The sequence below is a fragment of the Galleria mellonella genome, unplaced genomic scaffold (genome assembly GCF_026898425.1).
Source record: "Galleria mellonella isolate WM207_F2 unplaced genomic scaffold, CSIRO_AGI_GalMel_v1 utg778, whole genome shotgun sequence".
Lineage (NCBI taxonomy): Eukaryota > Metazoa > Arthropoda > Insecta > Lepidoptera > Pyralidae > Galleria > Galleria mellonella.
The window spans coordinates 2,697,003-2,769,091 of NW_026442150.1; the positions used below are offsets into that span (position 1 = coordinate 2,697,003).

The following is a 72,089-nucleotide window of genomic DNA, read 5'->3' on the forward strand; positions in this document are numbered from 1 at the left end:
ACGGTTACCATTTTCCATCAGGTGGGCCGTCAGCTTGTTTGCCATTCTAAGTTGTATAAAAAAAAATTAAACTATTACTTGAATGACAAACGTGCATTAGTCGATTATTCACGTACTTTTTAATAACTATGTAATTTTAGACATAGTACATTTAAATAAATACACATAATGTTAACAGAGATTTTAAAAAATAAGTAGGTACTTAGTTTCTTGTACGTTTTTTTCATGGGATATCAACATTCCAAACCCTGCAAATGGATTAACTATAAATATATTAAAAATTAAAAAAAACCGTCCACACAAATCTATAAAAAGAGTTGATGACCTTGAAACGCCTAAACAGATCTTCATAAATTGTAGCTATAAGCCTTCTCGATCACGTTTTTTTTTGATGGGTGAAAATGGTATGGTAACCCCGCCTGCGCTAACGGGATACGCTGGCGGAGCACCAGTGAAGGGTGATCGATGAAAATAAAAACAGGCCAGTTAGCCCATCATGACGAATTCATCAGGAATTAACCATGATAGTTTCCAGGGAGAACCGCGAGGAGGTCGACCTGGTTGGGTATATTGCTAGCAATGGGATTCTCAGACTCCATTACTAACAATCCCTTTCCCCTGTCTCGATCACGTTAGCTTTCAAACAAAAAAACTGCATTATAACCGATCCATTCGTTTAGGGACTCCGATGCCAGATCCAACAAATGTTTTTTTTTTCCAAATATAATTTTCTAATAGTTTGTGCTTGTGGAGTACAGGCCACATATATTATTTATAGCTATATTATTATTTACCAAATTCGAAATTGACACGCATATCTATTGTTTCCTTTTGGCTTCCCTTTACGGCCCTAGTCTTCTAAGTTCCTTTGACTATTATATACATATTTCCAATTTCCATTCCTGGTTTCCTTTGTCGCCCACATATTTTGGTCCTTCGAGCCGGAGAAGCGCTATCAGTTCCGTTACCGCCCGATCCAGATTTTGAGCCGTCGGAATCGTTCTATCATCAGCAAGAGGTTGGCTCATTGAATAATGCAGCGCTTGTATCGCCGTCGAGGGGTAGGCTGTCAGGAGCACAGCAGTTACCTGGCTCGGAGTGTGGTCAAGGATGCTTTTCGAGGAGTCCGGTTAGTGAGCATCGTAACGACGATACGCGTCACATATCCCCACCGGGACCAACTGTGCAGGTGAGTGAACTAGGTCGTTTGGCAGATGCTATTTTTACCTTAGCTAAGAAATCTGCTAGACCTTCTTTTGAAGACCTTGCCACCTTCAGTGGTAACGTTTATGAGTGGTTATTGTTCAAAAAGAGTTATGACGATAGCAAATCCTATTTTACACCTCACGAAAATATGTCTAGGCTACGCAATGCGTTACGTGGTAATGCTCGAGAGGCAGTCTCGGTGTTATTACTTACCTCTTCATGTCCAGAGGATGTACTGCAAGCTCTTGAACTACGTTTTGCTCGACCTGAGCAAATTATTTTGTCGGAGATATCCGCAGTTCGAGCCCTACCTAAGTTGGGTAGACAGCCTAATGATATTTTCACTTTAGCCACAAAAGTAAAAAGCAGTGTAAATGTTATAAATTTATTAGGTCATAGAGAATACATTTATTCACCTGAATTATTACACAACGTTATTTCAAAATTAACACCTTTATTATATAACAAATGGTGTGACTTCGCTCAGGCACACCACACACCCGGTCAACCACAGCTCGAGTTGCTTGCTGAATTTTTATTGCAGGAGGCCAATAAACAAGCACGTTTTGGGCTGCCATATGAGGCGGTAAATGTCCCATCTCATACAGAGAGGACGAGGGCAGCGGTCACGTCTGCGGCGCCGCGCAACGATTGTACGCAGGCTGCATATCGCTTCGCGCCTTCAAGATATACAGTGCATACTGCCAATGCATCTGTGCCACTTCAAATAAAATCGCCTATATCCTGTGCATTTTGTTCTGGTCCACATAGTATAAAGACCTGTTTCAAATTCTTAGCTCTTGCAGTTGACGAACGTATCACTTGGGTGAAACAAGAAAAACTTTGTCCGAGGTGTTTAAAGAGAGGTAAGCATAGTTGGAGATTTTGTAAAGCTCGACAATGTGATATTTGTAAACAAAATCATCATAAATTTTTACATTCTGAAATTAATTCGAATATTACAAATTTACATAATACAAATATTGACACTGTCACTTGTCAAAACGAAAATATAAATTCTTCTTCTAATAATAAATCAGTTCCGAGTACGAGTACTAGCAATGCAGTTTCTTTTTCAAATAAAGAAGTGCAAAGAGATCGGATACTTTTAAAAATTTTACGTGTTATATTATCTGGTCCAACTGGCGATATCGAAACTTTTACACTTTTAGACGATGGTTCCTCCGTTTCAATAATCGATGCCGACTTAGCGAAGCAGTTAGGTCTTAGCGGACCTCAACAAAACATGAACATCACAACTGTTGTTGGTACTCGTAGTGTTACCACTAGTTTAGTAGATTTTAATATTAAAGGTAAGCATTGCTCTGAGGTTCATACTATTAAGGGAGCCCGAGCTGTACCTGATTTAACATTAGCATCTCAATCGGTTTCTGCTAATGAGTTGTTACCTTTAGAACATTTGTGTGATCTTATTGACGTTCTTTCATACTCTAATGCGACTCCAAAGCTTCTTATAGGCTTGAGTGACTGGCATTTATTAATTTCCAAAGAGAATCGCGTAGGTACTCGTTCCCAACCTGTGGCCACTCGTACGGCCCTCGGGTGGGTGTTGTATGGATTAGCATCAAAGATTACTAAACCGATTCAGTTCATTAATCATTGTGTATTTTCTGAAACGGAAAATGATCTTGATACGTTGATTCGAGATTATTATAGATTAGACGCAATAGGTTTAAAACTACGTGAACCTTATACCTCTTCTGAGACAAGAGCGATTCAAATTCTGGACAAGACTATACAGCGTCTTCCGAATGGTCGTTTTGAGGTAGGTTTACCATGGCGTTATGATTCACCAATTATGCCGAATAGTTATAATCATGCTTTGTCAAGGTTGAATGGTTTAAATAAACGATTCAAGCGGGACCCTGATTATCAGTTGTTGTATAAAGAAAACATTGAAGCTTATGTCAAAAAAGGATACGCTGAGGAGTGTAACGATTTTGATGATGCTCTTTCAGGGTGTAAGCGTTGGTATTTGCCTCATTTCGGTGTGACGAATCCCAATAAGCCCGGGAAGCTGAGGATCGTTCACGATGCTTTTGCCAAATCCAACGGTGTCAGTTTAAATTCATTACTATTGCCAGGCCCAGACTTACTTCAATCTTTAGTAGGTATTCTCATTAGATTTAGGGAAGGGCAGGTGGCGTTGTCAGGAGATATTAAGGAAATGTTTCCACAAATTAAAATTCGTGAAGCGGATCGCGATTGTCAACGCTACCTGTGGCAACCAGATGGACCTGATGGTCCAGTCCACGAGTTTAGGATGTCATCTCTTATTTTTGGTGCCGCGTCGTCTCCTTTCACTGCTATTTATGTAAAAAATAAGAATGCTAGGGATTTCGAAAAGCAATTTCCTGAGGCGGCGAAAGCTATTATTGAGGATCACTACATGGATGATTTTATTGGTAGTGTAGATGATATTGAGGTCGCTGCACGTCTCGCTGGGGATATCGTAGATATTCACAGTAGATGCGGTTTCGAAATGCGTGCCTGGATATCAAACAAACCGGAAGCTTTGCGTTTAGTTCCAAGTGTGTTGCGTAAAGATGGTGAAACTAGTGTGAACCTTGACATAAACAAAGCAACTACCCGTGTTTTAGGCTTGTTTTGGAACCCTGTAAATGATAATATAATCATTACTACACTAAACGCCAAGTTTTAAAGGATTTAATGAGAATTTTTGATCCATTAGGTTTTTTATGTCCATTTATCACACAGGGCAAGATTTTATTCCAATGAACATGGCGATTAGTTACTGGTTGGGATGACCAATTGCCCCAGAGTGAATGTGTCAAGTGGTTAGAGTGGTATCGTGGTTTTGAAATGTTAAAGTCACTATCAATTTCACGGTGTTATTCAAATTTTATCGGCCCAGTTAGTCGTGAGTTGCACGTGTTTTCAGACGCCAGTGATCAAGCTTATGCATGCGTTGCTTACTGGCGACTTACGTATTGTGATGGTTCGGTAAAAGTCGCGTTTGTTATGAGTAAATCGCCAGTCAGTTCTCTTGAACCAACAGCTATAGCTAGGCTGGAACTTCAGGCAGCTTTGCTAGGGGTACGTCTTGCAGACACAATCACTCGGAAACAGAGACAAAAAATCAATCTCCGTTATTTTTGGTGTGATTCGCGCGTAGCCTTGTCGTGGATTCGAAGTGATGCACTTAACTATAAAGCATTCGTCGCGAATCGGGTCGGAGAGATTTCAGAATCAACCTTACCGCGCGAATGGCGTTGGGTACCGTCCGATCTTAATGTAGCAGATGACGCCACTCGCGTGAGTTCTAAAAGTGTGGTTGAACTTAACAGATGGTTGAACGGACCGTCCTTTTTGATGTCACCTGAAGAGGAATGGCCAGTAGAGCCCGAAGGGCCGGTCCCCGTTATTGGTCAGGACCTCAAGTGTCATCAAACTTCTTTGGCAGATTTTCGGCTTCATTTTAATGTTGTTCCAAATTCTAAAAACTTTAGTAGCTGGCTGCGGCTCTTACGAGCCACGGCCAGAGCTCATCAGTTTTTACGCTTACTTAAGGAAAGTAGATTAAGATCTGGAAATAATAATGATCATTTTCGTAATAGGGGTGGGCTACGTCCGCTTCTCTGTAAAGACATGAAGTCTGCGGAGCTTCATTTATTGCGACAATGTCAAGTGGAGACATTTTCTGCTGAGATTGCGGCCTTACAACGTAGGGAACCACTACCTAAATCCAGTAAAATTGCTAGTTTCCATTAAGCAGACTTCAGATGGCCTTCTTCGTCTAGATGGGAGAGTATCTGCTACGCCTGATCTCTGTAATGATGTCAAGTATCCTCCGATTTTAGATGGTCGTCACCACATCATCCACTTACTTATTCATTACTATCACGTTTGGGCTTGTCACGGATATAACGAGACCGTTGTGAATGAGTTGAGACAAAGGTTTTGGATTTTTCACTTACGTCCTACTGTTCGCTCAATCGCTGCTAGATGTCAAGCATGTCGTCTGAGAAAGGCTTCTTCTTCCATTCCACCTGAGGGAGATTTGCCGGTTTGCAGATTAGAACACCATCAGCATCCATTTTTAAACACCGGACTTGATTACTTTGGACCAGTTGACGTTATCATTGGAAGGAGACACGAAAAACGCTATATTGCGCTCTTTACCTGTCTTTCCATCAGAGCAGTTCATTTAGAGCTTATTGGCAATTTGAGTGCAGATGCTGCTATAATGGCACTTAGACGTTTTATGTCACGCCGTGGAGTACCAAAGAAGATTTTTTCTGATAACGCCAAAGCATTTGTCATTGCCAATCGTGAAATAAGATTTATGTGGAGAACTATGAATCATACAGAAGTGGCAGAGTATGCGGTATCGCGCGGCATAGAATGGAATTTTATCCCACCGCAGTCGCCTTTCATGGGTGGATGCTGGGAGAGGCCGGTTCAATCGGTCAAGAGAGCGTTGACAGCTACGGTCAAGAGTAAATCATTTAAGGAAGAAATTCTCATAATAAATTCTCATAGTAAAGCCCTAAGATTAGTAGATCACTTTTGGTCTAGATGGCTCAAAGAATATGTGCCCAGTTTGACACCACGCAGAAGCCAGAACTCTCAGCTACGATATTCCAATTTGTCAGTAGATGACATAGTCTTGATTGCTGATGCGAATATGCCACGGGGATTTTGGCCTAAAGGCCGTATAAGTAGAGTGTTTCCTGGTCATGATGGAATAGTGCGTGTGGCGGACGTAGCCACAACTGGAGGAGTTCTTAGGCGTCCCTCGAGTAAACTTATCAAGCTGAGCACTGTGTAAATATTTTTTTGATTTAATATTTTTTGATATTTGTCTGTTATGCGTGTATGCCTGTTCTCCACGAACATTTGTTAGTACCGAGCCTAACGGGGTGGGCAATATGTGGAGTACAGGCCACATATATTATTTATAGCTATATTATTATTTACCAAATTCGAAATTGACACGCATATCTATTGTTTCCTTTTGGCTTCCCTTTACGGCCCTAGTCTTCTAAGTTCCTTTGACTATTATATACATATTTCCAATTTCCATTCCTGGTTTCCTTTGTCGCCCACAGTGCTCATTATATATTATTAAAAATATATCGGCAGAGAAAAATGGTATATTTATTATTCCATTTATTCCTACTGTACACGCAATGGTAGGGACAGGTGGAAAAAAATTCCACCCTTATCCCCCCAGGACAAAGTCAATATGGACTAGTGGAACTGGCCAAATTTATAACATCCCCTGTTTTTTTTTTTAAGAGATAATAATAATTTATTTGGAACAAAAACATTGGTTACAATATTAGTGAAAAACGATAATATCCGCAGAAGTATAAAACTGTGTCTCGAATATCAACGCCCTCCTTCTCGTTGCAGGATTCCAAAACAGACAAACCGTATAGCTTTAAGAAATCAAAGGGAACAGGAAATGTAATAGATTTAAGATTGAATATTAGTACGTATATTTGTAGTGAAAGTAATATTTTATTTCGACAGAACATTAACTAAACAAGTTGCTAGGTAACGCACAGATAAAGGAGAGCACTATTATCGTTAGACAAAGATCTCTTCTTAACATATAGTAGTTGTTACTATTAAAGTGGAGAACGGAAAGCGATATTAAATATTAAAATACGTATAATAAGCAGAATAAAATGTTACAATCAACAAGATGCTTAGCAACGAACATTGTCATTGATAGACACAGATAATTAGGTCGTATATCTACAACTCATACTCCTAACATCCCGTCTACTTTTTATAGCTGCTGCTACTCATTCCAATGCGTAATGGCAGTTATTCTAATCTTGGTCTGTAGAGTAGCTTTGTAAATGTGTCCGCTTGTTGATGTACAAATGAGACATGCTTCACTAATCTGTACATGGATGCTTGTCCTTTGCACATTCGCTGACACAAAAATGCTTGCGCTTGATATGCTTTATTATAGGTTTTAGGTGCTTTTGTGAGTTCTTTATCTCTCCTGAAGCAGTCATTACAAAGTCATCAAATCTTGTCGGCGCTCGTAAATAATTACGATTTCGAAGTGACCGTTTAACTTCTGTTTGAACTTCTTTACGTGTCTCTACATCATTTGTAGCTTGGCTTTCAAAAGTTCTTGTTTCTTCTATCATCTGGATATTTCTTTCATCATCTGTCTCAAAATCATTATTAACCGAATCATATTCGCTTTCAGTTTCATTTGGGTCAATGTTCTCTTCATTGATTATAGTTTGTTTTTTTTCTCTCTCTTCTAGTTTTTCAATATTATCAAAGAGCAGATCTACATAACCAGTTGTACTTGATTTATTTGCTGATTTATTTGAATTAAAGTTTTCTTTATAGAAAAATTTATCAACAAATTTCACATCTTTTGAAATCATAATTTTACCTTTTGTAGGTACCCAAATTTTAAAAGCTTTTGATCGTTCAGAATATCCTGCAAACATGCCAGGAATTGCTTTTGTTTCAAATTTGTTTCTGTTTTGTTTATTTTTGAGAAGCATGTACGCTTTTATTCCGAATACATTAAAATGATTTAAAGACGGTTTTCTTCCGACCCATTTTTCAAACGGTATCAAGTTGTCAATACTTTTATTTATACTTCTATTCGAAATGTAGTTCGCTGTACATATAGCTTCACCCCATAGAGTCATCGGTGCTCCAGATTCTATCATTAAACATCTAGCTTTTTCTAAAAGGGTTCTATTCTTTCTTTCAGCTATACCATTTTGGTGAGGAGTGTATGGAGCTGTTAATCGTCTTGTTATACCATTCTTCTTTAAAAACATTTCAAATTCATTATTATAGTACTCTAAGCCATTGTCTGACTGAAGACATTTTATTTTATTGCCAGTATAATTTTCCATCTCAGATTTAAATTCCATAAATTTGTCTAATACTTCACTTTTCTTTTTGATACAATATACACGACTATACCGAGTAAGATCATCGATGAAAGTAACAAAGTATTTGTTACCTGCATAAGTTTCAGACTTCATCGGTCCACAAACGTCAGTATGTATGATTTCTAATCGTTGTGTAGTACGAGGAACAGTATTAGCTTTAGATGGTAGTCTTTTTATTTTGGCTTGAATACAAATTTCACAATCTCCAAGTTTCTCATTTAAACCAAATTCTAAACCTTTTAGGCTTTTATTTCTTAAAGCAAACTTCATGTCATTTTCATTCATATGACCAAGTTTCCTGTGCCAGTGATGAATTTTGCTTTGATCTGTGTAATAACATGTTTGAGATTTATTTAGTTTGGCATCAACGTAGTATAAACCATCGGCTTTTCTATGTGCTTTCAAAATAACACCTTCATCTTTGTGAGTAACTACTGCCTTATTTTTTGTAAAGAGTACAGTACACCCATTTTCGGTAATCTTGCCAACAGATAACAGATTCAGTGACAAATCTGGTACATATAATGTGTCACATCATTTAATTTCTTCTTTCTTTCCAGGTTCATTTAACTGTAAACATACTAAACCTTGTCCTTTTATTTCAGCAGCACCATCGTTAGACGCTAATTTTAACGTTTTGCAAGTGTCTTCTAAATTGTGAAATATATTCCTTTCATAAGACATATGTGAAGTGCATCCGCTATCTATGATCCATTCTTTTTTGTTTTCTTCCTTAGATACATATAGACAAATCGCAATATTATTTTTATTTTCATTTTTGCTATCATGACTTGATTTTATATTCGTCTTATTTTTGTAGTATGATGACTTCTTTCTACAGTTTTTAGTATTATGTCCTTTTTTCTTACATATCTTGCAAAAAGCATAATAAACTTCTTCATTACTTGCGCTTGCATCTGCAGAGGATAAATGTTTTCTCGCTTCTGATTCTTCAATAATTTTAACCTTAAGATCCTCAGGTTTAAGTAACGTGTCTCTCGACTCTATCGCTACTCTAAAATTTTCATAGTCTGGCGGCAAGGTATATAGCATCATAACTGAAAGTAAATCTGTTAAGAACCTCCTTGGTTCAATGGCAGGCGATATGCATTCTAGCAGCGCTTGTCAATGTAAAATAAAGAAAAATAATATTTGAATAAATATGACAGATTACCCTTTTGTCTTATATACTATGAACATTGACTGAACTTTCTAACTGACTAATATTAACTAGTGTAGGTAACTAAAATCCTAGTCCTGGTTTTCCTTAATACTGATCCTGGTCCCGGCGTTGCTTAATACTGGTGAGTGCTACTACCAATTTCCTATATTAGGTTATGGGCTAATACCAAACTTCAAAATGGATGTGTCGAAATTTCAAATTAATAAACTAGAAGGTGAAAATTGGATACATTGGAAGTATCGCATGTCAGCACTATTAAGGGGAATAGACGGTTTAACGGATGTAATAAATGGATCAATTAAAAAACCGGAAATGCCAGATAGTAGTGCTGGGGATTCAGCAGCTATGGCTAAGTACGAAGAGGACTTACGAAGCTACACTAAGTTGGATAGTATAGCTGTACTTGTAATAACAAATAATATTTCTGATAATATCCTGGATAAAATTCTAAGGTTAACGACCGCAAAGGAAATATGGGATGAATTGCATCGCCTATACGAAGGTGTATGTGAGGACCGCCTGTATGATTTGTGTTTAGAATTTTTCAGATATAAGAAAAATCCTGCTGATGACATAGCTTCACACATCTCGAAGTTGAAAAATCTGTGGTATAAGCTCAAGCAAGAATTAATGAAAGAAGAGGAGAATTAAAAAAAGGCCGGCAGCACACCTGCAATGCCGCTGGTGTTGTGGGTGATCATGGGCGGCGGTAGTCACTTACCATCAGGTGAGCCGCATGCTCGTTTGCCCCCTGTGTTGTAAAAAAAAAAAAAAAAAAAAAAAAAAAAGGAAGGTAAGGATTTACCTGAAGTTCTATTAATTTGTAAAATCTTGGATACTTTACCTGAAACATATTTTTCATTCAAGTCAAGTTGGCTGTTAATGTCTAAGAAGGATAGGAATATAGAGAATATCACAAGTCAGCTGTGTGCGCATGAAAAGGCACTCGGTAACAATGTAGACAGTGAATCTAGTTGTGAGGCCTTTGCTGTCAAAGGAGTCAAGAAGAAACCTAGTAAGTGTGAAGACAAAGGTAGTAATAACAAGGACAGTAGCAAAAAGTTTAAATGCTTTGGTTGCAAAGAGGTTGGTCACCTTAAGAAAGACTGTCCTAAGAAAGTAGTTTCTCGAAAAGATTGCAGTAGTAAGGGAATTAACATGATGTTACTGACTGTGAATTCGGCTGAAAGTAGTATTGTAGATCGTGACCATTGGAATTTGGATAATGGGGCTACGAATCATGTTACAATGCGGAATGATATCTTTCAAAATTTCGAATACTTCAGTGAAGGTCATACTGTAACTACGGCAGATAAAAATGTGATCAAGGCAGTAGGCAAAGGATCAGTTTGTATTGAGGCCGATGTTAATGGACATACTGTGAGATCGACTTTGAGAGATGTTTGGTATGTTCCTCAGATAAGTAGAAATCTGTTTTCTGTATTATCGACGCAAGATAGGAATCCAGGTAGCGTGTTTGAATCACGGGTCACTACTTGTACTATGAAAATAGGAGGAATGATTACTGTGACAGGAAATAGGGAGAGGTATGGAGGATTATATAAGCTGAATTGTAGAGTCGTACCGCCTATTAATATGTCAGTAAATTTGGTACAGAAAGTTGATATATTGCAACTTTATCACGAACGTTTTGGTCATCAAAATAAAAGACATATAAGAAGTCTGATAGATAGAGAGTTGGGGATAAAAACAAAAGATAGTGAAGAATTATGCGAAGGTTGTATCTTTGGAAAATCTCACAGACAAAAGTTTGGTGTACGAGATAAAGCTACGAAACCTGGAGAACGCATACATTCGGATGTTTGCGGGCCCTTTCCATCTAGTTATTCCAAATTACGATATTTTGTACTTTTCAAAGACGAATATACACGTCATCGTTTTGTGTATTTTCTTCGGAATAAGTCGGAAGTACACGAGAAATTGAAACAGTTTCTAGTTGAAGCTAAAGTAGCTGGTCATGTTGTTAAGGAACTATTGAGTGACAATGGTGGTGAATTCGACAATGCACAAGTACGGAAAATATTGGTGGAAAATGGAATAAAGCAAAGACTGACGATGCCGTATACACCGGAACAAAACGGAAATAGTGAAAGAGATAACAGAACGATCGTGGAATGTGCTAGAGCTATGATGCATGCACATGAAAGGTTACCTGAAACTTTGTGGGCTGAATTGGTGAATACTGCTGTATATATTTTAAACAGGACAGGGCCAACGTCAGTGGAACACAAGTCACCCTCAGAACTTTGGACTGGTATAAAGCCAAGGATTAAACACATGAGGATCATTGGGTCATCATGTTATGCTCACGTGCCTAAACAGACTCGAAAAAAATTACATAAGAAAGCTATGAAATGTATTCTAATAGGGTATGATAATGATGATGGATATCGTCTCTGGAATGGTTCTACTGGTTTAGTAAGGTCAAGAGATGTGACATTTGATGATATGTCTCTGCTTAGAGGTGAATCACTGAAGGTGTCTGAACCCATGCAAGCAGAATTTCCTAGCAATGTAATTGAGTTGCAACCTTTAGCATTACAAGAGATAACTCAACAGAGGAATGATGAAAAATTACCTCATGTAGAATCTTCTGATGCTCAGAATATTGTAATTGATAATGATGAAGTTGAAGGTCTTGTAAACAATGATGAGTTTATTGATAGAGAAGACACTTCTGTTATTAATGAAGATATATTTGATGATGCAAGAAGTAATACGCTAGAACAAACTATTGAATGTGGGGGAGTATTAGAAGGAAATGACGAAGCCGAGCTTCACGAAACTATGGATGAACATGAGATTATAGAGGAAAGTAGTCGTATTCTTAGAGATAGGTCATCGCTTCGTCTACCACAGAAATTCAATGATTTTGTTCTATATAATATAAATGGAGAGAGCACTGGTAATCAACTGGAACCTAATAGCTACAAGAAGCTGTGAGAAGTGCTGAAAGTAAACTTTGGAGAAAGGCAATGGATAAGGAAATTAATTCTCTGAAGGAAAATAAAACTTGGGTGTTGGTAGATCTCCCGAAAGGTCGGAAAGTCATACCCTGCAAGTGGGTTTTCAAGGTCAAATTAAATGCTGACGGGAATGTCGACAAATACAAGGCTAGGCTTGTTATTAAGGGATATAGTCAGAAGAAAGGCGTGAACTATTATCAAACATTCAGTCCTGTAGCAAGAATGGCGACCATTAGAAGTGTATTAGCTGTTGCCGCTAATGAACAGATGCATATGGCGCAATTTGATGTATCCACTGCATTTCTGTATGGCGATCTTGATGAAGAAATCTACATGCGACAGCCGGAAGGTTATGAAAATAACTCTGGTAAAGTTTGTTTACTGAAGAAAAGTCTTTATGGTTTGAAGCAGGCACCTCGGTGCTGGAACAAGCGTATATTAGATTTTTTCAAGGAAATCGGTTTGAAAGTATCTGATGCTGATCCATGCCTTTTCACAAGAAAGGAGTCTAGCGAGAAGCTCATTGTGGCTCTTTATGTGGATGATGGTTTGGTAGCTGCGTCTAATCAGAAACTGATCGAAAATTTCCTAAAAGATTTAATGGGAAAATTTAAAATCACAACGAAGTCTGTATCCTACTTTCTCGGTATAGAGATAATAACCAGAGAAGACGGCATAAAAATTCATCAGAAGTGTTATGTGAACAAAGTTCTTCGACGGTTTGGGATGGACAGCTGCAGACCGGTGCATACACCAATTGTTAGAGACATGTCTCAAAACCGGGATAAGGTCGACATGAGTAATATGTTGTTGAATTATAGACATATTGTTGGAGCCTTAGCATATCTCATGGTTGGAACGAGACCTGACATTGCATTTGCTGTTAGTGTCGTCTCAAGAAATTTGGAAAATCCAACTGAAGACGATTGTGTAAAGCTGAAACGGATTCTGCGTTATTTACAACATACGCAAGATATGGGTATTTTGTATCAAAAGGACTATAAAAAGGGCATCATAGAGTGTTATAGTGATGCTGACCATGGAGGAGACGTTGGTACTGGAAGGTCAACTTCTGAAGTACTGTGCATGTTTGCTGGTGGTGCTGTATCTTGGATGAGTCAAAGACAAGCAAGTGTTGCAATTTCAACCACTGAAGCAGAAATAGTTGCAGCCAGTGAAGCAGCTCGAGAATGCATTTGGCTAACTAGGATACTAAGCGAACTTACTGAAATACAGTATCCTCCTGTATTACAAGTGGACAATGAAGCCGCGGTGAGACTAGCGGAAAATCCTGAGTTTCACAAGAGAACAAAACATATTCTCATCAGGCACTTCTTTGTTCGAGAACTTGTGACAAAAGGTGATCTCATGGTTCAGAAAATTAGCAGTGAGTGGCAGCTTGCGGATATTTTTACTAAAGCTTTACCAAAGCCAAGGTTAGAGAAGATTAGTAAGCTGCTAGGATTACACATCGAGAGAAGATGTTAAGAACCTCCTTGGTTCAATGGCAGGCGATATGCATTCTAGCAGCGCTTGTCAATGTAAAATAAAGAAAAATAATATTTGAATAAATATGACAGATTACCCTTTTGTCTTATATACTATGAACATTGACTGAACTTTCTAACTGACTAATATTAACTAGTGTAGGTAACTAAAATCCTAGTCCTGGTTTTCCTTAATACTGATCCTGGTCCCGGCGTTGCTTAATACTGGTGAGTGCTACTACCAATTTCCTATATTAAAATCGTCATGAATACTTATGTCCATTTGATTTAACTTTTCAACTATATCCATAAACTTATTTAAATGTTCACGTATATCATTGCCATTTTGTAATCTACTTAGAATTAGTTGTTTTAATAGACTAGCCTGTCTTGCCGGACCTTTGCTCGAATATATATCATAGAGCTTTTGCCACATTTCATGTGCAGTTTCACATTTTTTTATTAGTTTTATTTCTGCTGCAGACATCAATAGAATGAGTTCTGACTGCGCTAGCAAGTCTTCTTTTTTAATTTTAGGATCCTCATATTCTATGTCTGGAGTTACTACGTATTTCCATAGCTTTTGTTTAACAAGGACTGCTTTTGCTTGTAAGGCCCAAGTGTCATAGTTATCTTTATTTAATTGTTCTATTTTTCCATAGGAAGCCATTTTATATAGTTATTATTTGCTCTGCTACCATATTAAAGTGGAGAACAGAAAGCGATATTAAATATTAAAATACGTATAATAAGCAGAATAAAATGTTACAATCAACAAGATGCTTAGCAACGAACATTGTCATCGATAGACACAGATAATTAGGTCGTATATCTACAACTCATACTCCTAACAGTTACATCAACGAAGACAATTGTTTGTATCCAGGAACTAACCAACCACAATACTAAATAATAACTATAAACTACAATAAGTAAAAAAAAATTAAATGTAAAAACAGCAGCCTACATGTTAACTTAAAAAAAAAGTGTGTGTGTGTGTGTGTGTGTAGGTGTGCGTATGCGTGTGTGATGATAACGGAATGGTAACCCCGCCTGCGCTATCGGTATACACTGGCGGGGCACCAGTGAGAGATGATAGGTGAGGATGAAGCAAATCAGTTGGCCTATCGTGATGAATTCCACAAGTATTAACCACGATAGTTTCCAGGAGGAACCGCGTGAAGGTCTACCGGATAGGGTGTATTGCTAGTAATGGGGAAATTAGACTCCATTACTAACAATCTCTCTCCCCCTCCCCCCAACACTCCTGTTGTAACACTTAAGATTCAAAAAATGTTTTTGCTTGATCTGTTTTAGAAAATCAAATGAAACATTTTCTTACTACATTGTTTTATTGCGAACTAAAGTAACAATCTCTTTTTATTTTTTTTAATGGGTGATAATGGTATGTTAATGGTAGCACAGGCGGGGCTACCCTGCGCTAGCGGGATACGCTGGCGGAGCACCAGTGAAGGGTGATAGATGAGAATACATACTCAAATGCGACTCCAAAGCTTCTTAGAAGCTTTGGAGTCGCATTTGAGTATGAAAGAACGTCAATAAGATCACACAAATGTTCTAAAGGTAACAACTCATTAGCAGAAACCGATTGAGACGCTAATGTTAAATCAGGTACAGCTCGGGCTCCCATAATAGTATGAACCTCAGAGCAATGCTTACCTTTAATATTAAAATCTACTAAACCAGTGGTAACACTACAAGTACCAACAACAGTTGTGATGTTCATGTTTTGTTGAGGTCCGCTAAGACCTAACTGCTTCGCTAAGTCGGCATCGATTATTGAAACGGAGGAACCATCGTCTAAAAGTGCAAAAGTTTCGATATCGGCAGTTGGACCATATAATATAACAGGTAAAATTTTTAAAAGTATCCGATCTCTTTGCACTTCTTTATTTGAAAAAGAAACTGCATTGCTAGTACTCGTACTCGGAACTGATTTATTATCAGAAGAAGAGTTTATATTTAGTATCGTCGTTACGATGCTCACTAACCGGACTCCTCGAAAAGCATCCTTGACCGCACTCCGAGCCAGGTAACTGCTGTGCTCCTGACAGTCTACCCCTCGACGGCGATACAAGCGCTGCATTATTCAATGAGCCAACCTCTTGCTGATGATAGAACGATTCGGGCGGGTCGAAATCTGGATCGGGCGGTAACGGAACTAATAGCGCTTCCCGCACCGACTCCACGGAATGTCGTGACCGAACACTTTCACCATTTATAACACTACCTAGATAAAACTGTTGACCTTCGGCCTGGGTTTCCCTCATCGCCGCCTTCGATCTTGAGATCATAATTTTGAGAAAAATAATAAATTTGATAAATGAGGAAACTGGTGCTGAATTCAAACCGAGAAGGACCAAAATATGTGGGCGACAAAGGAAACCAGGAACAGAAATTGGAAATATATGTATAATAGTTAAAGGAACTTAGAAGACTAGGGCCGAGAAGTCAAGCCAAAAGGAAACAACAGATACGCGTGTCAATTTCGAATTTGGTAAATAATAATATATAGCTATAAATAATATATGTGGCCTGTACTCCACAACTAGTGTGTACAATAAAGAATTAACTAAATAAATAAATATCTGTATGGATTTATGTTTGAACTGTATGTTAAGATTATGGTATATATATTTCTTGATTTATCTTTCTGAACAATATATCATAAATAGTGAAGTTTAGAACTCCGCAAAGGTAGACGCAGTGGATTATAAGGTCATTCATGCACTCTAAAGCGTTTAACTTAATAATTAAAAAGAGATAAAATTTAAACAACTTTATTTTCTATGCTCAAAAATCAACAAGAACAGTAGTCATGGAAACTAGAACTAATTTACCAAGATAAGTCACATCACTAACATAGACCAAGTAATAGTACCTATGATCTCAGAATACCTATCTATTACAAATAGATACAACAGCCCCATTTTTACAACGGGAGTAAACAACGATTTAAAAGTCCTTATAATAAAACTCTGTTTTAATAAAGATTATTTGTATTTTAATTAAAACCATTCTAGAACTAGTATTCGCATTAGTTTTGAATATATACGAAAGAGTTATTTAGAATGTATTTTATAATAAATATTGAAGTACGTATTTCTTTCTGTTACTACCAGATTACAAAAACTGAGGGTGGATTTCCTATTTATTTATTTATTTATTTATAGCAAGGCAACAGATTACAAATTAATACATTTATAAAATAAATATTACATAAAACGGCATTAAATTTGCACTCCAATAACTGCTTTACATAACACTCGATATTATATACATTAAAAGAATGACGGCTGTAAATTTAAAGTAACAAATTTACAGCCCTAATGTAATATTGCAAGGATTGTTGGAAAATATCAAGCTCCTTGCGTACATTGTTATATTTTCTGCACATGCGGATAATTGGATTGTGATACGATACTTTATTATTACAAATCGGTATATAAAATAATTTTTGTATTCTCTTATTACCTGTACGAAATGAAACAAGGCTCAACAATGTGCTACTGTCCCATTTATAATTTATTATTTTATATCAATTGTAAAAAAAATGGTAACGTAGATTGGACTTTTTTTTAATGTATAATAATGGAATAGTTAGCTAAGAGGTGATAGGTAAAAATGAAAAAGCAGATCAGTTAGCCCATCGTGATGAACTGGAATTCAGCACGATGATTTCCAGGGGGAACCACGTGGAGGCCGATCTGATAGGGTATTTTGCTAGCAATGCGACTGATAGTCTGCATTACTAACAATATTTTTCCTCCCCTCCCCCGCAGTAATAGGGACTAGCAGCCTAATTGCTACCCTGTCAGGTCCACCTCCTTGCGGTCCTCCCTGGAAATTATTGTGCTTAAATCAAGGCGAACCCGAGTTCTCACCACGGATGCCCCAAAGAGTATATAACTAAGATACCCACAGATGAGAGATTATATTTATATATTTTTAACGCAAGCGGAGTTATTATTTTATTATCATCCATTAAAAATATATTTAATAGGTAAGTATGCACTTTAACAAACAGCGCCATTTAGTATTAAGTGGAAAAAGAGAGAACTGATTCATATTATGAATTTTAGTTCTTAAATCGTTCTGCAGAGGCAGCACCAATGGTTGCTGTTTATACGTTTAATAACAAATTTTTATTATTTTTATTTATTACCTTAAACTAGCTGTGCGAGATTCCGATTGATTTTGGTATTCGAATAATTAATAATATATTAATTAATAGATGTAATGTAATAAGTAATAAATAAATTACATTATTAATTATTATTAATATAATATATTCATTATTATTTTATATTCAAATGCTTTTAATAATTAGTAATCGATCAGTATAATGAAAACAAAGTCCGTTCTCTATATTTACTACTACTACCACACCATTACCTTTAACAATAAGTGATAACAAGTGACAGCCAAAATAAGTCAACTACGTTAATTTCCAAGCTACATATTATTAATTAATTATTAACAATTTACTTTACTACTTATCTTATTTTTCGCATATGGGGTCAGCTAAGCCGTTGCACGTCGACCCATACGGATCTTTTGTGCTTCCCTCTGCCTTATACCATCATTTCATAGATCCTATGTGTTACCCTAACGATATCCCGCGGTTTAAGATATCTGTAGTCCCCTGGCTTTGGATAAGCCCAGCGTTCCCAGTAGACTCATACGCATACTTGCCAACAAATCGCAGTTGCACATCAAGTGTTCTATGGATTCCGATTTCTCCCCGCACAGTCTGTAAAGTGTGTCCGAGGATAGACCCATCTTGTGTAGTATATGCCTTATTGGCATATGTCCAGTTAGGGGACCCGTAATGAGTCTTGCCTGTTGTCTGCCACCGCTGTAGATGAGTTTATCTCATCCCTCAACATTGTCATTTAAGAACTTTTTAGAATGTCTAAGACCCTTCAAAACAGCAAAACAAATGGAGGACCCATTCCTTTTGCTGTTATTTCCTCACATACTCCTCAAGGGCAGAGTTAACAACATTTGATGCATGCAACGTATGGTTCAGGACCTACCATTTTTGATTCTGATCCCTTTCTCGCTAACTCATCGGCCTTTTCATTACCTTTAATCCCTTTATGTCCAGGGACCCATACCAAACTAACCCTATTATGCCTACCCAAATTATTTAAGTTTTGAATAGTATTTAAGGTTAACCCTCAAATTCACACTTGTTGATAAAAGTGCTTTGATAGTCGCTTGACTGTCACTCAAAATATAGATATTCTTGTTTTTTACATGTTTATCCAGATTCATAGCTACACAGGTGGCAACGGCATACATTTCTGTTTGGAAAACAGTAGAGTATTTCCCTGTGCTTTGACTTATTTCGTTTTATAATAACGAAATAAGTCAAAAATAATTAGAATTTTCTTAATGTTCTTTCTTGACAACTGTCATATAAATTTTTTCTGAACTCATCATGCATTATTATTATTTTTAAAGATAAGAAATTGATTTAAGATAAACTATTATATTATTCCTATCTATACTTCTTTGTTTTTAAACAATTTATATAAATTTTTAGAATAATAATTCCTTTGTAATGTAAAAGTACATAACTTATTTGTGAAGACAGAGGTTCGACACAATTTACTTTTTATACTTAGATAAAGCAAAATGACACTAACCAATGAAACAAAGTTTAATCTACTCATTGAATTAAAATTTGTAGATTGGCAACAATTATCTTGATTAAAGATTAACCGGTAAATGCATCCCTGTACATCCGGCTTTTTCCACTCTGTGCCTTGTCTATGGTTAGGTTGACTATCTCTCTCGCTCTCTCTTACTACTTATTGTATTCTCTTTTTCTTCTTCAAGCGCAAGCGACGCTATTCTAGTGACGCCGCGCCATTACGCCAGAATCTCTTAAATTTGTTTCTTTTATTTCTCATATTGAATGTATTAAATGAATTGAAACTGAAGAAGATAAATTTCCTGCTTCAGAAAAATGGTCAATTTACATATGAAGACAGTCAGGTTAGTGGCTTAATGTAAAATTATTGCTTTATTTGCATATCACCATATTCTGGGTTTACAATTTAACATGCACAATCTTTATAAATCACACTGAAAAAGTTAGTATGTTACAATTATTCTATATTAATCTACTTAATTGACTTTAATAACATGCTTTATATTCAAAACAGGGGTCAGGCTACTAAATAGCACAAACTTTTTGGATCCCCAATTTTTGCAGTTTATCTCTAAACCTTTTACGAATATCAAAATCTTTTAATATTGAGATAGCGGCTCTAATTTCTTAATACTTAGTCGTTTTCGATTCACGTTATTTATTATTATTATTATGCAAATGACCAAACAATGTCGCTCCATTATGGCGCCCGTGTGCTCACAATAAGATGTCGGAAATTTATTTTTCTAAGTTAGAAGTGTAACAGACTTCTGGCTTGACAACCTACTTGGGTCAAGGGTATATTTTTGTTACGTTGCTATGCGGTAATGAGGGCCTGGCTTCGATTTTCGGTCAAGTGATTTAGGAAAAAAAAGCTAAAGTGGCTTCTAGATGTTTGTGTGCGTTCAGAAGTTTTTTTGTGTGGTTTTTCATATATAACACATAGTGTCATGATTTAAATACCGGGTGATTGGTTTATGTCATCATTATCATCATCACCTCGGCTATTACCCATCCATTGCTAAACATAGACCTCCCTTACATAGATAGGCTGCCATAAAGAATAGTCCTGAATCACTTGCATGCACTGACTCCCTACAATGCATTTGAGATGGTCGCTCCATCTAGTGATTGGGTTGTTCTACACTGCATTTGTCTATATAGGGTTGCCACTCAAGAACCTTTATTCCATATCGGTTGTCAGTTCTTCGAGCTATGTAATCGGCTTATTACCACAGCCTGTTATCATACTTAACATGATTGATGTTTGTGGTACATTTACTACTAATACATTAATAAACTGTTTAAAAACTTATATTCAGATTGAATAAAATAAATAGGATTTAAGTTTTCATTTAAAGTTGACTGCTTTATTGTAAGCGGGTTGCAGTTTTATAGATTAATTAAAATAGAGTAAAAATAATCTAAAAACATGAAAAATAGTCTAAATTACTGCCTACTTGTCATTAAAAATTAATAAAAGAATCTTATTAGATAAACAAACATAACAATAATACATTCAATTTTATTTAATGTTTTTGTATGAAGCTGGAACAAACATACAAACAGATAAAATTTTTAAAAATGTTTTTCTGGTTTCTATTGCTCTTATGAAGACCTCCCCCTCGCCCCTCATGTAAACATTTCTTTAATATTTATTTATGTACATACATTGTCCTTTAACAGTTTTATTAATATTAGACTAGTGGCCCACCTCGGCACTGCCTGTGTATACATTCCGTTTTGCTCACTGATTATATAGCTTTCTATAAGTGAAAAAACTTTCTAAATCATTTAAGTATTTTTTGAGAGTTATCACTTTCCACTTTATAAAGTTTATGAACTTAAAAAAAAAGTGGTTCTCGATTCAGTTTTTTTGTTTGTTACTTCATAATTCTACCAGTTATTTTATCTAATATATATATATGTATGTATGTATATATCTATATATATGTATATGTATATATATATATATGTGTGTGTATATATATATATATATATATATGTGTATATATATATATGTATGTGTATATATATATATATATACAGATTGGTCCCATACAAATTTTATCAATATCAATACAGTTGTTATTTTTTAGATCAAAATAACTGGTTTTGTCATAATTAAAAGTCAGTTAATTTTGTGAAACACGATCTTTTATTATTTAAATAGGACAATAAATAAGACTTTTTTAAAAAAAAAAGCAACAGTTGAGTTTCTTGCTCTTTCTTTACTGAAATTGCGTTTCGAATGGGGCGATAATGAGAAAAATGACTATTCAAAAATGCTTAAATGTAAGTTCACTCAAATAAAAATATTTCTTTCTTTCCTGCTTGTTTGTATTGAAATGTGCTTTGTGCATGGATACTATTTCAAGACGTCAAGATTGTGCTTACGTGTTATTGTGATTGTGATATCATTAACCATTACTAATTATTTACCATGTGGCTGTGTATTGGTGTGTGTGCTTAACTGCTTGAAAGTTGTGTTCTGTTTACATAACAAAAATATATCTGTGGTGTGTGGCTGTCTAACTTTTTCAATTTAACTCTTTGAAAGTGCTTAAAGCTTCATTTGGACAGAATCAGAGCTGCAGCAACCACTACACATGTGACAGTGTCTCCCTCTGGTGACAAGATTTATTTAGCTGCTTTTGTTCAACATGAAGGCATGATGTGGCTTACTGGACGACAGCTTAAGTGCCTTTAAAAGCATGGAACAAGTGACAGTTTTGATTATGCAAACAGTGTGTTGAAAGTTCCATAGTTTGGGCTGGGATTCCGTCTTGGTATCTCCAATCTGCACTCCAGCATTCACTGATCTCTGTGAAGAATGGAATAGGAAGAGGATAGAGGATGGAAGAAGAGAACATTGCCTTATTTTCAACTGTTTTGTCACTTTTAAAGGATATATTTTTTTAATTTATTCACCCCATGATAGCCCATAAAATGAATGATTGGTATAATGCTGTCTGCCTACATAAAGCACTAACAGATGTATATAAAAAAGGCATAAATATGTCTATTGAAACTAGATTCTTTCCAGAAAAATCGAAGAACATTTCTTGATATGTCTGTCCTTGTAAAACAAAGTCTTTGGAAGTCAATAATCTCACTATAAAAAATGTTGAAGTTTAGGAAAGTGAAGACAATTGCTGTATTTTATTACAAGGAGGGGCCATAATTATTAAAATAAAGTAAAAATTTATTCTGAAACCTCTTCAGTTTTATTCCTAGCTGGTCACTGTCCGAGTTATTAATAAATTGTACAAAAAAAATTAATATAAAAGAATAAAAATTATAATTAAAATGAAATAACATATATATGTGCATATATTTGGCTAGAGAGTCCAAAACTTGCTATTAGTTTACATAAAATTTTAAAATCTATCTGTTTATACCCTTATTATTTATATATTTACACATAAATATATTTTAACTATTGTACAAGTGTTTTTGGTGTAAACTTTCTAATTTGAAAATGACAAAGTATTCTGTGGAAACTTCTGGCGACCAGAAGGCTGTACTGTACTTTGGTCAATGCATCTCCATAGCCATTCAGTGTGAAATGCAGCAAGTCTCTGGGTACCCAACCAGTTGGCAGTGACTTCAAACAAATTTTGAAAATTATTTTTAAGAAATTTTTTAAGGTCTTGTTATCAATATTTATAATACTTAGGTTTCTAAATATAATGATATTTTTTTTATTGTATTACCATTGTGTTTTACCACATTATGTATTAGATACATTCTTTATTGTACACAGATATGTTATGAAACATCTCCAAAGTTTAACTATGGTTGCTAATAGTGGCGACTACTGGCAAAACCCCCCAAGGGGGAGGCTTGTGTTCAGCAGTGGACAGTGAACGGCTGATTTGATGGTGATGATGATGATAATGATAAGAACAATTAATTTTAAGTGTAATGTACAAAGGCGAGTTTACCTCTAATAAAAGATTTACATATATTTTAGTTTTATATAAATATTCATTATTCAGAATTTCTAATATTTAAAATAGGTTTATATGAAGTATAATATATTTTTTTATAAGAGGTTATGTAATGTAGTGAACAAACAAAAAAAAAAATACTAAATAAATTCTATTTAAAATTAATATATGAAATTTATTTTATTTCAATATCCCATAAGTAAACCCTCGGAGTGCTTTATATGCGCGTGCTTTATTTAAGCTAATAGAGCTTACAATACAAAAAAATACATGCTTTGTATTAAAAAAAAAAATGTTTTTGTTATGTCTGTCAATTTAATACCCACAGTACAATCTTTGTTTAGTTTGGAACTACATATAACCTTGTTTTTTTTTTATGCAATTTTGTATGACACAAGCTGGGTAGTCAGCTGATTGTAAGTGGTACCTGACGCCTGTAAAAGTATACATTTGAACGGCGCCTTGTATGTCACAGTATACAGGGTGTAAATTTGTATTATTTTATACAGAAAAATCCAATTTTAATAACAAAAACCATAGTTTCTTCGATAAGTATAGACTCATGAAAATCGGCTCAATAAGCTTTAAGAAATAGAAATAATAATAATAAAAATGTATTGTACATAAAAATATACCTACAGTCATGGGCTACAGTAATTTCAAAGTTAATATGGTATGGCAGTGGATTTACATGGTACAGAGGAATAACACCCGTTTCATCAGGAATGGCAACGCATGGGGGGTATCATGGGCCAAACAGTATACTCTGTTATGTCCATGGTACTGCTCATGTCTATAGGCGACGGTTACCACTTTCCATGAGGTGGGCCGTCAGCTTGTTTGCCATTCCAAAGTTTCAGAAAAAAAACTTTGGCAAACAAACTGATGGCCCAGCACATTAGCGTCTCAACTAGGCCTGACCTGTATCTTAGGCATCAATGCCTTCCATTACATATTTCAACTTCCAGCAGCAGTATTTCCGAACCGATACGACATCATAACATTAAAAAAGAGCATATTCCTTTTTTAAATTCCGGCAGCACATCGGCAATGCCTTTCTTGTGGGTGATCATGGGCGGCGGTAGTCACTTACCATCAGATGAGACGCAAGTTCGCTTGCCCCCTGTGTTTTAAAAAAAAAATATTTTGTTGAGATGGTTGGATCGAGAAACGGACGACAACATTTATCTTATATTTTATTTAAATACGTATTTTAGCTTTGCAACGCAAGTGACAGATGAAATCAAAGAGAAATAAAATATGTCGTAAGCGGAGTTGTTCCCAAAGCGATAATAGATGGCGCTACGCGTCCCCTTTACATAAATATGATTATTAAATTTAACCTAATTACAACAATTTTCATGCAGTTTCGATATACTACAGTAGTACATATTTCAGTAAAGAATAAATCTGTGACAAATACATACATTTTAATCGTAGTACGTAAAGTCTATGATTTGAACTGGTGATGCTGTCCGTTTATATACATATAACATTCTTTTCAACCAACTAAAAAATGGAGAATTTTTTTTTTTGATGGATGAAAATGGTATGGTAACCCCACCTGCGCTAACGGGATACGCTGACGGAGCACAAGTGAAGGAAAATGATGAATTCGTCAGGAATTAACCATGATAGTTTCCAGGGAGAACCGCGGACAGGTCGACCTAATAGGGCATATCGCTAACAATGGGGCTGTCAAACTCCATTGCTAACAACCTCTTTCCCCCAATGAAGGAGGTTATTTATTAATTCGGTTGGATTTTTTTTTATTTCATAACTCGTTTAATTAAAATCCTATGAAAATTCTTTTTTTTTTATCTGAAAGGATATACTTACTGATTGGACTAATAGATTTTTTTTTTCGAAATTCGTTTAGTACTTTTGAAATAAAAAAAATGTTGTTTTGTCATAATTATAGTCTGCTTTTTTTGTAGGACAATATTATTAAGAATTATATAATAACGGCCACATAGTTCCACCAATGGCCTGGTTAAGTTAGCACTTTATGTTACGAGGACCATCTAGGTGCACAATGTTTAGATGTTTACATAGTACAGAGGAATAACACCTGAGTCCTCAAGAATGGGAACGCATGGGGGGTATCATGGGCGAAACAGTATACTCTGTTATGTCCATGATACTGCTCATGTATGTAGGCGACGGTTACCACTTTCCATCAGGTGGGCCGTCAGCTTGTTTGCCATTCTAAGTTGTATATAAAAAAAAACAATCAACAACACCTAGACTCGAGCCAATTCATAATAATTCGTTTACAAAATTTACTCAACCGGGAATCGAACCCGGGACCTCGTTCGCGAAAAGCAACGTACACACTACTGCAAGACAAAAATCGTCATTACAAAAAAAGAAATTCTTGATTGGGTTGAATTTATTTTAACGCAATAGCTCACCCAATTCAGAACCGATTTTGATAATTATTTATTATTATTTATTTTTTGAAACAGCCTTTATGGTCCACCCGTGTGTTCTAAATAATATACGTAAACGGGTCGTCAGTGAAGGACGAAATGGTCAGGATGAAGTTAGATCAATTGGGTCTTTTATTTGAATGTGTGCTCAGCCTTTGCTATCGGTATACGCTGAGGTGGAATCAGTTGGCGGTGTTTCTTAATGGGTGATAATGGAATGGTAACCCCACCCCGTCTCCGTTATCTGTATATACTAGTGGGGCACCAGTGAGGGATGATAAGTGGAGATGAAAGCATGCCAATTGGTCCATCGTTATGAAGTCAAAGAATTTATCAAGATAATTTCCAATGGAAACCGCATGGAGCTCGACCTGATATGGTTTATAGCTGTTGGCAATGGGGCTGTTAGATCCGCAATATTAACAATCCCTTTCCTCCCAGTCGAGGATGATAGGTGAGGATGAAATCCGGTCAGTTGGCTGGCCTATTATAGTGAATTCCTTAATTAACCGTTATGATTTCCAACGGGAGTCACATGAAAGTTGAACCGATAGAGGGCATATTGCTAGCAATTTTTTTTTTTTATATATTTTATTTTATACAACTTAGAATAGCAAATAAGCTGACGGCCCACCTGATGGTAAGTGGTAACCGTCGCCTATAGACATGAGCAGTACCATGGACATAACGGAGTATACTGTTTCGCCCATGATATAGCCATGCGTTGCTGTTCCTGAGGACTCATGTGTTATTCCTCTGTACCCAGTAAATACACGCCATGTCCCACCCTTCAAACCGAAACACAGCCATGCAAACACAACTGCTTTACTGTTGAATCACGAATGGGACAGAGGTACCCAAGCAATCGAATGTGCTGTTACATCTCCATAACTAAAGATCCCTTTCTCCCAGACCAGTTGGTGTCATAACGGTGAATTATTTTACGCAAAATCAAATAAATATCTTTAAACAGGCGAGAACGACCAGCTACGCTTCGCAGAAAAGGAACGCGAGTAAAACCAAGCGGCAGAAATGTTGGTTGTGAAGGAAATTGAGGCAGCAGTCGGTCATTCATGTCATCTGAGTGACAGGTACAGTTGTGGTTTCATAGTTTTTTATTTTTTATTATCCCTTTGCACTTGAACCTAGTAACTCATAAAAGATACTATTAACTCATTAATTTACCAATAACTTAGCAGAATTTTATTGGAGTTTATATAAATTTCATTATTGGGCCAATATATATATATATATATATATATATATATATATATATATATATATATATATATATATATAGTAACTAAAATACAGAGATATTGCTATATATTAACCCACCATTAGTTAAAACATCAGCAAAAGCGAAACTGTGGTTACCAGTCTGCCTCTCAAGCATGATAACTGCTGGAAAAATCAACCCAATGGTAAACTGCTATAAGGAATGATCCCGTACCATATGGCAGTCTATTAAGAAAGCCTCAACGTATAGCAGTGGACAGATGAAAGCTGATTATGATGATGATATATATGTATATATATATATATATGTATATATATATATATATATATATATATATATATATATGTATATATATATATATATATATATATATATAATGCTAAAATATTATCCTTTTGGACTTTTATAGTAGGATTTATCACGAACAAAATTTTAAAGTCCATTTAACTGAGTCAATTTCGGTATGAACAAAAACATGAAATTGAGACTGAAAATTCGGAATTTAATTTCATGGTTAACCTCCCTAGAACCGTTACAAGAATGACTACCCTTTTTTGTACAGTCAATAAATTAATTTAAATCAAATTTGCAGATGCTGAAATGGAGGAACAGTTATAAATTAAAAAATAAATCTGCCAAGTACTAGAAATTCGTGAAATAAGATGTTGAGTCTGCACTCCGGTGAATATACTGTACAACTAGTAAGAAATACAAGCTCAACATATATTTTAAGAAAATTCCTTAAAGGTAAGTTTGTTTGATTATTAATAATTGTTAAGTTTAGGTTAACTGTAACCCTCACGGTACTTTAAGATAGATCAAGATTAGGTATTTATAAGCCTTAGTTAATTTTGAACTTTCACGTTTTTTACACATATTTTAAAAGCACTATTGGGAATTAATAAAAATCTTGCTGGTAAATAGTACCAACGTATCTGCGTTCTGAACTGTTTAGTAAAGTTCTCGTTTCTGTTCAGAACTATTCGTGTATGAGAACTTTTCAGAAATAGTTCATTTGAGAACTATAGTTTTCTATATACTCTTTAGTGCTGCTATTTATTGTTTTTTGATATGTCTTATTACTGAGAATAGTTTTTTTTTTTTTTTTTAATAATGTTATACATTGTAGCAGTACTTAATTGCTTTAGATTATATAGATAGTGTCCCATACAAATGCTTCGAGAAAAGCGGGTCAACTTTTTCATACAATTTTGAAAGAAATAAATTTTATTTTACAATAATATATGACTATACACACACACAGGGATAAAAAAAAAATTATTAAGAACTATAATAAAGAAAGTACACAAAAAAAAAACTGAGAAAAAAATGCATATTATAACAGTTTCGTCCATAATAAGTGTTTGTGTGTGCGTCGCAATACCTGCAAAATGAGGTGCGTGCTCAGCATTTTTGCTGTAGTATCAGGGACACTACAGCGCTGATTTTCAGCACGAGCCTCGCCAACCTGCGGGGTCTTAATAATAACAATATTTCGATAAGTTTGACTAATACAGTGGTGTGCTTAAAGTGTATTGTGTAAAAACTGTACAAAAAAAAAAATATATATATATATATATATATATATATATATATATATATATATATATATAAATATATATATATATATATAATAAATTTGTAGTGGGTGATATTAAATGATAAATTAGGACGTTGTCAGTGGGAGACGCTCTATCTACATACAAAGAATAGTAATAACAAAAGAAAAAACATGAAACAAGTACAGAATAAGTGTTTTTTTACATAGTAGCACTACAGTTGATAAAGAAGTGTGTGTGATTTAAATTTATCAGTGAAATAGATGGTGTATATTGCGGAATCATCCCCGTATTCAACCAAGGACCAAAAAAAAACTAGGTAAGTACTTACCTGCTTTGCGTCATAAATAAATATGAGTGTTTCCTTTAACTTCTGTTTGTTTTATAATTTTTACGTCTTTTTAATGCGTAAAAATTCGTTTTATTAATTAAATAATTATAGATACGTCAAGATACATTGTGTGTATAGGTATATAGAACACTGATTAAAAAAAACGAGTCAGCTAATGTGATAATTAGCTGACAAAAAGTTGACCTGTTTTTGAGACTTGATCACTCTATCTATATAATCTAAGTTTATTGCTTATTTAAAAAAATATTGTTTTATTTATTAATTTTGATTTTTCCCTCTACCGAAATGTAAATATCAATTAATATTCTGAATGAAATTTTAATGTACCTTTTTTTTTTGTTTATTTTGTATTTATGGTTATTTTGTCTTTTATTAGATTATTTATTAGAAATATAATAATGAAAATTATTGTGTTTCTACTCGACTTCAATATAGCGTTGAAAAGTAGAAGTTTATTTTTCTGTGTGCTTTATTTTTTTTTTAATGGTCGAATTATCGGAATGCATGTTGTAACACAAATTTGTTTATTAACAAATTGGTTTTTTATTTATTGTACGATCACTATAAAGGTTTGGATTGGACACTTGTTTTATTCTACACATACAAGTCGAAAGCTTTTTAGTTCTTGTTTTTTATTTTTGTTTTTATTATTGTTTTGTCCGATATTTTTCGTCGCTTATTTATTATTTTACGCATGTTTGTGTTACCTTATTGTTCTATGTTAACCAAAATGTTATTTTTTTTTATATTGATGAATCGGGCATGGTGATGAAGTGCTAATTGCAAACGTTACTTACCCTTCCATATTATGCTATGTTGTTTAATTTTATAAACTAATTTTAAAGGAATGGTTTTTAGAACTTTGTTTTTGAAGTTGATCGATATTGTATGTACTTTACGGAAGAAGACGAAATTTGTTGCTTTTTATCAAATTATAGCACCAGCGTTTATTATATGTAATTTTGCAAATTTTGAGTAGAAATATCAGGTAAGTTTATTTTAATATACAATTATTTAGTATAGCCACTAATGAATACTTGTTTTCAGAACAAATTCTTGTTTCTTTAAACAGTTCTTTTCAGAACTGTAAGAGTATGTAAGAAAGTTATTATATAATAAATATAATGAGATTCCTTTAAAAATTCACAAGAGCAAAGAAAAGACAAAGAATAAAGGAATATACAGATTGTAATCTCGATATGTTATAAAAAGTTAATTGAAAAATTATTTAAAGAATGGAAACAAAAGGAATACAGACAAGTACACGAAACTTTTTATAAACGGTTCTTTTCAGAACCATGAACAGTTCTTTTCAGAACTATGTCCCGTTTCTAAATATAGTTCTATATAGAACTATTATTTCTTGTTTCTTGGATAAGTCTAGAGGATGGATAAGTCTACATCTGTATGTCATGATTTATTGTGTAATAAAGACTTATTAAGCGATTTTTTTTTTTAATTTTATACATTTAATAAATTGGCCACTAACTGTTCGTACTTTTAATGTGTTTATATGTGTGTATTGATTGAATAAATCAATTATTGATTATAAGATTTACGTTAATTGACTTTTAATGTTTCTATTTTTTACTATTTCGTGTTTAATTATTTTTATTATTGAGTGTCTCGATTTTTCAATTTTTGAAAGTGTCAGACTTGGGTTCAGAAAAAGTGAACGTGTGAAATTTTAAAATAACTAGTCATGATGGTGAATTAAGTGACAGTTTTATCGAAATATATTTATAACCACTGAGAAGTCAAGACCAGCGTACATTACGTATACGAAATGTAAACTTTTGATGGAACTACTCTTCAAGGTATCTTTCACTATCAAACTGTATATTTAGTTTAGGTGCAAATGAATCTTGGTATTCAAAACCAATTCTTATTATTATTTTGTGCTTTTTAATATAATTATTTAGTACTCAATATGATTGATGTTTACAGATAAGGATTGAATATAGTGTCAGACATGAAAAAAAAAGAATACCTAAAGTAGAGCAGATGGCCTTCAGAAGTCTTTTTGAAAGAAGATTAACCTGTCATCTAAGCGTAGCTTTACACTATTGATGCTAGTCTGCAAATCTGCATTACCAGGAAGAAACATTGTCAACTTTTTTTTTTTATTTTTCTCTTTTTTGTTTTTGTATTTTATAAATTCAGTAGTCATTCATACTTATAATCAGTGATGTGCCGGATCGTTAAAAGTGTATATCCGTGGATACGGATCTAAATACAGATATTTGGTGTCAAGATCCGCGAATATGTATACGAATCTTTATTTTCTTATTCGATCGGTGTCGGCGCATAAGATATAAAAGTGTAAAATTTGTGACGGAAAGTATTCCCGTAAGGGTAAATGCACAACTTATTTAAAAAAAATCATTTTAGTAGAAAATGTCTTGAAAAATATATTTTATTCTTAAAAGAAGACTCCGTTAAGGAGATCACCGAAATCGGACGAAGCAGGAACACACACTGATGCGCGGTGTCCATTTGGTAATCTAATACCCGGCGGGTCAGAGTAATTTTAGCGGAACTCTGCCACAGCCGTCGTTCATCATAATAATAGTTATCGCTTCTAAGTACAGTTCGTGTAAGTGTACTGATAGTGTACTTGTGTAGTGTAGTGTATGTATTAGGACATCTTCGTTACACGAAGGCATTTCACGAGCCTTTACCAGCCCCCGAAGCATGAAGCAAGTGACAATGATTTTACACGATTCAAACATGAATTTGAATACTACATGGCTACGGCCATAGGTTGGTGATGGGACTCATTGATAGTGTTCGATTGAAGATACATTTAATGGTGTACTAGTACAACGTTTGAACCAAACAGTTAATGTATAAGTTTATTTTCTTGATTATTTATATTGATTTCTCTTTACCGAGATACACTTTGAGGTAAACGTGTTACTAATATTTTATACTATATTGTGTATTTCTTTTCTTCAATTATAGCATTGAAGGTGTTGGATTTGGGTTCGGAAATTAAGTTTTAAGTCGTCAAGAATGGATATAATGATTATGATAAGAACAATAATTTTATTAAAATGTGGCAACAAATATTAAAAAGTTTAAATCTTCGACAAATCTAAAAATGGAACTACACCTCAAGGTAAGTTTCTTTCATAGTATTTACATACTAATGAATATTTATTTTCAGAACTTATTTCTCGTTTCATTAAACAGTTCTTTTCAGAACTGTATCAAGTTTCTACTATGTCTTGAAATTTAATATCATATCGACTATTAGTACTTGAATTATAATGAATAAGTAAATAATGGAGACTGGTTCAGAATACAATCACGACATTATAATAAGTAGTACTCGGAAAAATTCATACGAAGAATAATGCAAATGATGGAGTCAATTCCAGAACTATTCACAATAAAACAGTTCTTTTCAGAACTACAAACAGTTCTTTTCAGAACTATGTCTTGTTTCTAAATATAGTTCTATTTAGAACTATTGTTTCTTGTTTCTAAGATAAGTCTAGAGGATAGTCTACATCTATCTTATGGATTACCGAAGAAAGAGTAATATTTGTCATTCGTACATATACTCGACCTTTAGTGTAACGTCTTTATTAAGCGGATTTTAATATTTTTTTATTTTATATATTTGAATATTTATCACTAGCTATTCGTACTTTTAAAGTGTGTTTATTTATATGAATTATTCAATTCTTGATTATAAATTTGAGTTAATTTTGTTAGTTATTTTTTTTTATTAATTTTTGTTTTATTATTGATTGTTTAATCTTCAGTTTTGAAAGTGTTCAGTGCTCATTTGTGTTCAAGAAAAGTGAACGTATCAAATTTTAAAATAACATTGGCCTTGATGGTAAACTAAGTGACACTTATCCAAATGTATCTATAACCACTGAAAAGTCAAGATCAACGTACCTTACTTATCCGAAATGCAAACTTTTGATGGAACAACACTTCAAGGTATGTTTCACTATCAAACCATATTTTGTTTAAGTACTAATGAATCTTTTTGTTCAAAACCAATTTTTATGACTATTTTGTGTTTTATAATGTAATAATTTACTAAGAAGTAATGTAATATGATTGATGTTTACAGTTGAGAATTATAGTGTCAGACATGATAGAAAAATGTAGACACGAAGTTCTTCTGAATTCCTTTTGAAAGAAGATTAACCTGTCATTCATGCACAGCTTTACATTATTGATGTTAGTATGGGAATCTGTATTACCAAGAAGAACCATTATCAACTTTTTTTTATTCTTTTTTTTATAATATTTTATAAATGTAATAGTAATTCATACTCATAATTAGTGATGTGTTGGATCATTAAAAGTTTATGTCCGCGAATACGGATACGGAACTTTATTTTCTTGTTCAATCGGTGTCGGCGCGGGAGACCTTGAAATTATAGTTGACGTTACGTCCACCATAACGACAGGCAGGACATGTTTCCACTTACATTGGACGGCTATTACTTTTATTAATGGTTTAGGTTGCGTAAATAACGGTTAGAGTTATTTAAACAGATAGACATTATTTAAACTCTTGTACCAACCAAGAGTTTAAATAATGCCAACTATGACGTTTTCTAGTGTAATTAGAAATTGAAAAATTTAAAAGTGTTAAATTTGTGACGATATTAGTATTTCTGTATCATTCACAGGGAAAACACCCTAAAACGAGATTATTTTTAAAAGAAGATTCCGCTAAAAAGAATACCGAAATCGGACAAAGCAGGAGCACAGTGACGAGTTGTTTCCGTTTGGTCATCTATTACCCGGTCGTTCAGTGTAATTTAGCGCCACTCAGCCACAGCCGACGTACATCATAATCATAGTTATCGCCACTAATTACAACTGGTGTATGTGTACTGTTAGTGTAGTTGTGTAGTGTATGTGTTAGGCCATCTTAGTTACACACGAAGACATTTGTCATTTTGAAGCAAATAGCAAGTGACAATGACTTTACACGATTCAAACATGAATTTGAAACATTGAATAGTTCAAAAGATTTCAGAATCTCAGTCAAGCACTGTCCAACAGTCATCGCATTATTATCGCTAAAAGTCGAGAAGACCTAATCTCCAAAATTAGGCAGGACAAATGAGAAAAAGTAAACAATTTGTAGGGAGCTCAAGAAAAACGCGTACGGGAAAGAGCCCCAAGCAAGTACCGACGCGTTCTCCCAAGATTCGGCCCTCGCGACCGACAGGTTGCTACGGCCATGGGTTGGTGGTGGGACTTATTAATAGTTTTAGATTGAAAATATATTTAATAGTGTACTAGTGCAACGTTTAAACCAAATAGTTATGTATAATTTTATTTTCTTGATTATTTATATTGATTTCTCTTTACCGACATACACTTTGTGGTAAACGTGTTACTAATATTATATTTTATACTATATTTAGTATTTCTTTTCTTCAATATAGTATTGAAGGTGTCAGATTTGTATTCGGAAATTAAGTTTTAAGCCGTCAAGAATGGATATAATGATTATGATAATAACTAAGAACAATAATTTTATTAAAATGTGGCAACAAATATTAAAAAGTTTAAATCTTCTACAAATCTAAAAATGGAACTACACCTCAAGGTAAGTTTCTTTCATAGTATTTACATACTAATGAATATTTATTTTCAGAACTGTTTCTCGTTTCATTAAACAGTTCTTTTCAGAACTGTATCAAGTTTCTATTACGTCTTGAAACAATATCATATCGACGATTATTACTTGAATCGTAATGAAAAACGAAATAATGGAGATTGGTTCAAATTACAGTATGTAATAAATAGTATTCGGAAGAATTTATACGGAAAATGATGCAAATAGATTAATGAAATATATATAAAATATGGAGTCAGTTCCAGAACTATTCACAATGAAACAGTTCTTTTCAGAACTACAAATTGTTCTTTTCAGAACTATGAACAGTTCTCTTCAGAACTATGTCTTGTTTTTAAATATAGTTCTTCTTAGAACTATTGTTTCTTGGATAAGTCTAGAAGATGGTCTACATCTCTCTTATGGATTACCGAAGAAAGAGTAATATTTTTTTTTTCGGCATTACCTATACTCGGCCTTTGATTTAACGTCGTTATTAAGCGGATTATTATATTTTTTTCTTTTATACGTTTAAAAATTAGTCACTAGCGATTCGTACTTTTACAATGTGTTTATATGTGTGTATTAATTGAATAAATCAATTGTTGATTATAAGATTTGAGTTAATTGACTTTTAATGTTTCTATTTTTTACTGTTTTGTGTTTCATCATTTTTATTATTATAATATATAATAGTGTCTATTCTTAAATTTTTAAAGTGTCAGATTTAGGTTCAAGAAAAGTGAACTTATCAATTTTTAAAAAACATTAGCCGTGGTGGCGAATTGAATGCCAGTTTAATCGAAATGTATCTATAACCACTGAGAAGTCAAGACCAGCATACATTACACTAAATAGAAACTTGATGGAACTACATTTCACGGTATGTTTCATTACAAAAAAAATTTGTTTAATTACTAATGAATTTTTTGTTCGAAACCAATTCTTATTTCTTTATTATTTTGTGCTTTTTTATTTATAATTTATGACTTATATTGTTAATGTTTACAGATAAGAATAAATTATAGTGTCAGACATGAAAGAAAAGAAAAAAGTAGACAAGAAGGCTCTCTGAAGTCCTTTTGAAAGAAAATTTACTTATTATCCATGTAAAGCTTTGCATTATTAATGTTAGTTTGGGAATCTGCATTACCAAGAAGAACGATTGTCAACTTTTTTATTTTTTTAATATTTTATAAATTTAATAGTAATTCATACTCATAATCAGTGATGTGCTGGATCTTTGAAAGTGTATATCCGTGGATAGGGATTCGAATACGGATATTTGGTGTCAAGATCCACAGATACTGATACGGATCTTTATTTTGCATTGCGCAGGTATTACTTTAGTTTAAGGTTTAGGCCGTTTAGATAACGTTTATTGTTTTGGTACAAGAGTTAAAATAATGACTACTTACAAGTTTTCTAGTGTAATTTGAAATTGTAAAATTGTATAAAGTGTAAAATTTGTGACAAAAAAAAAGTATTCCTGTAAGGGTAAAGACGTGACATCTTTAAATAATCATTTACAGAGAAAAGATCCTAAAAATGTGATTTATTCTTGAAAGAAGACTCCGCTAAGAAGAGTACCGAAACCAGACAAAGCAGAAGCACGCAGTGACGAACGATTTCCGTTCGGTCATCTATTACCCAGCGGGTCAGAATAATTTTAGCGACACTCGACCACGCCCCTTATTCATCATAATCATAGTTATCACCACTACTTACAGTTAGTGTACATATGTGTACTGATAGTGTACTTATCTAGTGTAGTGTATGTGTTAGGCCGTCTTCGTTAGAGACTAAGGCATTTGTCGCGGCTTAACGAGCCCTCCGAAACAAGAAACAAGTGACAATGATTTTACACGATCTAAACATAGAATAGTTCTGAATCTCAGTCAAGCATTATCCAACTGTCATCGCATTATTATCGCTAAAAGTCGAGAAGACCTAATCCCCAACATTTGGCAGGACTAATGAGAGAAAGTAAATAATTTGTAGGGAGATCAAGAAAAACGCGTACGGGAAAGAGCCCCAAGCAAGTACCGACGTGTTCTCCCAAGATTCGGCCCTCGCGACCGACAGGTTGCTACGGCCATGGGTTGGTGGTGGGACTTATTAATAGTGTTCGATTGAAAATACATTTAATAGTGTACTAGTGCATCGTTTAAACCAATCAGTTAATGTATAATTTTATTTTCTTGATTATTTATATTGGTTTCTCTTTGCCGAGGTATACTTTGAGGTAAACGTTTTACTAATATTATATTTTATACTCTATTGTGTATTTCTTCAATATAGCATTGAAGGTGTCGGTTTCGAGTTCAAAAATGAAGTTTTAAGTCATCAAGAATGGATATAATGTTGATGATAATAACTAAGAACAATAATTTTATTAAAATGTGACAACAAATATTAAAAAGTTAAATCTTAAAATGGAATTACACCTCAAGGTAAGTTTCTTTCATAGTATTTCCATACTAATGAATATTTATTTTCAGAACTTATTTCTCGTTTCATTAAACAGTTCTTTTCAGAACTGTATCAAGTTTCTACTACGTATTGAAATTTAATGTCATATCGACGATTATTACTTGAATTGTAATGAAAAACTAAATAATGGAGACTGGTTCAGAATATAACGACAGTATTTAATAAATAGTATTCGGAAGAATTTATACGAAAAATCAGTTCGTAAATCAGTAGAAACGTCAGTTCCAGAACTACTCATAATGTTCAGATCTACAAAAAGTTCTTTTCAGAACTATGAACAGTTCTTTTCAGAACTATGTCTTGTTTCTAAATATAGTTCTATTTAGAACTATTGTTTCTTGTTTCTAAGATAAGTCTAGAGGATAGTCTACATCTGTGTGACATGGATTACTAAAGAAAGAGTAATATTTTTCGGCCGTACATATACTCGATCTTTGATGTGTAACGTCTTTATTAAGCGGATTCTTTTTTTATTTTATGTATTTAAAGATTTCTCTCTAGAGAAACGTACATTTAAAAGTGTGTTTATATATGTGTATTAATTTACTTACATATTGTTTAGAAATTTGAGTTTACTAAATTTTAAATGTTTCTATTTTTTTATACTTTGGGTGTTGATTATTGAGTGTCTCTATTCTTCAATTTTGAAAGTGTCAAATTTGGGTTCAGGAAAAGTGCATATTTGAAATTTTAAAATAACATTATTCATGATGCTGAACCAAGTGACAGTTTTATCAAAATGTGTCTATAACCACTGGAGAAGTCAATACCAGCGTACATTACTTATACGAAATACAAATTTGTGATGGAACTACACTTCAAGGTATGTTTGACTATCAAACTGTTTGATTTTAGTATTACTGAATTTCAAAACCAATTCTTATTACTATTTTGTGTTTTTTTAATAAAATAATTTACTACTTAATATGATGAATGTTTACAGATAAGGATCGGATATAGTGTGAGACGTGAAAGAAAAAAGACCAGAAGACCCTCTGAAGCCCTTTCAAAAGAGTTTTCTATCAACTAAGCGCAGCTTTACATTATTGATGCTAGTCCGGGAATCACAATCACCAGGAAGAGAACCATTTTCAAGTTTTTTCTTTTTATTATTCTCTTTTAATGATTCGTATTTTATAAATTGAGTAATCATTCATACTCATAAATAGTAATGTGTCGGATCGTTAAAAGTGTATATCCGTAGATACGGATATTTGGTGTCATGATCCGTGGATACAGATACGTATCTTTATTTTGCATTGCACGGGTATTACTTTTGTTTAAGGTTTAGGCCGTGTAGATAACATTTATGGTTTTGGTACAAGAGTTAAAATAATGTCTACTAAGAAGTTCTCTAGTGTAATTTGAAATTGTAAAAATCTAAAATTTGTGACGGAAAGTATTCTCCTAAGGAGAGTACCGAATTCAGACATAACAGAAACACACAGTGATGCACGGGTTCCGTTGGGTCATCTATTACTCAGCGGGTCAAAGTAATTGTAGCCGCTCTCAGGCACGGTCGTCGTTCATCATAATCTAGTGTATGTGTACTGTTAATGTACTTGTGTAGTGTAGTGTATGTGTTAGACCATCTTCGTTAGAGACTAAGGCATTTGTCGCGGCTTTACGACCCCTTCGAAGCAAGAAACAAGTGACAATGATTTTACTCGATCCAAACATGAATGAGAAAGTAAATATTTGTAGGGAGATCAAGTGAAACGCGCTCGGGAAAGAGCCCCAAGCAAGTACCGACGCGTTCTCCCAAGATTCGGCCCTCGCGACCGACAGGTTGCTACGGCCATGGGTTGGTGGTGGGACTTTATTAGTGTTAGATTGAAAATACATTTAATAGTGTACTAGTGCATCGTTTAAACCAATCAGTTAATGTATAATTTTATTTTCTTGATTATATTGATTTCTCTTTACCGAGATACACTTTGAGGTAAACGTGTTACTAATTTTATATTTTATAATATATTGTGTATTTCTTTTCTTCCATTATAGCATTGAAGGTGTTGGATTTGGGTTCGGAAATTAAGTTTTAAGTCGTCAAGAATGGATATAATGATTATTATAATAACTAAGAACAATAATTTTATTAAAATGTGACAACAAATATTAAAAAGTTTAAATCTTCTACAAATCTAAAAATGGAACTACACCTCAAGGTAAGTGTCTTTCGTAGTATTTAAATACTAATGAATATTTATTTTCAGAACTTATTTCTCGTTTCATTAAACAGTTCTTTTCAGAACTGTATCAAGTTTCTACTGCGTCTTGAAACTTAATATCATATCGACGATTAGTACTTAAATTGTAATGAAAAAAGTAAATAATGGAGACTGGTTCAGAGTACAATCACGACATTATAATAAGTAGTACTCGGAAAAATTAATATGAAGAATAATGCAAATGATATGGAGTCAGTTCCAGAACTATTCACAATAAAACAGTTCTTTTCAGAACTGTCTTGTTTCTAAATATAGTTCTATTTAGAACTATTGTTTTTTGTTTCTTGGATAAGTCTAGAAGATAGTCTACATGTGTGTGACACGGATTACTAAAGAAAGAGTAATATTTTTCGGCCGTACGTATACTCAATCGTTGGATTAAGTTCTTTATTAAGCGGATTATTTTTTATTTTTATTTTGTACGTTTAAAAATTTCTTTCTAGCGAAACGTTTTTTTAAAGGTGTGTTTATATATGTGTATTAATTTACTTACATATGGATTAGAAGTTTGAGTTAACTGAATTTTAAATGTTTCTATTTTTTTACATTTTGTGTTTTATTGTAGAGTGTCTATTCTTCAGTTTTGAAAGTTTCAAATTTGGGTTCAGGAAATGTGCACATGTGAAATTTTAAAATAACACTGTCCATGATGGTGAACTAAGTGACACTTTTATCCAAATATATCTATAACCACTGAGAAGTCAAGACCAGTGTACATTACTTATACGAAATACGAACTTAATGGAACTACACTTCAAGGTATGTTCCACTATCAAACTGTATATTAATTTAGGTGCAAATGAATTTTGGTGTTCAGAACCAATTCTTATTATTATTTTGTGCTTTTTAATATAATTATTTAGTACTCAGTATGATTGATGTTTACAGATAAAAATTGATTATAGTGTGAGACATGAAAGAAAAGATAAAAGTAGACCCGAAGGCCCTCTGAAGTTCTTTTAAAAGAAGATTTACCTGTTATCTAAGTGCAGCTTTACTATTAATACTAGTCTGCGAATCTACATTTTTTTAGAACTATTTTGTTTTTTTTGTTTTTGTGTTTTATAAATTCAGTAGTCATTCATACTCATAATTAGTGATGTGCCGGATCGTTAAAAGTGTATATCCGTAGATACGGATCTAAATACAGATATTTGGTGTCAAGATCCGCGGCTACGGATACGAATCTGTATTTTGCATTGCATTGCGCGGGAATTACTTTTGTTTATGTTTTAGGCCGCGTAGATAACGTTTATGATTTTGGTACAAAAGTTAAAATAATTTGTACTAACAACTTTCGTAGTGTAATTTGGAATTATTTTAACGTAATAAATAAAAGTTGGATCTGCAGTGTAAAATTTGTGACAGAAAGTATTTCCGTAGGGCAAAATAAAAAAAAATCATTTACAGAGGAAACATAGTGAAAAATATGATTTACTCTTGAAAGAAGACTCCGCTAAGGAAGATACCGAAAGCAGACGAAATAGGATCACACAGTAATGCTCGATTTCCATCTGGTAATCTATTACCTGGCTGGTCAGAGTAATTTTAGCGGCACTCGGCCACGGCTGTCGATCATCATAATCATAGTTATCACCACTAGTTACAAGTAGTGTATGTGTACTGTTAATGTACTTGTGTAGTGTAGTGTATGTGTTAGACTATCTTCATAACACACGAAGACATTTGTATCGCGGCTTTATGAGCCCTCCGAAGAAAAAAGCAAGTGACAAAGTTTTACCAGATTCAAACATGAATTTGAAATCTTTAATAGTTCAAAAGATCTCTGAATCTCAGTCAAGCATTATCTAACTGTCATCGCATACTGTCTTTGCACTTACTATGTACACATGTTTGCAAATAAATTTATCTTTATCTTTATTATTATCACTAAAAGTCGAGAAGACCTAATCTCCAACATTTGGCAGGACTAATGAGAGAAAGTAAACAATTTGTAGGGAGATCAAGAAAAACGCGTACGGGAAAGAGCCCCAAGCAAGTACCGACGCGTTCTCCCAAGATTCGACCCTCGCGACCGACAGGTTGCTACGGCCATGGGTTGGTGGTGGGATTTATTAATAGTGTTCGATTGAAGATATATTTAGAAGTGTACTAGTGCAACGTTTAAACCAAACACTTATGTATAAGTTTATTTTCTTGATTATTTACATTGATTTCTCTTTACTGAGATACGCTTTGAGGTAAACGTGTTTAGTATATTTTATACTCTATTGTGTATTTCTTCAATATAGCATTGAAGGTGTTTTATTTGCGTTCGGAAATTAAGTTCCAAGTCGTCAAGGATAAATATAATGTTTATGATATTAACTAAGAACAATAATTTTATTAAAATGTGTCCACAAATGTTAAAAAATTTTAATCTTTAACAAAACTTTCTCTACTTAAAACATACTACATTTAATGGTGTACTAGTACAACGTTTGAACCAAACAGTTATATATAAGTTTATTTTCTTGATTATTTATATTGATTTCTCTTTATCGAGATACACTTTGAGCTAAACGTGTTTAGTATATTTTATACCCTATTGTGTATTTCTTTTTTTTTTTTTTTTTTTTTTCAATATAGCATTGAAGGTGTTGGATTTACTTTCGGAAATTAAGTTGTAAGTTGTCAAGAATGGACATAATGTTTATGATAATAACTAAGAACAAAAATTTTATTAAAATGTGGCAACAAGTATTAAAAAGTTTAAATCTTCTACAAATCTAAAAATAGAACTACACCTCAAGGTAAGTTTCTTTCATAGTATTTACATACTAATGAATATTTATTTTCAGAACTTATTTCTCGTTTCATTAAACAGTTCTTTTCAGAAGTGTATCAAGTTTCTACTACGTCTTGAAACTTAATATCATATCGACGATTAGTACTTGAATTGTAATGAAAAAGTAAATAATGGAGACTGGTTCAGAATACAATCACGATATTATAATAAGTAATACTCGAAAAAATTAATATGAAGAATAATGCAAATGATATGGAGTCAATTCCAGAACTATTCACAATAAAACAGTTCTTTTCAGAACTACAAACAGTTCTTTTCAGAACTAAGAACAGTTCTTATCAGAACTGTGAACTGTTCTTTTCAGAACTATGTCTCGTTTCTAAGTATAGTTCTATTTAGAACTATTATTTCTTGTTTCTTGGATAAGTCTAGAGGATAGTCTACGTCTATGTTTCTATTTTTTACTATTTTGTTTTTCTATTATTCAGCGTCTCTATTCTTCATTTTTAAAGCGTTACATTTGAGTTATAACATTAGCCATGATGTTGAAATAAGTGATAGTTTTATCGAGTGTATCTATAACCATTGAGAAATAAATATGTGTAAATTTTTTTTAATTTAACTTGAAAGTAATTTGCTATCTACCTGGTGGTAAGTGGTAACTGTCACCAATAAGCGAAAATTGCACCATATACTATACAGAATACTGTGTTACATCCATAATACCCTTATCTCTACCTATTTAAAAAAAAAAAGCTATACAATTTTAAAACAGAATTAATCTATGTACTTTCCAGACCTCGTGAACTCTATCTTACAGCGAAGAAAAGAATCTTCTAGAACGCGAAGCTGTACATTACATCGAGTAAAGGAAGAGTACCAATACCAAGAAGAGTTCATGTAGTTGACGGCGGACGCCACCTACTCTAAAGAAGAAGGTAAGACCTTCAAACTTTGTTACATCAGATGTAATTTTTTTTTAATGGATGTTAATGGAATGGTAAAGGTGAGAATGAAAAGACAGGTCTGTTAGCCCATCTTGATAAATACACCTGGAAATAATTACGATAGTTTCCAGAGGGAACCACGTGGAGGTCGACCTGACAGGGCATATTGCTAGTAACGAGGCTGGTAGTCCGCATTTCTAATAATCTCCCCCCCCCCCCCATATCAGATATAATTAACATCTCGTGTATAATCCACTAACAAACATTTATCTTCAGTTTATCTTATAAAACTTTAGCCAAACTAACTGCCTGAACCAACCAATCCTTTTACAGACCTTGTGAACTTAAAAAAATCATAGAGAATAAAAATATTAAATACTAGCAGTTTCCTGCGGCATTGTCCGTTTCTAACGTATATCATTTCCATTGTTCCATCCATACGTACATAGTATTTTTTTTTTTTAGGATCTGCTGAGATCCTGTTATTTGGGAGCCGAAGTGTATCGCTATTGGGATACAATGCACAGCGGTGTATATATATGGTAAGCTATTTTGTTTTTTAATTATTTTTTTTATTTTACGTACATAGTATTGGGTACGTATACGTACGTATAACGTACCTAATACCTTCATAAAGTTTTAACCCATTCAACTGATCTGTTGTTTTATAGCATTTTAAATTTATGTTATTCTTAAGATTTAACAAAAAAATGTAAGTGTATGTAAGAAAGAAACTATAACAATGAATGTCCGCAATAAGTAATACGCCGGAGTTCTATTAACATAATGGTGATGTAAGACAGGACAAGACGGTGATTGCAGGCAATCTGGGCTGAGCGGACGTGTGGAAGGGACTCGGGTACAAGATTGTCATCACCGGCCTGCAATGGTTCATATACAGTGCGATCGAGATCACAGTTCATTTCATTAAGGTTCTTTTTTTTACTATTATGATGGCAAAAGCATTCTGCCTATCTGATAGTACATGGGGTCACCATAACGGCTGATATGGATATCACCAGTGACAAATTATAAGAAGCAATTTTATCTCGCAATAGCTTAATATCACATTCGCTGCTATTTGCCGAATAAAAAAAGCAGTGTCATAAAGTCTACTCGCTCGCATGTCATTTCACTTCCCAGCTAACCGAGCGTAGCCGATGAATCACGAATAAATCCGAACGCAACGGCTTGTTTTGCAACTCAGCTTGTTTGCCGTTCTAAGTTGCATAAAAAAAAATCAAGTAAAAAAGAACTCGGTTGCATGTAACTAACAAATACAATATATTGTTAACTAAATGTAATACCATTGCTTTACAGGTGTGATGGGATGATGCTTTCTCTCCCTCTCGCAAGCTGTTCCTACCTGCTCTCCAGCCGACGCTGCAGTCTTCTAGAAGCAGAAGAATTGAAAGCAGACATAACAAAATTATAGTTTAGTAATTTATACATATTTTTTTATACATGTAGAGATAAAACTAATGGTATATGTCTATATTTATAACAGGAATTTTACGAAATTATCATATTTGTCGTTTCCGACTGCATCCGGAAGTCCTCTTTAGGGGGCTTACGCCTCTTTGAGTCACAGCGTGCGACACGAGATGCTGTGACTTTAAAAAATTAATATAAGTTTTAAAAATCTTCTTTTAGATAGAGAATTTATTTGCATTACTTACAGCACACAAATAACAATACAAACATACACAGTAAAAGAGATAAAAAAAAATAAAAAAAAAGGAAAAAAATGGACAATATATAAAACAATTTCCCCAAAGTTTAAGAAATTCTAGAGGCGGGCCAGGATTATAGAAAAATTGTGTTAAAGTTTTTAATTATAATATTATAAAAACGTTTCAGCATTTTGCATCTATTATTGTACTAAGTAGAATCTACTTTTTCTCAAACATGCTTGGAAATGTGAGCATTATTTTGACAATCTTCAAGATAAATCATAAATGGCCGTACTGGTCAGAGACATGCGGGCAGCGGCCGGCAAAAGTTGTATGAAAATCCATATCTGTCGTGTTTTGCAGCTAAATAAATTACTATGTAAACTCATATCTGTCCTGTAATTTAAAAATGGAATGACCTTTTACTTCGAAACATGGCTGCCAAGGAGGTAACTAATAAAATGTTTTATTTAAATTTCGAATTGGCTTGCAAATAAAAAGCCGTTTATTGAAAAAAAAAACAAAGGAACATTATGGCGCGTGAAAAATTATTATTATTCGTTATTTGTCATTGAACTTAAAAAGTAAAATTGTGTTTTTGATTTCCACGCATTGTTTGAGAAAAGTACTATACAAGCCATAGCCACAACTAGACATTGATGGACTCACATATGTGTCTCGTCTGCGCCTCGACCCACATTTGCACGTTCGTCCATCAATGCCTCAGTTGCTGGCCGCTGCAGTAATGTACTATATACTTTTTTTTTTACAACACTGGGGGCAAACGAGCATGCGGCTCGCCTGATGGTAAGTGACTACCGCCGCCCATGGTCACCCACAACACCTACGGCATTGCAGGTGTGCTGCCGGCCTTTTAAAAAGGAATATGCTTTTTTCTTGAAGGTTATGTTGTCGTATCGGTTCGGAAATACTTCTGCTGGAAGTTGATTCCAAAGAGTGGTTGTGCGTGGGAGAAAGTGCCTTGAAAAACGCACGGTGGAGGATCGCCACTCGTCCAGATGGTTGGGATGAAATTTTAGTTTATGGCTTCTCGACCGTCAAAACACTTAGCGGGCCATATACTATCCATGTCGATAGGCATTATTCGGCGGGCCAGATTAAATACTTTCGTGAGCCAGAGTTAGCCCGCGGGCTGTACTTTGCACATCACTGCTCTTCAGCAATCTTTCCCAAAGTGAGCAGTAAGAGACCCAAAAAAAATGAGAGCGTTTTGTACTGGCTTGAGGGGTGATTTGTTCATCTTGAAGTAATTGTGGTTTTTAAATAGGTGAAAAAAGAGGGGACGTTAAAAAATAATTCATTCTCAAAGTGGGCAGTAGACAAAACAAGTTTGGGACTCCCTGCTCTACAGGATGACGGCCACGTGGTATTCCCTGGAAACTTTCGTGATTGATTCCTGATGACTCTGTCACGATGAACCAACTAACTTGCGCTGGTGCCCTGTCAGTGTATATAGTGCAGGTAGGGTTACCATTCCAATATCATTCAAAAAATGCACTAGTCTCAATAAAGTTAGGATTTATAGAAAATATTTAATATAGGAAGTTAATTAAAAAACACTTGCTCTAATTACGTAAAAAATATATATATTTCTTATAGATATGATACCATCTTTTATAATTATATTATATTTATGGAATTTTAAAAATCAAAATATATATATATATATAAGGAATAATAGAACAATGTTATATACTCATTCTAAACATACGTCTGTATTTTTAATGTATTCGATTCTTATACGATTGCCCATAAAAGAAGTGTAAGTTTATTTATTCCACAATACCTTCTAAACGACCAACAAATTTTTAGGAAATTTATTAGAATCCTTATACTCGTACATACGGTCATTCCGAGTATTTTTTTTTTAAATTGTGCACGAGTCATGTTTTTTAATTTGGTGGAAAAAAAATGTTCTTATATCGAGACATAGTTTTGACTTCAATCATTTATTGCTATTTCATGTTGTAACAATATAGGTTTTCTTTTGTAATTATATTTTTTTTTATATAATTTAAAAAAAAATCTATCTAATAAATTTTATATTCTTATCATCATATCACCCTTTAACTGTCCACTGCTGAACATAAGCCGCACTTTATGGGGTTTTGCCAGTTGTTGCCACGCTTGGCAGGCGGATTGGCAATTGCAGTTAGGCTTTGGAGATGTTTTAAAAGAGACACTGCTGCCCATCCCTTGCCTTCCCTTAGTCTCTTACGACACCCATGGGAAAGGAATGGGATGGCCTATTCTATGCCGGGAACCACACGACGATTAATTAAATTTTACATACTTATTCTGAATATAATATAGCTGTATTTTAAAATATTTAAATTGGTATATTCAACAAGATCTATATTCCTATCTAAAATGTATTTGTCATGTATTTAGGTTCTTTCCTATATTTATTTGTATGTCTTTATTTATTTGTAATCGCTTAAAATTTGTATTTCAAATAAATACTGATTTTATATATAATTATATTTTTATTTAACTACAAATATTTATTCATCTAAAATAGTCACTATTAGCTATTATTTTGTACTATTTAAGATATATTAAGATAGAAAAAGAGAACACCAAAATTTATGTAATTTTCCTTATACCAAAACCTTTCCTTGTATTTATTCATCTAAAATACACGTTATGAGCCATTATTTTGTACTATTTAAGATATATTAAGATCGAAAAAAAAACAGCAATGTTTATGTAATTTTTCTTATACCAAAACCTTTCCTTATATTTATTCATCTAAAATATATGTTATGAGCCATTATTTTGTACTATTTAAATTATATTAAGGTAAAAGAAGAGAACAACAAAATTTACATAATTTTCCTTATATCAATACTTTTCGTATTTATTTATCTAAAATATTAACTATTAGTCACGTAATGGTTTAGTACGAATCTAGGTATATTAATAATAGTGAACACACTAAATTTATTAAATTTTTCTTATACCAAAATTTTCTTCGTATTTATTCATCTAAAATAGTTACTCTTAGTTAATTATTATTTTATACTCTTCAACATATATAAAGATAGACGAGAACGCCAAAATTTGTGTAAATATACCCAATACTTTTCTACGTATTTATTCATTTAAAATAGTCGCTATTAGTTATGTAATTATTTTGTACGATTCAAGATATTTTAAGGCAGAAAAGAATACCAAAATTTATGTAATTTTCCTTATATCAATCGTATTTATTCATCTAAAATGTTCACTATTAGCAGAGTAATTATTTTGTACCATTCAAGATACATTAAGGCAGTAGAAGAGAATGCCAAAATTTATGTAATTGTCCTTATATCAATATTTTTCTTCGTATTTATTCATCTAAAATATTCACTATTAGTTAAGTAATTATTTTGTACGATTCAAGATATATTAAGGCAGTAGAAGAGAATACCAAAATTTATGTAATTGTCCTTATATCAATATTTTTCTTCGTATTTATTCATCTAAAATATTCACTATTAGTTAAGTAATTATTTTGTACGATTCAAGATATATTAAGGCAGTAGAAGAGAATACCAAAATTTATGTAATTGTCCTTATATCAATATTTTTCTTCGTATTTATTCATCTAAAATATTCACTATTAGTTAAGTAATAATTTTGTACGATTCAAGATATATTAAGGCAGTAGAAGAGAATACCAAAATTTATGTAATTTTCCTTATATCAATATTTTTCTTCGTATTTATTCATCTAAAATATTCACTATTAGTTAAGTAATTATTTTGTACGATTGAAGATAAATTAAGGTAGAAGAAGTGAACACAATTAACCTTATTTTTTTTTTTTTCTATATTTTACTGAACTAAATATTATTTAGCGGAAGTCCATACCACTAGTTGATTAGAATTATTTTGTTTAATTCCGCTACCCTTATTATGTGTGGCAGCTGGCAACACTCTAAGATTACCTAATATTATTTAGATAGTCCCAGAAGATAGTTAATTTGTCTCCGCAGGTTATTAAGTGGATAGTATTACTTAGAGAAATTTTATAAAGTGAAACCACGTATTAATCCTGTTCCTTCCTTACGGAGCCATCTTTTTTTTATTGTAAAATTTTAAGTTTTTTTTTTTTTTACAAAAAAAAATGGTAAGGAATTAAATCTATGTTTCGAATCGAAACTATATTATCAGAAATTCTATAACTTTCTATGGAACTCAACAATTCCATAATTATTTGCGTATATCGTCCGCCGTCAGTTTAACTCTTGAATTGGTCATGGAAAAGACCTCAATGCCTCCACGCATCGTGCGACTAATGTTTTATAACCAGAAAATGTTAGCAAGCCATCAGCTGTGTTCAGTTTTAATCATGCAACTCCCGTGGATATAATAAAAATATTTAAATCAATAATAAAAAAAAAAAAACCAGTGTAATTGAAAGCATTGCATCCTCTCTTGCTTTTATCTATACTTATAATAAATCTGTAGAGAGGTCAATTCTGTACATGAAATATATTTCCAAAATAACTATCAGCGGGTGATTAGTGATCGATACTGATGCTAAAAATGTAATCAGTAAAATTGTTGTCTGTCTGTATGTACGTTATAGAAACAAAAACTACTCGACGGATTTTAACGAAACTTAGTACAATTATTCTTCATACTCCCGGGCAGGTTATAGTATACTTTTCATCACGCTACGATCAATAGGAGCAGAGCGGTGAAGGGAAATGTGTCTGTTACATCAAAACCACTGAACCGTGAGGAAAGAACGTAGGCTTCTTATTTTACGAAAAACGACGGAAACGCGGACGAAATCGCGGGCAACAGCTAGTTTTTAATAACTGCATAGATGACGATAAGTTTTCTAATTTAACGAAATTCAGCAAAATGATACCGCTTTTTAAAGACTGAATTAAAAATGATCCAGTAAATTATAGATCCATTTCCATTCTTCCCACACTGAGAAACAAAATTGTAAAGTCTTTATTTTTCATAATTTACATTGGACACATTATAAGATTTAATATACAGTGGCTTACTTATCTCATAGAGGGATCTCTTAATCAGTGGCGTAACAATAGGGTGGCAGGGCTGGCAAAATGCCACGGGCCCCCAACCTAAAATCGCCCTGGCTCAATTTTTTTTTGCATTGTACCTGAGTATTTTATTTTACGTGAAAAGTATTTTTATTGATAGGGCCCCATCAAAAGAATTTGTCACAGGCGGCCTGTGGCAAATTCTATTAGGTTTTTTCCCAAATAAATACCCGGTTTTTTCCCATTTGGGAAAAAAACCGGGTATATTCCCGTTGGGTTTTTTCCCACTGCCCATCTCTAGACAGGCCCCAAATGGTGTATATTACGCTATTGCTCTTACTGTTGAGAAGCTGAAAGAAAACTATAGAATGTTCAAGAGTAAAAACCATACAGTTAAACTCAATAATATCTAGTTAAATTTGAACATATTTTCTTTTTTATATATTATATATACAATGAAAAATATATTACAAATAAAATCGTTGAATCAATCAGTTGATTAGCCCTTAAAAGCCTGATTTTTTAAATCAAATTAAAAAAATATATAAGTGTACCCTTTACTGTGTTTACTAATGGGGAAAAATAGTAAAAAAAATCAAAACGATATTTTTATATTATTTTGAAAAAAAAAAACATTTGGTATCATTTTTGATACTTTAGGCATTACGGTATCAAAAATAATTTATTTAACAATGAAACAATGCAAACCCCGGTATCAAATTTGAAAATTCAGGTATTTAAGGGTTTACTAAACGAATTATTTCATGGTAGTGAATTTGGATTTTTTAAAGGGTCTTTAACTGGGGGGAAAAGGATTGTTAGCAATGGAGTTCGACATTGCTAGCAATATCGAACTCGGAAGTGGATGATGGATGAATGTGGAAGTCAGATCGACCTTCACGTGGTTCAGATTGGAAACCATCTTTCTTTCTTTCGGTCTTTAACTACGCACGCAAATACAGAGTTAATAAAATACATTTTTACTGCCTGGAATAAAATGGATGCAATTAGTGTTTTTTGTGACCTATCTAAGGCTTTCGAATGTGTAGATCATGATACGTTACTGAAAAACACTAGCTTTAATGAAATTATTTATTTATTAGATCCACTGGGTGAGCCTTACAGTCTTCTAATACGCTTACCCAGGAAAGCATGAGTACAATAACATATAAAAAAGAATATTACACAAAAATATTAAACAAAAAATAATATAAAAGGGTTTAACTGAAACAAAAAACGTCTGAACACAATTACTCTGATTACTTGACGAAACTCCAGCAAGTTGGAGGCAAATAAATCCAATTGCGGATACGGGCTCAAAGTATCATTGAGTAGTTTCAATGCAAGAGATAGGGGAGTCTGCTTAGCGAACTCTGTTCTTCGTAGTGGAACATCGAATAAGTGCTGTTGACGTGCTCGCACGTAGTTACTGGGCGCTCCTATTGATATTGATTCCAGTACAGATTATACTATTTATTAAACAAAATTCAATAAGTTTAAGTAAATAGTGTTACATCAAACGGTTCGCTTTTGCGAGTGGGTGTACCTCAAGAATCTATTCTGGGGCCATTCCTATTTTTAGTTTTTATTAATGATATCTCTTTTGCTATGTAGGATAGAAAAAAAATATTTTATTATCCGCAAACAATACCATGCCACATGGTATTGTTTGCGGATAATAAAATATTTTTTTTAATGTTTAAAACAACAATTATTCAAGTTACTTTTATTTGTTAAAAATATAGTACAAAAGTAAATACTTCCATGTTTCGTCGATACCTTTGAATGACAATGACTGACCGACATAGACAAAACTATCATAGATTAAATATATTAAACTCATTACAATGTTGATAGATTAACCAAAAACTGACGTGCATTCATTTTCACCTATCATCTTCCCCTGGTGCCCCGTCGGTGTATACAAATAGCGCGGGCGGGGTTACCATTCCATTTTTACCCATTAAAAAAAAATTATGACGATGTAAATAATGCTTTGCTACGTCTCTTGCTTTGGTTTGCAAATAATAATTTTATTTATTTATTTAACTCTTAAATAAAATTGCACCATAAATAAAAATATACAATGACAAGTGAATAATTCAAGTGAAATACAGTAACATAAATACAGATTGAAATATACACATAAAGGTACAAAAGGCGGTCTTACCGCTAGAGCGATCTCTTACAGACAACCTTTGGTTAAAGGAGAACAGATGGGCAGGTGGCGCAAGAGAGAATTAATAATTTTTCGTGCATATAAATAATAATGTTGAACGCTAAAAAAACAAAATGCTTAAATTTTTCTTTATCTAAAAATCATAATTCCAATTATACGGTAATATTAAATAACGAACCACTTGATTTTATAGATTCCACTGTCTTTTTGGAATCACTGTTCATAATAAAACCCAATGGGGTCCTCACATTCAAAACCTTGCAACTACATTAAGTTCTGCGGCGTGTACTGTACGCATGGTTTTTTTTATGGGTGATAATGGAATGGTTACTCCGCCCGCGCTAATGGTATACGCTGGCGGGGCACCAGTGAGGGGTGATAGGTGAGGATGAAACAGGTCAGCCCATCGTGACAAACAAGAATTGTTCACAATGGCTTCCAGGGGGAAGCACGTGGAGGTCGACCTGATAAGATGTATTATAATAATAATAATAATAAATCTCTTTATTTCCATAGAATAGAATAGAATAGAATAGAAATCATTTATTCAAATAAACTTACATTGAAGCACTTTTGAAAAGTCATTACATTTTTTTTAATTTACCGCTCGTTCGGAAAGCTGTCTCATCACAAGAAGAACGAGCAAGAAACTTGCGTGATGCTCTTTTAAATAATTTTATTATTATTTTACATTTTTAAGTTTAATTGTGTGAATACAAACCACCAATTAGCACTAATTCAATTAAATACTCAAAAAGAAAAAAAAATTGAATACATAACCAACTGGTTAAACAATTAATAAGAGGAAATCAGTCATAGTGATTAGAGCAGACCAGTCCCTACAAGCAGCACCCGTTCACGAGTATGACGGATGAGCCAGCCATCACTGCGCTCGACCATATTTTAGGGAGCCCAATGACCCGGCCCACCACGCCGCCACAAGTCTGGACATTTTAGTGAGCATGACTACTCAAAACACTAGACCACGTCAAAGCTACTCACAATTGCCATCTGATAGTTATAGTATTCACATTTTACATAAGAATGCATGCGGCAATTAATACAAAAAACCGCTACGCTTTACATTATAGTTTACATTATTACATTATTAATTATACAAACAATTTTTTTTAAATGCACATTAATTATAAAATACTCATTTAAATTATTTCATTATAAAATCTTTTGTCGTCAGGTATGCAGTGAGGAATACAGTCTTACAATATGATTACTTATTGTCATTAATCTTTGATGAAATTTTGCCTTATAATTATGTAAAAAAGCAAAAAAAATCATTAACCCTGTTCTCTGCAAACATGCCAGACGCACTACACCGCCATGGCAAGTTGAGCATCGTTCGGAATGCGTTATTGTATTGCACACGCAGTGTGTTATAAGCTCTCTTCGTATAGCAATAGATTCATTAGACCCCTTTACTAACAATCCCTTTCCCCCCTGTACGCAGGGTTTTTTTTTGATGGGTGAAAACGGGATACGCGGGCGGTGCACCAGTAAAGGGTGATAGATGAGAATGAAAACAGGCCAGTTAGCCCATCATGATGAATTCATCAGGAATTAACCATGATAGTTTCCAGGGAGAACCGCGAGGTGGTCGACCTGATTGGGTATATCGCTAGCAATGGGATTCTCAGTCTCTATTACTAACAATCCCTTTCCTCCTGTACGCAGGGTTGAACATTATACTAATATTGAGACTGCCAAATTATTATAATTCCTTCCGTAGTATACTGTCCTATGGAATATTATTATGGGGTAAAGCAGCCGACATCCGAAGCATATTACAAAAACGTGCTATTCGCGCGATTTATTCTATAACTAGTGTACTAACAGTGTAAATACAGACGTTAATTTTAATTAATATACAGGGCTTTCATCATGCATTTACACCAATTACAGATGTACACAACATTTTCTTAAGTCATCGATTACATAAACTGACACCAATAAAACAATAAAAAAAAACATACAAGCAACAAACATGTGAATACTTAAAATATACAATTATTAAAATGATAAGAACAGTGCACGCAGAATTAAAATTATTGGTTGTGGAAAAATTATGGTAGTATTACGCGTAGTATGGTAGTATTATAAGATATATTTAAAAACAATTTAATCATTTAGAAATATTATAAAAAGACACGTTGAATTCGAATTTCAGCGATCAATTTCCTCTAAAATTCACAGAGATATGAAATATGATGACAGAGATGTAATTTTTTTTTTGTAGAATGAAAATGGTATGGTAACCCCGCCTGCGCTAATAGGATACGCTGGCGGATGCATGTGTTGTTTACAATTTCTGTTGCATAGAAAAAAAACCTGTCCTTTTGTTTTAAATTTGAGTACATCTCTTGTACTGAATTATTTTTTTTATTGATGAAAATGGAATGGTCACCCCACCTGCGCTACCGGGATACGCTGGCGGGGCACCAGTGAGGGATGATTGGTGAGGATGAAAAGGCAGGTCAGTTAGCCCATCAAAAATTAATCACGATGGTTTCCAGGGGGAACCGCGTGGAGGTCGACCTGTTATGGTATATTGCTAGTAATGGGTCTGTTGGATCTCACTACTAACAATCCCTGTCCCCCCTGTACTGAATGATTATCATTACATAAAAAAAAATAACATGCATTTATATTATAGTTTTCAGCACAAGAGGCTACGGTGTATGCGGCTTGCCTCATGGATAAGTGAGTACTGTCGCCTCTACGCAACACAACACCGAAGAAATTACAGGTAAGCGGTTACACTTAGAGATAATATTTAATCTCTTTTTCTTTCTATACTTGGCAGAATCGGTAACCAAGTCCGTAGTTAAATTGCTGTAACCACTTTACATCTGGGGATTGTCAAATTATTTGGCACTAGCGACCCGCCCCGGCTTCGCACGGGTGCACATTACTTCACATCAAATTAGAAACCTCTAAAATTATCAGTACTCTAAAATTATCTACTAATTGTCGGGAATAGTGTAGAGATCCCATTTCGCTTTGTTGGGGGAGAAGGGATTGTTAGTAATGCGGATTATCAGTTCCATTGCTAATAATATACTCTAATAGGTCGACCTCCTCGTGGCCTCCCCTGGAAACTATCGTGCTGAATTCCAAGTGTATTCATCACGATGGGCTAACTGACCTGTTTCATCCTCACCTATCATCCCTCACTGGTGCCCCGCCAGCGTATACCGTTAGCGCAGGCGGGGTTACCATTCCATTATCATCCATTAAAAAAATTTCCCTTTGTTTGTTACTCAGTTTAAATTGATACATCACAGTGAACGCTTCTATTTTATACATTTATTTTCGATACAGTCATGAAACCGATTACAAAGAATATTGTAGAATATGTTAAAGAGTTACTTAAAAATGGAAAATCGACAAGATATATCGCTCAAGAGTTAAATGTGAGTCAATCAACGATACAAAGAATTAGAGCCAAATGTAAATTTTCTATACCAATTAATGTTGGTGGTCGTACTAAAAAATTAATCAGTTTTGCACCTTACTATATACATATATATATAATTTTATTTATTAATTTTGCTGTCTTAATTATAAATTATAAAAGCTCGCAGTTACCACTTCCCATCCGGTGGGCCGTCAGCTTGTTTACAATTTCTGTTACGTAGAATAATAACCTGTCCTTTTGTTTTAAATTTGAGTACATCTCTTGTACTGAGTCATTATCATTACATAAAAAAAATAACATGCATTTATATTGTAGTTTTCAGCACAAGAGGCTACGGTGCATGCGGCTCGCCTCATGGATAAGTGAGTACTGTCGCCTCTACGCAACACAACACCGAAGAAATTACAGGTAAGCGGTTACACTTAGAGATAATATTTAATCTCTTTTTCTTTCTATACTTGGCAGAATCGGTAACCAAGTCCGTAGTTAAATCGCTGTAATCACTTTACATCTGGGGATTGTCAAATTGTTCGGCTAAATATCACAAAAAAATCCTGATACATCCATTTATTGAAATAACAGGTGAAAAAAATAATAATTGAATAATAGAAATTTAATTTAAAATAGAAATAATAATAATAATCTTTAATTAAAACAATAAGTGACTTAAATAATAAAAACTTAAGTATTGCTTAATTATGGTCCCCCGATATGGGTCGAGCCTGTATGTGGGGAACCCATTAAATTATATAGACCTATATAAATTCTTTATTGCACTTGTAAATTACATTGTTAATTCATTTATAAATGCTGTGAGCAAGGGTGGAGTTATCTCTGACAGAGATCTCTTCCAGTCAACCCGATACAGTTAGAAAGCATGTCGTTAGCAGGCAGCTGAAATGCTACAACTATTAATATTTAGAATACATAAACAAATATACAGTTCGACATTCCTGTTACAGTGACTGGATAGTTATAACTATAATATATTTTATATATAATAATTTGTAATATTTTCTGTGTGTGTGTGTTTTTTTTTATACAACTTAGAATGGCAAACAAGCTGACGGCCCACCTGATGGAAAGTGGTAACCGTCGCCTATAGACATGAGCAGTACCATGGACGTAACATATATATATATATAATATAAGCAACAAATTAATATTTAATTGATAGTTTTCTGTTATCTTCAATTATGTTTGTATATTAAAATATAGTAAAAGTGCCAAAAAGTTTCACAAAATGTCGTTAGAATCCTATTTTTTTTTTTATTTTTTACTTATCTAATCAGCCTATTTTCCATTCTATATTGCACAAAAAGCTTTAAAACTGTTTTATATGCAAGAATAACTGATATATATATATTATTAGATTTTCCATACATTTATTTGCTTACTTGCTTAATATATGAAAATCCATAATACACTTGAATAATGTAATTGTGACTTTAGAGCATATTATTATATTAAAAAAATAAAATAAAACCTTTTTCATAAAGAATTCAGTAATTGTGAATAACTTTAGTTGGTATAAGTAGCGCCATCTAGCATCTGGTGGAAGGAAAATACTGAATGTTTAAATTTTGTAAAATCTTAACAAATTGTATAGAGTTTCAACAAACCTCTAAATAAATTAAAATGACTAAAGACAAAAAATATACAATAACACCAAAATTTTATTTAAATAGTAATCATTGTGTTTGTAAGCATCAACCGCGCATCTCTACTGCCATCTGTTGCCGTCTTGTTGCGTGTTAACATCATTTATAATAACCAACCTAAATAACTTTATTATCATAAATTTATTATTTATTTATTTATTATTAAAGAATTACTTATTATATAATTTTAATTTTCTATGTGATTGAAATAAATAAATAATTTGTAATTTTTTTTTTCTATTTAAGTAACGCTCTTTTTTTCTCTAACGTAGTCGGTAAAACAGCCCGGACATGGAAAATTATCATTACAAGCCGTACCGCCCTCTCAGCGTCGCCCGCGCATCCCTGCCCCCGCTTGTCCTGCGAAAAATATTAGTTCATCTCGTTTCTTAGCAAATTTCTATTGTGAGTCATGGCGTCACCTCACCCTGGGCGTCGCCCGCGCACACCCCCCACCACCTGCCACTCGCCCTGTTTACTTGTTAGTTACTCCGTATACGCGTCGTCGGTCAGTAGTCAGTGCGACTCATGCGCATTAGTAATTTGCGCCCGGTGTTGCTTGCTTGCTTTAACGAAGTGCGTGAACAGTTTTCGTGGAGTGATATTGTTTCCTTATTTGTTTTGTGCTGTTGATGATGGTGATGATGATCACAAAATCGAAAGTGAAATAATTTTTTAAAATGTATCTGTTTTGAGTTTCTATAAATTTTTCTATTATAGATCGATAGTGATTAACTGTGAACCAAATTGGTGTTAATTTTTTTATATATATATATAATTGAAATGAAATATTTAATTCAAATTTAATTTCTGTTCATTGTTTGTGCATGTGTGTGTGTATTTGTGTTTAAGTGGCTGCAGTTGCTGTACCGCTGTTAAAGTACAGGTAGGAATTTTTCAATAATTTTATGTCTTATTTTGTTTGTTTTATAGAAAACAAAATTTATAAGTAATGAGAACAAAAAGGTTGAATAACTGTTAATAAGTAAATAGAGGCGTTACTTATAAATTTTGTTTCCTTATTCATTTTATTTTGTATTGCATTTGTTTATGTTGTATTTATGTGCTTAAAATTCAGTCCATATTGTGTTTATTATGTTATGAAATATTATGCTATGTTATTCTATTTTGCACTTGAAAATTTTTGGCTCCTGACTTTCACAATAATGATTGTAGGATAGTAACGTCGCTTGCGTTATCGGTTTAGGAACCAGTGAGACACAATGAGAATGGACACAGATCAGTTAGCCCATCGGGACATTTTCAGCAAGTGTTAACGACGATTGTTTCCTCTGAGAACCGCGTGAACTACCTAATGAGGTGTATTGGTAGCAACGGGGTTGTTAAATCCCAAGTGATACGCTAGGCTCCTTATAGATTTGTCGCCAGCAGCTAGATCACGTCACACATTCTCAACAGGTGACCGGATGAAGGGGTAAAAGTTACTTAGAGAAAGAATTGAGATAATGTTTGTCAGGATAATGCGACGCCTATTAAGTATGCCGTTGTTGTGTGTGCTGTAGTTGTATAGTTGTCCAAATATTTTTAGGCTGTCTATTGACTTAGAATAAAAAGTGCGACCTAATCGGGTTTCTGTTGGATGTAGGCATCTCGAGCAATTACTACCAGCTTCAGGATTACTGCAGACTTTAGATAGCAGATAGATATCAGGGGTAGACTAGCCACCTGTTCTCTATTCGAAATTTTGTATTATTGTAATTGAATTATGCTTTTGACTTGTATTTTTCCATTATAAATATTTACTCTACATCGTTCACTCGGTCGTTATCTTAAATAATGGTTCTTTCTAATATATCACTCAAAATGGCCTCAAAGAAAGTATTAAATAGTTGTGCAATTGATTTTTACAGTGTAGTTACTAACAAAACTGTCAATACATATACATAGAATACATAACAGACACAGATATCGGCGGATTTATTTTCAACAGTTGCTTAGAGTATATACCACAATATTATTTCAAAAAACGTGAAAAACATGTTTATATTTAAAGTACACTATAGCTACATACCTGTATTATTCTGTACTAGTATGCAAGTAGGTACACTATTTGCCTGGGTGAAGTTCCTCATCGCGTTGGGTTCCAATAGTGTATTTAAAATGTCTATAAACAACCCAACAATTTAAAATTAAATACAATGTCTATTCACAGAGAACACCTGCATACTGCACGTGCAGTGTGCAGGTGTTCTCTGTAGTTATTGTAAACAATAGAGTTTTATTGGTGTGCCATTTCGTTTCGGGTCTGTGGGAAGATAATTCAATAAGAAAGTTTAGTTTGCCTTCGTCCATTTGTTTGTCATTGTTCTTTGTGTAATAAAGTAGAAATATAATTTTTACTTAATTTTATTTACCGAAAATCGCCCACAAAGAAAGAAGCCGTTACTATATATACTAAAGACAAAAAATATACAATAACACCAAAATTTTATTTAATTAGTAATAATTATATTTGTAAGAATTTTTCGCGCATCTCTACTGCCATCTGTTGCCGTCTTGTTGCGTTTAAACATCATTTATAATAACCAACCTAAATAACTTTGTTGTCATAAATTTATTATTAAAAAAGTACTTATTGTTTAATTTTAATTTTCTACAAGTTGTACATTGCTTTTTTCGGTTTTAGTAACGCTCTCTTTTTCTCTAACGTAGTCGGTAAAACAGCCCGGACATGGAAAATTGTCATTGCAAGCCGTACCGCCATCTCAGCGTCGCCCGCGCATCCCTGCCCCCGCTTGTCCTGCGAAAAATATTAGTCCATCTCGTTTCTTAACAAATTTTTATTGCGAGTCATACCTCACGCTGGGCGTCACCCGCGCACATCCCCCACCACCTACAGTATTCTGTATTGTTATGCGAGTTCTTGTTTAAAATACACTGTCGGGTCTGAAAGCGATGAGTAATTTTTTGCAGGTTTAAAATGTCTATAAACAACCGGACAATTTAAAATTAAATACAATGTAAAGTAAGCACTTAGTATCCCTGATTCTATACAGTGGTTGGTAAAACAGCACGGACATGAAAAATTTGCACTACCAAACGCAAGAGAGCTTGTGAACGGTGTCTATGAAGTGATTTATATATATGTACATGTTTTAATGTGTGCTGTGTTTGTGTTTGTTTTTATTTCTAATTTCTACAATTATTCATGCGTCTATATATTTTTTATAATCATTTTAAGTACCTTTCTCAGATTGTTTTTTGTTTAATTTCAATTATTTACTAAATAAATTTGTAGTGAAATATGTTTTCAATTGGTATTCACTTGAAATAACAAATGTTAGTGAAAAAGTTGTTAAAAATGACACATTCTGGCGTCGAAAAATAGAATAGTAGAAAAGTACGGTGTATTTATATGTTATGTAAATAAATAGTTCCATACTCATATCTTACCTTCGTTGTCGTAGTTACGTACACAATACGATAAAAGTGGCGCTCTCTAGCGTCGGATAGAATAAACTGTAGCAAAAAAGAAATTCCTTCATCGTAGTTCAAAGTGGCTCTATCTAGTGTTAGAAAGAAGAAACTTAGTGCTCAACGTTATATTAATTAAGTATTACTTACTAATAACATATTATTATAATTCTGCGGTAATATGTCTTACGCGTGCACCACACCACACAACGGCCAGTGTTTTTTACCTTTTTCTCTTTTCATTATGCAACTAGCAACCCGCCCCGGCTTCGCCCGGGTTCTTTACAGAAAATATAAAATATCCAAGGAGATGTAGTTTACATTACATACGGTACGTACCGTGCCATATATAATATAAAATATAATATAATATAAAAATTGTAATTACGTTAAACTATTGGCAAAACTCCCCTTATGGGGAAGGCTTATGTCCAGCAGTGGACAGTTAACACCTGAAATAACAGGAATAGTGATTATATCAGCTTTGCTTTTAGCTATTCTTCTAATTGCATGGTTCTTTGGCCTTGGTTTCGCTACTTACGCTTCATACTTCACTAGCACGTTCTGCCTGATTAGCAAATTTTTTTTTTTTTTTTTCATTATTTTATGCGTAATATATTGAAGCAGTAATTTATATATTTGCAAAACTTTCAAAGAAAAATTTTGTTCAAAGAATAATACAGTGTATAAAAAGTGCAGTGTAATAATAATAATATTTATTTAATCAGACAACATAAGACCAATTTTGTTAGTTATAAATTAACCTAACCTATGTTAGTAAATGAGCGGTCATGACGCTCTTGCATTGATAACATGTCCCACCCATTATATTAGGATGCGACAGTCCAAAGAAAAGAGGTTTGTTTGAATCGAAGCATTTGGCGTTCCATTGTTTCTGCCTACCCTAATGGGAGACAGGCGTGACAGATATGTATGTATGTATGTATGTATGCTACAGTCCATTTTACCAGCAATTGTCTTCAGGACATTGTTTTAGCTAACACGCAAATAAAATCGTAAAATGTTAGAACAGTACAGTGTTGTTAGAAAGTGATAGCAAATCGTATAGAAAAGTAGTGCGTTAACCTCGTCTAGTGATATATTGAAATAGTTGCTGTCTCATATTTCTAAAGTAATAAATATTTATAAATAAAATATTAATTATCTATGTATTACATCTCCATATTTAGAAATAATAGAATTCTCATCGTGCCTCCGAGCAACTTAAGCTGTACGCTATTTTAACATGTAAATAATGGACTAAAGATGGATAGACAATTGGTTAGATATTAAATTTAATAATTTTCGTTTAATAAAAATAAAACCAAATATTTATTTCTAACAAAAATAAAAACAATATAAAGGAATAAATAAATATAAAAAGAAATAGAATTCCAAGTCATCCAGTCTATTCTGTTTCCACTTTTCTGCCTTTTGGCAATAAAGAACTGTATTTAATATACATACATACATACATACATACATACATACATACATACATACATACATACATACATATCTGTCACGCCTGTCACCCATTAGGGAAGGCAGAAACAATGGAACGCCAAATGCTTCGATTCGAACAAACCTCTTTCGCTTCTTCCACATTCATCAATCTTTTTATACACGCTCGCCTGTATTTAATATTTATATATTAAATATTACAAATAATAAATATAGTTCTTATCTTATATATTATACGTTCGTTTTAGAGAAGCTAGGTACAAAGCTACGTTAGTGACGTCTAAAGAGCGAGATAGCACGATGTCGTATCAAGTGATTACAGTCGTTTCCAATAGTAATATTTTTTTTTCTTTTCCTATCATTTGTCTTGTAATGGTATACGACAATGTCTAATAAAAAATATTAAAAATAATATTTATATATTACAAATAATAAATACAGTTCTTATGTACTGTAGGGTAATAGGTTTTCATAGTAATTTAATTACGTAATTCTAACTTTACATGTATATGCTATGTTCTTTAGCAATATAAAGGTTGTAAACCTCTTAGTAATAAATAGAAATGAAGCACAAGCACTCAAAGTTTATTTAATTTTAGATTTCATACTATTAAATCATATATTTACTTATTTTACTTTGCATATGAGATTTTTTTTTTATTCAACTTAGAATGGCAAACAAGCTGACGGCCCACCTGATGGAAAGTGGTAACCGTCGCCTATAGACGTGAGCAGTACCATGGACATAACAGAGTATACAGTTTCGCCCATTATACCCCCCACGCATTGCCATTCCTGAGGACTCAGGTGTTATTCCTCCGTACCCAGTAAATTCACGCCATATCCCACCCTTCAAACCGAAACACAGCCATGCAAACACAACTGCTTTACGGTTGAAACGATATGACAAATAATATAAATACTCAACGTCTGTTAATCCATTCATACTTATTTAACTATAGCTTCTTTAGGACTTCCATTAACAATAATTGTGATATATTTTATATAGTGGCCACGTGGTTTACTATACTTGTTCACTCTTGATACGTCAGGGAGACCCGCTCTGTTCAACGGTTGGACAAGAAGTGTATCCCCACCCAAATTACAATCTTTTATATCTACATGGTCGAATTCGAGTAAACAAGTCAGTGAGACCACGTGTGCTATGCATATACTATCTACTATTGTTATTAGGTTGTACTTACGACTATATTTACTATTTTTCATACGTTTTATAACATATCTATACAATTAACATACAAAAATACGATTAAAACTATATGCTATAAAATTTGTACCCAATCAAAACACTATTCCCAACCTGTTACGTAATTACGTTAGCTTAGTAGCCAATCATTATAATCACATATTAGCTATCTTTGTCTATATTTTCTATCTCTCTTTACTGTTTTCTTAATCATTTTATGAAATTATAAAAACTATTTTATCAATTATTTTATATAACTATAAAACATTCTATGAAATATCTTAGGGGGCATCCATTAATTACGTGAGCTCAGAATAGGGGTCCAATTATTTCGATTGAAAAAATCCATGGATCACACTAAATGAAACGCAAATCTTACTAAATCTCACCTTTGGAGGAGTCTAAACTGACCGAAAAAGAGCTCACGTAATTAATGGATGCCCCCTTATGTAACTAGACACTGTTCTATGTGTTGTTTTATAAACACAAAAGTTATTACTTTAGTTAGTTAAATTCTGTAAACTGTTAGTAACTATTATTATCGTAAGATATTGAGTAATATGAACTATTTACAAATCATTGGGGCGGTGATCCGGAACACGTAGTAATGTTAATTTAAACCTGTTTTTATTGTCTTGTCTTGTATTTTTTTTTAATCGTCAAAGATGGAATGATAACATTTCTGCTGTCAATATACACTGGCAGGGCACTAGTAACGAACAATAAATGAGAAGGAACACAGGCCGGCTGGCATATTGTGACGAATCTAACATGAATTATCCACGATGGTCACCAGCACGTACGTGGGGTAGGATTGAGACGGGACTGCCCCGGGGCCTAAAGCTCAGAAGGCCCTTCGGACTTTGAGTTACAAACTATAAATTTAAAATCAGATTCCAGGAACGTGTCTTTAATAATGGCAAGTTTTTTGATAAACATACATATACATACATATCTGTCACGCCTGTCTCCCATTAGGGAAGGCAGAAACAATGGAACGCCAAATGCTTCGATTCAAACAAACCTCTTTCGCTTCTTCCACATTCATCAATCTTTTTTGATAAACATTCAGGGAAATTCTCAACAAGTCTCGAACATCCTTGTTTGAAACCTGCAGGAAACTCTTCTATATTCTTAGGCTGGTTTATTTATTGCCCCAGCGCCTTTGGTTACCTAGCTATGCGACTGCTCCCAGGGGGACAGCGTGGAGATTAACGTATCACTAACAGCACTTTCCTACATGTCTTATACGTTTCATGATTTTTCCTTTTGTATTTTACGACAATAAATATATATTTGTGAAAAACCTAAGGAAATTTGGATGTTTATGGGACTGGTCTCGTAGTTTTTTTTTTATTTAATTGTTAACAAATGATATTAGGTTCTATGGTTGAATAGTGTTCCAATTATGATTACGTACACTTACGGTTTTATATATTATTTGTGTTTTTTTATTTATTTTTTTTTTTATTTTGGTATATATTGTCGAAACAAATTATTATATATTTTATTAAACAAATGTAATTAATACATCGAGCAGTTTTACGAGACAGTTGTTATTAGTGATACATTATTTAATGTTTATTTAAATATAACAATTTCACAAAAAAATACACATAATAAATTAATAAAAAATAAACAAAACGAATTAAACGGCCAGCGTCGATTTTGATTCGCTGTTTATTGTGCTCTGTGATTAGTGGATTCGTGAGACAACGCCGAGAAGTGGGGATAGCGGGAGCGGGTATAAATAAAAGTGCGTCGTGTAACCTATATTATTATTAATGTCGGAGTCGGAGTCGGGAGTCGGGCAGTCGGGCAGTCGGGCAGTCGGGCGTTCAGCAGAGACGGTGCTCGGTGATAATGATGGCGATGGCGATGGCGATGGCGGGGTGACGGTGACGACTGTTGCTTGCTTTTGGATGGAGAAACGCATATATGGACAATAGAATGCATGCATGCATGCTCGCACGCGCATATATTTAAGAATATAGTTTTAAATTAAGATTTTATTGGAAGATTGTGTATGTACCTTGTGCCTACTACTTGTATATTATTATATATAATATATAATCGTCGTCGTCGTCGTCGTCGTCGTCGTGTTCGACGGTCGGTTGCCGTCTGTTCACCTGCTGTTTGATGAAGAAGATGAATCTACTACGACGTCGTGTCTCACTCGTGTCCCGCCTGCCAAGAAACCGTTTCGAATTCAGAAAAATATTGTTAGCCCTGAAAAGGGCTTTTTGTTTTGTTGTTTTTGTTTGCAGATACCACTACGACACACGCGCACGATCGGGGGCCGTAGTCAGCGTCGCCGTCGCCGTCGTCGTCGTCGTCGTCGTCGTCCATGGACGCAGAGCGGCGGGACGCGGCGGGGCGGCGGGGAGGCGCATCGCATCACACGCACCCGGGCGGCGACTGCGGCTGCTGCACCACCACACACTTTATCACACACCAAATGCGAACCTAATCCGTTCTCTATCGACAGCGACGACGGCGGGGTCGACGTCGTTGTGTCGTGGTGGTGTGGATGGAGGTGACAGCAGCTCTCAGCGTGGCCGACTCCGTCCGTCCGTCCGTCCGTCCGTCGGTCGACGTCTACTTCGCGACGAGAGAGACCGCACCGCCGAATTATTACTTCTTGGCTGATGCGGTCTTCTTAGCGGAGGTCTTCGATTTGGAAGCGGCGGCGGCGGTCTTCTTCGGTTTGGGCGCCTTCGGTTTCTTGGTCGGCGGCTTGGCGGTCTTCTTGGCCTTCGGTGCGGCGGCTGCGGCGGCGCCGCCTTTCGCCTTGGCCGGCGTGGAGGCCTTTCTCGCGGCGGCAGCGGCGGCGGCGGCGGCGGGTTTCCTTTTGGCGGCGGCCGCCTTCTTGTCTTTGGTGGCCGCCTTCGACTTGGACGGCGATGCGGCGGACGAGGCGGCCTTCTTCGCCTTACCGGCGCCGGCCGTCTCCTTCTTTCTGGACTTGGCGGTCGCCGAAGCGGCGGCGGAGGAGGCCGAAGAGGATCCCTTACCGCCGCCCGAGGCGGAGGCACCCGCGGAGCCGGTCCTGCTCGACGCCGTCGACCTCTTCTTCTTGCCCCCGGCGGAGGATTTCGACTTGTCGAGCTTGAAGGAACCGGACGCGCCCTGACCCTTGGTCTGAATCAGAGCTCCCGATTCGACGGCGCTCTTGAGATACTTTCTGATGAACGGTGCCAATTTTTCAGCGTCAACCTTGTACTGCGCGGCTATATATTTCTTGATCGCCTGCAGGGAGGATCCGCTGCGCTCCTTCAGCTCCTTAATGGCGTTGTTCACCATCTCGGAGGTCTTCGGGTGCGTCGGTTTGGCTTTCGCCTTCTTGACGCCGCCGGCCGCTGAAGCGGACGCCTTCGGTTTCTTCGCCGGCGTCGCCGGTGCGGGGGTTTCGGACGCTACAGCTGTGTCGGCCATCGTGTGTGTGTGTTTGTTTTACGCACGTGTAAATATCGATATAAAGATGAGAGATTATTCAATCAATTTTACACTTATTTTTGCTATGCTGCGTTTCAGTACATGGCGACCGATGAAACCTTCGGCAATACCGTATCGAGAACCCGTGTGCCGCTAGACGTTTTCTCGTATGAACACTTCCAAGTTTTCACTAGCCCGCGTCCGATTAATTGCGTCTAAAACGTCATATTCACAATATTCAGGTCTGGACGACCCGCCGGAGTGACCTGTCCGAGTTGATCTCCGCATCCGACGCACCGCCGAGGCGGTGAGGTTCGCGTGCGTCGCGCGAGAGCGGTATATTTTTGTCGTTGTGTATCGCGAGTACCTCGGGTCCACTTTAAAAGTTATTTTTCTTAATTGTACACGAGTTTTTGGCGTGTACGAGTCGACGTTACAAGTGTGAAGATACCGTTCTTCGAATCTGTAGCAATTATTCAAACGTCGCATCGCTAACGCGTCTATTTTGACCGTCTCAAGTGGAGGGTCGTAAAACTCGCGCGGTCGGCGGCAGACGTACGGTCGATCGTCCAACCGCACGCTTAAGAACATACATACGGCGTCTGTCCATTTGTTAGAATGCAACCTGCATTTGTGGTGGTTATAAATAATCTTTTTTATTTTTTATTTATTTATTTATTTTTTTTTTTTTAAAGTATACGATTGTCCAGTAATTAATTAATTTATATATATTGCACGAGCGAACGAGTAAGCAAGCAAGCAAGCAAGCAAGCAAGCAAACAAACAAACAAACAAACAAACAAGATAGCTAGCAAGCCAACCAACTAGCGAACAAGCAAGAAAGAAACAAAAAAAAAAAAATAAATATTAAAGCAAAACGAGTAGGGGAGGGGGAGGGAGCGGTCTTCGGTTCAAAGTTCGCACGCCGATCGTCAATAATAATTGTCTCGATCAACATCACAACAAAACAATAACAACACAATTCTTAGTTAAATTATATCTCAAGTATTATATAATATAATAATAACAATAATCTTTAGCTACGTCGCTATATGATCGGCGTCGGCGTCTCTCTCACTTAAGTGTCTACGGGAACTAACTCTCACTACTTGTGAATAAATACGCGTCACCAATAACGTGCGTTTATATATTTATTAATAATTAATTATTTATTTATATATTTATTTATTTAAAAGAAAAAAAACAGGCCTGTTAGCCCGCCTATCGAGTACGAGTAGTCTACCTGTCTGTGGGTACATTGCTAGCAATGACTAATGCGGAGTACGGTATACAACAACAACAACAATACCCTTCTCCAAATAAATAAATTAACAAACAAACACCCGAATAATTAAAAAAAAGAAAGGAGAAAATTATATTATATATATATATATATATATATATATATATATATATATATATATATATATATTTTTTTTTTTTTTTTTTTTTTTTTTCATTCATTCATCCATTAATTCGTTCGAACCCTCAGTTAGCTAGCCAAGCATGGTTAAGCAGAGTGTAAGTATGTATGTAAGTAAAGTATTCACCGTAAGAGCAAAGCAAAGCTTACTTAGGTGGTAGTGGTGGGTGTAGCTAGTTTAGTAAAACGTGCAAAACGATAATATCACGGTAGGGGTGAGCGAGTATTATACGCGCGTATAGTATATATTATTATGATTGTGATATTTTTTTTTTTTTTTTTTTTTTTTATTTTATTAACCTATGGTCGTAAAAAAAAACTTATATCCATTCCACCGGAAACTAATCGGTAATTTAGACAATTTTGCGGCCCTAAAAAGGGCCTTTTATTATTATAAATGATGACGACGGACGGTGATGATGATGATGATCAATATCGTCAACCACCTCCATCATCATCATCATTTAACCGCCGAAACCGTACAGAGTGCGGCCCTGGCGTTTCAGAGCGTAGACGACATCCATGGCGGTGACCGTCTTTCTCTTGGCGTGTTCTGTGTAGGTGACGGCATCACGGATGACGTTCTCAAGGAACACCTTCAGAACACCACGAGTTTCCTCGTAGATCAAACCAGAGATACGCTTGACACCACCACGGCGAGCAAGACGACGGATGGCGGGCTTCGTGATTCCCTGGATGTTATCACGAAGCACCTTCCTGTGTCGCTTGGCGCCACCTTTTCCAAGACCTTTGCCTCCCTTGCCGCGACCGGTCATGTTCGCTATATATTATTATAGGATACACGATACGATACGAAACTGTACTAAAATGAACAGCGAACGCGTACAACGTCCGAAGCGAGCGAAACGGCAAAACTAACTACTTTGACAGAATGTAATCACGTTATATTTATACCCACGCCGCACGCCGGCGCGCGGCGGTCCCCCCCTCCCCGCGCTGCGATATTTTGACCCCCCCCCTTCCCGCCCGCTCCCCTCCAACCACCCCCCGCCCTCCGGCGCACACCCAGTGTTAAAACAAATAATCAAATAATAAAATAAAATAAAAAAAATAATAATAATAATAATAATAAATAAATAAATAAATAAATAAAAATATAATAAAATAAATAAAACTCAATATTGTCAACTGTGAAACGGGACTACCTTCTAACATACAGGACAGCCCCTCCATTATTTCCTCTATGATAAGATTGAAATACCAGACTTTTTTTTTTATAAATCTAAAAAATATAATATATATCCCTATATAAGTGTCCCTGTATGACGGATTCTAATATACTATATATTGTTATTATATTATGTTATTGTTACTATATATATATATATATATTAGTTTGTAATGTTTTACATGTTTTTTCATACATACATACATACATACACCCCACCGTTAGAAACATTCATATAGTAGAATCAAATTGCGGCCCTGAAAAGGGCCTTTTCATTATTATTATTAATTTGAAGAAAACTTAAGCACGTTCGCCTCTGATCCGACGAGCAAGTTGGATGTCCTTGGGCATGATGGTAACTCGCTTGGCGTGGATGGCGCACAAGTTGGTGTCTTCGAAAAGACCCACCAAGTAAGCCTCGCTGGCCTCCTGAAGGGCCATCACGGCGGAGCTCTGGAAACGCAAGTCGGTCTTGAAGTCCTGGGCGATTTCTCTGACCAGGCGCTGGAACGGCAACTTGCGGATCAGAAGCTCAGTGGATTTCTGGTAGCGACGGATCTCACGAAGAGCGACGGTACGGGGCCTGTAACGATGCGGCTTCTTGACACCGCCGGTAGCCGGCGCGCTCTTGCGGGCAGCTTTCGTCGCCAACTGTTTCCTGGGCGCCTTGCCACCGGTCGATTTACGGGCGGTCTGCTTCGTACGTGCCATGATCGTCTCTACAAACCACAAACACAAACAAACAAACAAACAAAGGCAAATACACTACCGATCACGACGCGAGCGACGATGGCAGCGAGAATGAATAAAAATTCTGCAGTCCGACTCCAGTCTTTATATATATATACGTGTAGAGAGACTGACGTTACGCGATTAGGGTGGGGGGGAAGTGAGAGTGAGATAGCGAGCGCGCGACCGCAAGCGAGAGCTAGCGAGCGAGGGCAGAAGTGTGTGCAAATGGGAGAGCAAGTGAGTGATGATTATTGTGCTACAAAAGAAGACTACTACTAACTACTACTACAACTATTACTTACCTAATTGTTAATCTATAATAATATTATTTTACTGAAGGAAAAGGACGACGAAAAAAAAAAAAAAAAAAAAAAAAAAAAAACGTTGCCACCATCTGCCAACGTACAGAACATTATCTCCATTTTTTCTTAAAGAAAAATGATTGAAATCCCACTTTTTTGTTTTTTTAAACTAATAATACTACTACTATACGTGTACGTGTATGTTTATTCTATTTGCCTTGTATACCTTTTTGCCTGTACCTTTCCTGCACTCGATTAACCGCTAATTATTTTCTCTTTCAACACATCAAACTAATCGGTATATCTTTTGTTCAAGTGAAAATAAAGAATATATATTATATTATTATTTTCTCTTCAGTCGGACATATAGGTACATAATAATCGTGGATGTTTTAGCCTGTGACGTGATTATATATAATAAATATCACACACAGGTGTTACTATATATATATATATATATATATATATATATATATATATATATATATATATATATATATATATATTGTGATATTCTTACCGGTATATTGGCTTATTAAATGTGTGTTGTTAGATAATATTCAAACAAATACATAGGGATAGACAGACCGTCCTAACTTGCGAGAGACTACAATAACACTGAACAACTCTGTGGCCCTGAAAAGGGCCTTTGTTTTGTTATTATTATATTTTGATAGAGAAAGAGAGCGATCGTTGCACGACGACTATAAACGAGACGAGGAGGCGGCGGTGGTGGCACTGGAGAAAGTGATGGTGATGGTGATGCTGATGGAGGTCGTCCTCGTCCACGTGCTCGTGCTCGTCGTCGCCGTCGGGGAGTAGAATCACCGCGGCGATCACCTCCTCACTTGGAGCTGGTGTACTTGGTGACCGCCTTGGTGCCTTCGCTCACTGCGTGCTTGGCGAGCTCACCGGGCAGCAGCAGTCTCACGGATGTCTGCACCTCCCTCGAGGTGATCGTGGACCTCTTGTTGTAATGGGCGAGACGGCTAGCCTCGGCCGCGATGCGCTCAAATATATCGTTCACGAAGGAGTTCATGATCGACATCGCCTTGCTGGATATACCGGTGTCGGGGTGGACCTGCTTCAACACTTTGTAGATGTAAATGGCGTAGCTCTCCTTCCTCTTGCGCTTCTTCTTCTTGTCTCCCTTGGCGATGTTCTTCTGGGCCTTACCGGCCTTCTTCGCTGCCTTTCCGCTGGTCTTGGGCGGCATTATTATTTATATATTTAAAAAAACGGAAGAAGAAAAAAAAAAAAAAAAAAAAATAAACAAATAACCGCAAAAGATATAAAAAATGCGCAAATAAACAAAACGAGAATCGAAAGTGACGCGTACCGTGCCGTACAGTAGAATCGACCGACGGACGAGTGGATACAAACACCAATGAACGATAATCCGAACACACTTACTTGATATATATAGACCGTGGTCGGCTCGAGGGCGCACCGGGTGTAACGCGCGCTACGACCAATAGCGGACCGTGCGCATCGCGCCGCCGCAATAGACTGCAAAACCCCCCCCCCCCCCCCGCCTATTTAAAGAATAATAATAACAACAATAATAATAAATAAAAAAAAAAAAAAAAAAAGTCAATATAGGTGATTCGTTGTGAAGGTAAATCATCATTGTGTGAAAAAAAAAAAAAAAAAAAAAAAAAAAAAATTATAATAATAATAATATCCACAAATTGTTATAATTAATAAGAAAAGATACGGTTCTAAGTATTAATATAATTGTATGTTTGTTTACCTGATATTGGCGTGTACCAGGACAAGTGTTAATTGATATCATATGAGCTATACAATCAATTAATTAATATAAATCACACTTTTTAAATATATAATTTTATTATTATTATTATTATTATTTTTTTTTTTTTTTTTTTTTTTT

The 72,089-nt window shown here is 34.6% G+C and overlaps 4 protein-coding genes and 1 long non-coding RNA gene across 6 annotated transcripts; 3 read left to right on the plus strand and 2 right to left on the minus strand.

Moving 5' to 3' along the window:
* Positions 1 to 1,354: 1,354 nt before the first annotated feature.
* On the plus strand, positions 1,355 to 3,889 carry LOC128202111 (uncharacterized). Its single transcript, XM_052901216.1, has one exon. The coding sequence runs from the start codon at positions 1,355 to 1,357 to the stop codon at positions 3,887 to 3,889; it is 2,535 nt and encodes an 844-aa protein (XP_052757176.1).
* Positions 3,890 to 4,209: 320 nt separating this feature from the next.
* Positions 4,210 to 6,019, plus strand: LOC128202112 (uncharacterized). The gene is made up of 2 exons (XM_052901217.1): positions 4,210 to 4,798; positions 4,917 to 6,019. The coding sequence occupies exons 1-2, from the start codon at positions 4,210 to 4,212 to the stop codon at positions 6,017 to 6,019; spliced, it is 1,692 nt and encodes a 563-aa protein (XP_052757177.1).
* A 13,626-nt stretch (positions 6,020 to 19,645) lies between these two features.
* Positions 19,646 to 47,149, plus strand: LOC113522400 (uncharacterized). Of its 2 annotated transcripts, XR_008253611.1 has the most exons (9): positions 19,646 to 19,819; positions 26,834 to 26,951; positions 27,693 to 27,847; positions 30,059 to 34,604; positions 34,688 to 40,096; positions 40,226 to 43,024; positions 43,499 to 43,575; positions 43,837 to 43,965; positions 44,354 to 47,149. It is a non-coding gene; the product is annotated as an uncharacterized LOC113522400 (long non-coding RNA). The 2 variants fall into 2 exon arrangements; XR_003402410.3 differs by lacking the exon at positions 43,837 to 43,965 and having other exon boundaries at positions 30,059 to 40,096; positions 44,354 to 47,148.
* A 17,953-nt stretch (positions 47,150 to 65,102) lies between these two features.
* Positions 65,103 to 66,699, minus strand: LOC128202132 (late histone H1-like). The gene has a single exon (XM_052901315.1). The coding sequence runs from the start codon at positions 66,547 to 66,549 to the stop codon at positions 65,749 to 65,751; it is 801 nt and encodes a 266-aa protein (XP_052757275.1). The 5' UTR covers positions 66,550 to 66,699; the 3' UTR covers positions 65,103 to 65,748.
* A 4,123-nt stretch (positions 66,700 to 70,822) lies between these two features.
* LOC128202153 (histone H2B) lies at positions 70,823 to 71,682 on the minus strand. Its single transcript, XM_052901338.1, has one exon. It carries the CDS (start codon positions 71,409 to 71,411, stop codon positions 71,040 to 71,042), a length of 372 nt encoding a protein of 123 aa, XP_052757298.1. The 5' UTR covers positions 71,412 to 71,682; the 3' UTR covers positions 70,823 to 71,039.
* Between the last annotated feature and the right edge of the window lie 407 nt (positions 71,683 to 72,089).

Coding starts and splice junctions, on each gene's coding strand:
- LOC128202111 (XM_052901216.1), top strand. CDS start 1,355: ATGTCTAGGCTACGCAATGCGTTACGTGGTAATGCTCGAGAGGCAGTC.
- LOC128202112 (XM_052901217.1), top strand. CDS start 4,210: ATGAGTAAATCGCCAGTCAGTTCTCTTGAACCAACAGCTATAGCTAGG. Junction 4,799..4,916: donor AAATAATAATGATCATTTTC/GTAATAGGGGTG, acceptor CTTACAACGTAG/GGAACCACTACCTAAATCCA.
- LOC128202132 (XM_052901315.1), bottom strand. CDS start 66,549: ATGGCCGACACAGCTGTAGCGTCCGAAACCCCCGCACCGGCGACGCCG.
- LOC128202153 (XM_052901338.1), bottom strand. CDS start 71,411: ATGCCGCCCAAGACCAGCGGAAAGGCAGCGAAGAAGGCCGGTAAGGCC.